We start from the raw sequence: 61904 nt of genomic DNA on the forward strand, positions 1-61904 counted from the left end.
TTCTGTTGTTGGTCTGTTAATGTTTGGGATTTATTTGTGTTTCCATCATAAATGACTTGTGGGAAGAGCAAGTCTTCCTCAAGGCATTTTATGTAGGGTTAACTTTGATTTCTGCTGAGTTTGTTTTGTCCAGTGTCCAGGGGATGCTCAAGGGGTCTCTGGTTTTGGTTTGGCCCTAATTTACTTCTGATTTGTCTTTATCACTTAAAAACACCTGAAAAATTACTAAAAAGAGTATTGACCAGACATGTCAGAAGTCCCACCATTTAAGAGGTATTTGAGGTGGAATTTACTGTTTGGGAACATATTCTGGAGGATTTGTGGGTTCTTGGGGGATATCTGGTAGTATTCTCCATATCTTTGCACTCCAAAACCCAAAGTGGATTTGTCTGTCACCTCAAAGTGACTCAATCCTACCTCAAAATGGCTGGTTCCCACCTCAGTCCCATGCTAAAATTGCTCAATTCCTCAGCCTCCAGAATGAGATGGGGTTGGAAGGTGATCGGGAGAAGTGAGATCCAAATTTGAGGGTGTGGGGTCAGGATTGTGTGGGGCTGGGTGGGTGTGATTTATTTTGATAATAAGTAAAACTATCAGAATTATTGATTTCTGTGCCATTCATTTTCTGTCAGTTCTGATTTGATTTTCAGAGTGCTGCCTTCTCAGCTGATTTTGTGACCTCCTGTCCCAGACTGAAAAGCAAGATGTGTTCTATTTGCCATCTGTATGGCAGTTGTCCTGTGTTAAGTGGGCAGTTTTTCCTTATCTCTTCCACAATCAATCCTCCCTCAGGACAGACATTTGCTGATAATGGGCTATTGAATGTCACTGCATGAATGATAAGAAATGTGGAGAGTTTTGTGGATGAATGGCTTCGTGAGAAAGGACATGACTACGTGCAGTTAGTGAAGCAGTAGCTGAAAATTGCATAGTGCAGCAATAGCAGATGTAGCAATAATATCTTATGTCCTTGGGTAAGCTGGTTCCCAACAGTAGAATGGTCAGCAAAAAGATAAATGTAAGGGAAAACAAAGCAAGCTCAGAAAGCTCCAAAGGCGGGGTTGACCTGTTTTTAATACACCAATGATGAGCCTAATTTTTGCAATATGCATGAGCTTCATTATAATGGGTATAACTGTACATGTGTGCTTGGAATAAACTGAGACTTGTTGACATTATAGAATGGACTTGTCTCCCGTCATTTTTCCACACCTTGGCACAGGAATCCAACAGGGAGGAAAATCCCCAGAGATCCCACAGGAGGAAGGGCTGCAAACCCAGCCCAGGGTGTTCTGAGGAGCAAAGACCCACCCTGGGCCAGGAAGGTGGGCAGAGCTTCAGCCAGAGCTCAGAGCCGGTGGTCCCTGATAAGCTTCATGATGGGGAGAAGCCCTACAAGTGCTCAGAGTGTGGGAAGAGCTTCAGGCAGAGCAACAATCTGAAACGACACCTGATGATCCACACCGGGGAATGGCCCTACAAGTGTGGGGAGTGTGGGAAGGGCTTCAGGTGCAGCTCTGCCCTTGTCACCCACCAATGCATCCACACTGGGGAGAGGCCCTACGAGTGTCCCGAGTGTCAGAAGAGGTTTCACACCAGCTCTGATATCCTCCTGCACCAGTGGATTCACACGGATGAGAGGCCCTTCCACTGCCCTGACTGTGGGAAGGGCTTCAAGCGCAACTCCACTCTCGTCACCCACCGGCACATCCACACTGGGGAGAGGCCCTACAAGTGTGAGGAATGTGGGAAGAGCTTCAGGACAAGATCCCACTTGATCTGCCACCAGATCACCCACACTGGGGAAAGGCCATATAAGTGTGAGCAATGTGGGAAGGGCTTCAGCCAGAGGTCCAACCTGAACATCCACCAGAGGATCCACCCTGGGGAGAGGCTCTATGAGTGTCCTGAGTGTCAGAAGAAGTTTAAGACCAGCTCAAATCTCCTCTGCCATCAGTGGATTCACACAGAGGAGAGGCCCTTCCGCTGCCCCGACTGCGGGAAGAGCTTCAAGTGCAACTCCACCCTTGTCAAGCACCGGCGCATCCACACTGGGGAGAGGCCCTACGAGTGTCCCCGGTGTGGGAAGAGCTTCACCCAGAGCTCTCACTTGACCAAACAGCAACGGAGGCACTAGTAAGGGAAGCCCTGTGAGTCCCCCAACTGCATGAAGAGCTTTGTACACTGCTCCAGCCTTACCCCCATGGGAAGACCCATTTTGGGCACAGGCCTGTTGACCCACATTCCCTGTGATCCATGTTGGTAAGACATCTGACTGGTTATCTTTTTGGTTTGGCCCTAATGTTCTTTTGATTTTTCCTTATCAAATAAAACACCTGAAATAGGACTGAAAAGAAAGTAATTATTCAGAGATTTCCAAAGTCCAACCCTTTAACAGGTATTTGAGAAGGAATTTATACTTTGGGCACATATTCTGGAGGATTTTTGGGTTCTTGGGGGATTTCAGGCAGTGTTGTCCATATCTTTGCACTCCTGAAGTCAAGATGGATTGATCTGTCACCTCAAAATGACTCCGTCTCACTGAAAAAACCAAATTTTACCACAAAAGGTTACAATCCCACCTCAAAATGGCTTGTTTCCACCTCAAAAAATTCTAACCCATGACAAAATATCCAATTCCACAGCCTCCAGGGTGAGATGGGGTAGGAGGGAAATTAGGAAAAGTGGGATCCAAATTTAAATGGTGTGGGATCATGATTGTGTGCAGCTGGATGTATGGGATATATTTTGATAGTAAATAAAACTTTCAGAATTATTGATTTCTGTCCCATTAATTTTCAGTCAGTTTTGTTTGGCTTTTCAGAGTGCCACCTTCTCAGTTGATTGTGTTTGTGTCCTCCTTTCACTCCCACCTCTCTTTGCATATTCAGTTTCTCTCTCAGGGCCTCCCTTGACCCAGGGCAGCTCCCACCAAAGACCCTGCCCTGATTTAATTCCCAATCCATGAGCTACAACAACCATGGGTGAAGTTAGGAAGGCTGGCAGTGAAATGTCACTCTAAGATCTTGCTCCACTCAGCTTCTGGCTCTTCCATAAGAGCTTTGCCTTCAAGGGCAGGAACATCTTTTCCTGGCTGGGAACTGGAATTCCAGCCCCTGGGAGTGTGTGCCATGGATCCCAGAGGGGCATTCCTGAGGCTCCCAGGGTGCTGCTCCTGCCGTGCCTCCCAAGGAGCTGTGCAGGGCAGGGGACAAGGTGCAGCAGCTGTGTTGGTTCTGCAGTGCCACAACAGCCCCTGGTTCCAGGAGTTTCCACACTGCCAAAAGCGATTCCTGGGTTCCATGATGCCCTGCTGTGTCCCCATGGATATTTGGTGCCATGAAGTTCTTCGGTGTCACAATGGCCACCTCACTCCATGAGCTTCCACAATGTCCAACTGGGCTCCTTGGATGGGCAGTGTCACCATGGGCCATTGGCTCCATGCAGCCCTGCTGGGTCACCATGGACTTCTTGGTTCCATGGGACCCCAGGGTCACAATTGACTCCTTGCTTCCACATCACCCCTTAAGTGCCAAAATGGCCCCTTCGTTCCATGGGGAACACAAAAGATTTATAGAAACATTGAGGAAATCCTGCTCAACACAGCTGGGAATATCTGCCTGCATTCTAAAAAGAGGTTAAAAGTGAGGATGGCACCAGCAGCTTCCATCTGCAACAGAGATCCAGGAAAAGGACAGGGACAGAGAATTCAGCTGGGAGACTCAGAGAATTCTGCTTCCAGAGATCATTTCTGGTCACACTGTCCTTTGTAGAAAGGTGACACCATTCCAGGCAGCCTGTACTGAGCAGGTGGTTCCTGAGTGGGGTTTGTTGTTCAGGAAACCTGATCATGCTTTTCCATTCTTTCCTTCCCAACAGGAAAACTTCTCCTGGCCCTGTGTGCAGGCAGAGCCCTGAGGAGAGCAGGTGGGACACGGTGCAATGGGCTGGGACATGGAGCTGCAGAGCTCAGGGACAAGGTTCTGCTGCAGGGCACAGGGATGTCAGTGCCAGGTGGGCGATGTCAGACATGGTGAGGCTGGGGGTGAGGAGCAGCTTGTCCAAACAGGGTCAGCCCTCAGGGGGCTCATTCTTCTACATGCCCAGACCTCCTAAGGGGAACTTTAGCGTCAAGATCACCTGGGGAATACTTCTAACAGCTCTTCTCTGAATTGGGAAATAAAAAAATATTACATTGATAAAAGAAAAGAAGTCATGAGGTGAACTTGGAAATCTTCCTCCTTAACAGAACTCCAAACTGGCTTCAATCAGCCGCACAAGCCCTGGAGACCTGAAGACGATTGAAGGAAGACAAAGCGTCCCTGAGGGTTTTCTTTGTTTTGATGATCCCCACGGTGGATTCGAGCCCCTGTCCAGGATCATGAGGCACTGAGAGAAGGCTGAAGAAACTGCTCAAGGAGTCAGAAGCAAAACTCCAAGTCCCTTGGAGCATCACTGGGTCCCACTGAGGACAGGGACTGCCAAAGGCTACCAGGGACTGGTGAGAGCAGATCCTTGAGACCAGGGTTGCAGGGAGCCCAAGGCTCAGAGCAGGGAACTGCAATGCTGAGCAAGGCCTGGCCTGGCTGGGGGAAGCAGAAAGGCCAAGCCCTGAGCCCAGCCTGGCACAGCAGGGCCTGTCCCTCACGGGAGGCTCAGGGCTGTTTGTGGGGCAGGGGGATGTGAGGGGCAGCAAGGACAAATGTCACAAATCTGTGTGACCCTGCAGATCATCATGGAACCAAGGGGCCAGTGTGACACTGTGGGAAGTTATGGAATCAAGGGGATCATTGTGGCACTGTTGGGCCCATGGAACCAAGGGGCCATGGTGACACTGTGCTGCCTCATGGAATCAAGGAGCCATTGAGAACTCAGAGACCCCAAGGAACCAAGGGTCCATGGTGACCTTGTGCAGCCGCAGTGTCACAGAGGAGCCGTTGTGACACAGCGAGGACACACGGAGCCGAGGGGCCATTGTGACATATCAGGGCTTCGTGGAACCACAAAGCCATTGTGACATTGCAAGGCCTCATGGAAGCACGGGGCCATTGTGACACTGCAGAAGCAAGGGGAACATTGTGACACTCCAGAGCCTCATGGAACCAAGGACACCATTGTGACACTGTGTGGTGCCAAGAAACCAAGGGAACATGGAACAGGTCTGGCTAGCTGGGCCTCCTGGGGACCACCTGACAGGTCTGGCTGACCTTGGCATGTCAAGGGCTGCTTCTCATCTGCCCCTGAAGCACTGGGGTGTAGGCCTGATTTTTTAAGATTTTCTAAAACCTTCTGAGTTTACATTCTTGTAGCAAAATTTCTCACACAACTTTCTGTAAATAACTTATTGCTTTGCATTCCTTCATAGAGGAGGAGAAATTTGATGGATGGTAGTTTTGTCCAGTGTCATTGGAGAGGTGGTACTTTCATCCTCCAATCCACTGTCACCTTTGGAAAACTATAAATGTTGGAGTCAGAAATAAACTTCCTTTATTTTACCATCACAAACGCAAAGGTGACTGTCATGTTTTCTCATGTCCCATAGTGACACTGGGGCTCTGGGCTTTCCTTCCTATGGGAGAGAACTATTCTTCTCCTCCAGGGGTCTATAGCCAAAACTGGAATTCCTCCTCCAAACTTCCTTATCTTGCAAGGATTGTTTATAGATGAAATCTGCCAGGAGAGACAGATCTGGCTGCCTTGGCTACCCACAGGCCACCTCTTATTTGCCTTTCAAACAGTGGGACCATGTGCTTTTCTTTATTATGGGAAAAAAACATCCATCTCAACCAGGTACCCATGGCCAAAATTGGGCATCTGCCTCCAGAATTCCCTATATCCAAGGATAGCTCCCTGACAGAAGCTGCCAGGACTGAGAAGTCTGGCTGGCCTTGGCTTCCTGATGGCTGGCACTCATGTGCCTCTGAAACACTGAGGCTCTGTGCTTTCCTTCCTAATGAAAAGAATTCATCTTCCTGTCCAGGTGTCCATGGCTAAAACTGAGATTCCACCTCCAAAATGCCCTATGTCCAAGGATAGTCCCTAGATGAAAGTTGTCAGGAGAGATAGGTCTGGCTGGCTTGGCCTAAGGCTGGCCACATCTCATCTTCTTCTACAACACTTGGATTTTGTGCTTTTCTTTCCTGTAGGAAGAAAAAATCCATCCTGAGCAGGCGTCCATGGCCAAAACTGGGATTCCACCTCCAAAACTCTGTACATCCATTGATTGCTCCCAGTGAAATCTGCCAGGACAGACAGATCTGGCTGCCCTTGGCCTCTTGGGGATGCCTCTCACCTGCTTTCAAAATGCTGGGGTCAGTGGTTTCCTTCCAATGAAAAAGAACCATCCTTCTTCTCAAGGTGTTCATGGTCAAAATTGAGATTCTTTCTCCCAAATTCCATATATCCAAGGATCTCTCACATGACAAAAACTGCCAGGACAAACAGGTCTGTCTGGCTTGGCCTCTCAAGAGCCACCTCTCTTCACTTCTGCCTTTGAAACACTGGGGCTCTGTCCTTTCCTTCCTATGGAAAAGAACTGTCCTTCTTATCTACGCAGAAATGGCTGAAACTGGGGTTCCACTTCCCAAATTCACTATATCCAAGGGTTGCTTTCAGACAAAAGCTACCAGGACAGAGAAGTCGGGCTGCCTTAGGCCTCTGATAGCCGCCATTTATCTGCCCCTCAGGCACCGGTGTTCTGTGCTTTTCTTCCTATGGAAGAACCATCCTTCTACTACAGGTGTCCATGTCTGAAATTGGGATTCCACCTATAAAATTCCCTATATCCAAGGGTTGCTCCCAGACAAAATCTGCCAGTGCTGTCAAGTCTGGCTGGCCTTGGCCTCTGGTGGCTGCCCCTGCCACACCGGGTCTCGGTTCTTTCCTTCCCATGGAGATCACTGTGACACTGTGGGCACCTCATGGAACCAAGGGGATCATTGTGGCACCACTGGAGCCCATGGAACCAAGGGGCCATGGTGACACCGTGGGGCTTCATGGGCCCAGAGACCATTATGACTCTGTGGGGCCTGATGGAACCATGGAGACCATTCCAACCCTTCAGGGCCCCGTGTCACCAAGGGGGCCTTGTGACACCTCAGAGCCTCCTGGAAGCAAGGGAGCCCATGGAAGCGAGGGAACATGGAACAGATCTGGCTGGCTTGGCCTCCCAGGGGCCACCTGACAGGTCTGGCTGATGTTGGAATGCCAAGGGCTGCTTCTCATCAGCTCCTGAAGCAAAGGGGCTATGTGCTTTCCTTGCTATAGAAAAGAACTGTCTGTGTTCAGATGCCCATTGCCAAAACTGGTTCTCTCCCTAAACAATTTCCTGTATGCAAGGTTATGTCTTAGGAAAGAACAGCCAGCTCTGGCTGCCCTTTCACTGTGGTGGTCACCTTTCATCTGTCCCTGAAACACTGGGGCTCTGTTCCTTCATTCCTGTGGAAAAGAAATGGTCTTGTCCATGGTCCATGGCCAAAATTAGAATGTGGCCTCCTAAAGTCTGTATATCCAAGGATTGCTCCCAGACAAAAGTGGCCAGGACAGACAGGATGGGTTAGCCCCGTCCTCTGGTAATTTTCACAGACCATGAGCTTAATATTTTTATTAGAAAACACCTTGCAGAGGGCCCAGGGATCTCCCAATGTGAGGTTTTGGGGGCTTGGGCACATGACCACTACATATGGACAAGTTAGAGATGAGAAAGCCTGGCTGGGTCTCTCTCCCTTCTGGCCCCACAGAGGTGCCGAGGCCGGCCCAGCCCCGTCTCGGCCGTGGGGCCGGGCGGCTCCTGCCGTGGGGCCGGGCCCCTTCCCAGGGAGCCGCCAGGCGCCATCGGCTGCCGGGCAGGGCAGGGGAGGCCGCGGGGCCGAGGCCGGGCCATGGCTGCGGGTGCTGACATCTGGCCCTGCCGAGCCCTGCCCCGCCGCCAGCCCGGGCCCGGCCAGGATCCGCCGGGCCCCAGGAGCAGCCCCGGGCCGGGCCGGCTCGGCCAAGGCTCTGCCGCCCTTGGGCTTCGCCTGCAGCCGGCGGGCAGGGCAGGAGAAGCCATCGGCCCCGGCCGTGCTGCTGCTGGGCTCTGGCCTGGCTGCTGAGATCCTGGCCCTGCCCCAGCGCGGCCCAGCCTGACACAGCCCCAGCGCAGCCGCTGCAGAAACCTCCATGGCAAAACAGCTCCGGCCGCAAGCACCGAGCCCGGCCGGGCTCACGGAACCATCTGCAGCCCCGGGAGATATTGACTCTGCCAGTGCTGCCATCCTCCCTCCAGTGAGAGAAAAGGACACAGGGCAGGCACACAGAGGAGCAACATGAACACACCGAGGGCAGGGAAGAGGAAGTTGAGTCCCAGATGGGAGGGATGAGGAGATGCCTTGATCTTGGGGCTGGAATCCTCTGCTAAAGCTATGGAGAAGGATGTCATTGATACATCAGACTCTCTTTTTCCTTCTAAGGCATTCAAAAGTATGGGGAGATGACTTGTTTCAGCAAAGGCCTACACGGTAAAGTGAGCAAATGTTGAAGTAGCTGTGATCCCATGAGAAGTTTTAACAGAGAAAAATAGAGAAAACTGATGAGAGCCTGTGCCCTCAGGGAGAGATGACCTCTGTTCCCAGAAATGAAGATGATTTCAGAAATAGATGAAAAGAACTTTTTCTCTTAAACAGCTCATCTTTAACCTAATATCCCATAAGGTAACATGGGCTATAAACACAGCTGTGGGAAAAGCTGTGAAAAATAGGAGGGACTTCATAATTGCAGATTTTTCCAGTCAGCTGTTATTCACAGAAATGAAAAGTCATAAGATAACTGTTTCATTGTGGATAAGTCTCCGTAACATTAATAAAAGGAACTTCTCTCCCTGTTAGCTGACAGAAAATTTTACATTTTGTCTCTTTACATTGTCAGGTTGTATGGAGAGGGGAAGTGTTCTGAAAATTTTGTTCAGATTCTTATTACTCTTTCATTTAGTTTCTCTTAACAAACTTTTCTTTAGAAGTTTAAACTTTTCTTTTAAACTTCTGAGCCTGCTTTGCCTTTCTCCTAATCCTATCTCACAGCAGGAAATGATTAAGTATACTCTAGTGAGTGCACTGGTAATCAAGCAACACTGAACCTGCCACACTAATTAATGCACTGGCCAAGAAATCTCAAATTGACAAACCAAAATCACTACAGAAACTTCCTGATAAACTGCACTAGAGCAGAGGGAAATCAAGGCAGGGCCATGGTTTGTCAGGACTTCCTTGATCCTAATGAACCCTGTTATGCATTTGGAGCTGAGACCTGGAACCTCAGCGCCTGAGAGGAGATTGCACAAAACTTTCCAGGAGTCAGGGTCAAGAGGAAACACCCAAGTGTGTCTCAAACCATTTATGGAACCCACTGAGGTCCATCCCCAACACAAGCTCCTCATGGATTCCTTGGAGGAGAGAACTGGAGGCCAGGATGGCACAAAAACCTCTCAGATACAGTCAGTCTGGAAAGGAAAATCCAAAGTTCCTTAAAAACCTTGAGTTCCTCAAAGTATTAATGAGCCCCACTGAGTGTCAGTAAAAAGTTCTTAAGCAACTCATTAAAGCAGATAACTGGGGCCAGGATTGCACAAACCTCTCACAGAGTTGGTTTCAAAAGGGAAACACCAAGTACATTAAAATAACTGAAGTACTTTGAAGCATTAATGGGCCCCACTGAATGTTGTTCCTGACAAAGCCTCTCTAGGGACTAATTACAGCAGATAATTGGAGTCCATGATTGCAGAAACCTCTCAGAAACTCCAAGGCAAAAGCAAAAGCCAAAGTCCTTTCAAAAACCTGCAGTCCCTGGGAGCATGAAGGAGCCCCCAGAGCCATTCCTGACCAAGGCTCCCCAGGGACTCCTTCCAGCAGATCCTTGAGGCCACTGGGATGTGGGCATGGGGGGGATGCTGAGGGCAGGACCAGGGGCTGACAGTGCCCAGCCTGGCTGGGGCTGTGCCAGGAGGCCCCAGGGCCTCAGGACAAGGTGTCTCCTCACAGCCCTTGGTGGCACAGACCCTGCTGTGCCCCAGGGCACCAAGACTTGGCTTCTCTTTGTCCCCACCTGGCATCAGTGCCTCCAGTTCTCTGCTCTGCCTGGGGCCTGGGGACACTTTGTCAGTCGTGTCCCTCAGTGGGACCCATTAAAAGTCCAAGAAACTTTGGAGTTGGATTGTGACTTGGAGTTCTGGAGAGGTTTCTGCAGCTCCCTCTCAGGGCCTGATGTTCAGGGCTGAGCACAAAGCCCCAGAGGTTCATTAAAGTCCTTGTGCTGTGTCTGTGCTGCTGAGCTGGGCCGAGCTCCTGGCACAGAGGGTGATCCTGGTAACCAAGCAGAGCTTCAGAAGCACATTTCTCTTGCTGAGCAGCTCTTCTGCCAGCCCAGCAGGGCTGGGGCACTGCCTGCAGCCAGCCCGGGCACAGCACAGAGGCACAGAGAGCTTCAATCAGTCAGGGCTGGGAAGGGGCTGAGAAGTGCCTGGGGCAGAATCACTTCCAGCCCTTGGTACAGGAACCTCTGGCTGCAGGACAATGCAGCTGCAGCTCCTGGAGTGATCTCCTAAAGCTGGAACATGCCAATGCCCACAGACCCTGTGAGTGCATTCTCTGCTCATCTCCTGTGCAGAGCAGCCAGGGGTGCCCAGGGCTGTCCTGCAGAGCAGGGTCCTGCAGCCCAGGGCGCTGTGCTGGGCCAGGGACTCTGCTGCCTGCCAGGGACAGCTCTCAGCCGGCCCTGGAGCTGCTCCCAGCGCTGGCCAGGAGCTGTGGGGGGAAGGAGCCACCCTGAGCAGGGCAGGTGCTGCTGCTGAGAGGGGCTGGCTGGGGCAGGGCTGCTCCCAGCTCCAGACCAGCCTGGGCACAGCTCTGGAGGACACTTCCCAAAGGTAAGCCTGGGATTGCTGTAAAGATCAGGAGCTTTCCAGATGGTGTTTTCAATTTCGTTGTTGGAGAAGGATGGGAAGGTTGGGGTGATGACAAAAACTGTTCTGCTTTTTATATATTTTTCATATATTCATAGCTCTGCAAATTACTATGATTTAGTTATAAAACTATAATCCTTACATAACTCTATTAAACTGTTAAGTGGCTCTTCTAAACTACTATTATGTACTTATATAATTGGAATCCTTAGCTGTGTCTACTATGTTTTCTTCCTATCTCTCAGATTTTACACCAATAAGCTGACTGTCTAAATACATTCCTGAAATACTGTATAGTCTAATTAGGAGGGAGTGGATCTACAAGAACAGCATTTGGTTTTTGACCAGAATATGAGCAGTCATAACAAAAAGTGAGGCAAAGAAGCCCTTTGACCTACTCCAATGGGTTGATCCAGGGGTGTGTAACTTGGGCAACTGAATCTCCTATTGGATGTTCCTGTTAAATATCCTAATTGATTAACCTTAATAATTGTTGAAATCAGTGGCTGGGTGTGCCCCATCCCCACTGGGACACCTGGAACCTTCCAATAAAAGTCTGTTTTTTTCTTTAATGTTGTAACACTCTTGCAAGTGCTTTTTTTCTCTTTTAATTGTAGATAACAGGGGGATGAGAGAAGCAGAACAGGAATTGTAGTCCCAGAATCACAGAATATTCTAAATTGAAACGGACACACAGGATCATCAAAGTCATGTTTGAACATTTACAGAGACTCCAGAACGGTGACTTTGGCTGGTCAGTGTCTCTGCTGGGAGCCTCCCAAAGGGCCTTCAGCCACTCCTCAGCCCTGGGCAGCAGCAGCATCACCTCTGCAGGGCCCAGCAGGGCTCTCCTGAGCTGCCCTTGCCCAGCTGCACACAGAGCCTGCCCCAGCCAGGGCCCTGCACACAGGCAGGTTTCTGTAGGGCCGGGCCGAGGGCACACAGGGTGGGATGGGCTCTGTGAGCGCTGGCAGGGACAAGGCACCTCTCAGGAGGGGATGTCCAGGCCCAGGGAGATGCTCAGGGAAGCAGAGGGGGCTGAGCAGAGCAGTGCTGGGGGAACAAGCCCATCCAGCCCCTCACCTTCCTTCAGCCACAGGGAATCCTTTACCTCTCACAGCTCTCAGTGGCCAATTCTTAGTGCAGCAGGAATGCTAGGGAGTTCTGACCTCAGAAGGCCAGCAATGATGTGTGGGTAGGAAAACAATTCCTTAAACCAACTCCTGACATCTGTTTTGTTTCCCTTAGAAGTATGAGTGCAGATGGTATCAAGCCTCTCTGCAATAGGAATTACTCCCCTAATAAATCCTGAATATCCAGCCTTGTCCCTCTGCCACATGGCCACAAACACAGGGCAGCAGGACAAGGATGGCTCCTCGAGAGCCCCCATGCACAGCCCTGGCTGCTTCTGGCACATTCAGCCAGCACAACCGGAGCTCAGGCAGGGACCTGGGTGAAGGTTTTCCCAGAGCAGGAACAAGGTTGGCTGAGTCCCAGCAGAACAGGCTGCAGGGAATGGCCCAGGATTGGCTCCAAGCAGCCTCTCCTGACTTGTCCCTGTCCTTTCTCCATGAACAGGTGCCCATGTGCAGCCACAGCAAATGTCCAACAGCAGCTCCATCAGCCACTTCCTCCTGCTGGCACTGGCAGACACGCGGCAGCTGCAGCTCCTGCACTTCTGCCTCTTCCTGGGCATCTCCCTGGCTGCCCTCCTGGGCAACGGCCTCATCATCAGCACTGTAGCCTGCGGCCACCACCTGCACACGCCCATGTTCTTCTTCCTGCTCAACCTGGCCCTCAGCGACCTGGGCTCCATCTGCACCACTGTCCCCAAAGCCATGCACAATTCCCTCTGGGACACCAGGAACATCTCCTACACGGGATGTGCTGCTCAGTTTTTTTTTTTCTTTTCTGTGCTGCAACAGAACATTTCCTGCTGACCATCATGTGCTACGACCGCTATGTGTCCATCTGCAAACCCCTGCACTACGGGACACTCCTGGGCAGCAGAGCTTGTGCCCACATGGCAGCAGCTGCCTGGGCCAGTGCCTTTCTCAATGCTCTCAAGCACACAGCCAATACATTTTCCCTGCCCCTGTGCCATGGCAATGCCCTGGGCCAGTTCTTCTGTGATATCCCACAGATCCTCAAGCTCTCCTGCTCCAATTCACACCTCAGGGAACTTGGGCTTCTTGTGGTTACTAGCAGTTTATCATTTTGTTGTTTTGTGTTCATTGTTTTCTCCTATGTGCAGATCTTCAGGGCTGTGCTGAGGATCCCCTCTGAGCAGGGACGGCACAAAGCCTTTTCCACCTGCCTCCCTCACCTGGCTGTAGTCTCTCTCTTTGTCAGCACTGCAGAATTTGCTCACCTGAAGCCTGCCTCGATGTCCTCCCCATCCCTGGATCTGGCCCTGTCAGTTCTGCACGATGAAATCCTGCTCAGCGTGGGCAACAGTCAGGTCAAAGTGTCAGGTCAAGGCTTCCTTTCCCTCCCAAAGCCTTCCCTTGGCAGCCTTGGGCAGGGGATTCATCCTCCCTCCCTCCTCCTTCCCACAGACCTGCTCGAAACCACTCCATGGGCACTTTCCATTCTCTGTGTCTGTCCTCAAGTGCAGTGCCAACCTGGGTCAGTCCTGGCCCTGTCCTGAGCTCCCAGGAGCTCACAGGCTGAGATGTCAATGCTCAGCCACACCAGGGCCCTGCCCCTGCCAGCAGCACCCCCACAAGCAGCAGCAGCAGCAGCAGCAGCAGCAGCAGCAGCAGCAGCAGCAGCAGCAGCAGCAGCTGCAGTCGCCTCTCAGCTGTTGGTGCCCCTGCACTGCAGCCCCTCCCGCTGGCACCAACGTTCCCTTGTGGCCTTGGAGACAGTCCTGAATCCATCCATGGGGTCACAGAGCCATGGAATCCCAGAGTTCCAGGTTCCTGGAATCCTAGAGTCATTGAATCTTGAGAACCACACACAGAGGAGGAGGAGGAGGAGGAGGCGGAGGAGGACGAGGAGGAGGAGGTGGAGGAGAGGGAGGAGGAAGAGGAGGAGGACAAGGAGGAGGAGGACGAGGGGGAGGAGGAGGAGAAGGAGGACGCGGAGGACGAGGATAAGGACGAGGAGGAGGAGGAGGAAGAGGAGGAGGAAGAGGAGGAGGAGGAGGAGGAGAAGGAGGAGGAGGAGGAGGAGGACAAGGAGGATGAGGAGGACGAGGAGGAGGACGAGGAAAACGACGAGGAGGAGGACGAGGAGGAGGACGAGGAGGACGAGGACGAAGAGAAGGACGAGGATGAGGAGGACGAGGAGGAGGAGGAAGAGGAGGACGAGGACGAGGACGAGGACGAGGAGGACGACTAGGTGGAGGAGGAGGAGGAGGAGGACGAGGAGGAGGAGGATGAGGATGACAAGGACGAGGACGAGGAGGAGGAGGAGGAGGACGAGGAGGACGAAGAGGACGAAGAGGACAAGGAGGAGGACGAGGAGGATGAGGAGGAGGACGAGGAGGAGGACGAGGAGGAGAAAGAGGAGGAGGAGGATGACGACGACGACGACGACGAAGAGGAGGTGGAAGATGAGGAGGAGGAATAGGAGGGGGAAGAGAGAGAACAAAAACATGAGGATGATGAGGACGAGGAGGAGAACGAAGAGGAAGAGGAGAATGAGGATGAGGAGGAGGATGATGATGAGGAGGACGAGGAGGACGACGAGGAGGACGACGACCACGACAATGACGACGAAGAGGAGGTGGAAGCTGAGAAGGAGGAATAGGAGGAGGAAAAGAGAGAACGAGGACAAGGAGGATGATGAGGAGGAGGAGGAGAACGAGGAGGAAGAGGAGAATGAGAATGAGGAGGAGGAGGAGAAGGAGGAAAATGACAAGGAGGATGAGGATGAGGAAAAGGATTAAGATGCAGAGGACATGGAGGAGGAGGAGGAGGAGGAGGAGGAAAAGGAAGATGAACAGGAGGAGGAGGAGGACAAGGTGTGAAGAGAGCCTGACAGAGGAATGGTTGAACGACAAGGGACATGACACTGTAAAATTAATCCAAATAGGGAGGGCTACGTGACTGCTGCAAAGTTCGCATGGCCCTGAAGAGTAGATGGTGTGCAGAAAGCAGGATATTGAAACTGCTTGGTATGTAGAAGTAGATAGAGAAGAACAAAGGGGTACTAAGCTGTTCTAACTGCAAGGCCAGCTGGACAGGCATGTATCGATCATAAAGATACTTTTAAGATAATAGTACAAGTCACATAGCAACCAATCATGAGCTTGGCTTTTGCAATATGTATGAGCTAATTAACGAACATATATAAACTGTGTAATCTGTCACAATAAACTGAGACTTGATGATTATGATAGCATGAGTCTTGTCTCCCGCGGCATTCCCTCTAACAAAGGTGGAGAATAAAGAGGAGGAGGACAAGGATGAGGAGGACCAGGAAGAGAAGGACGAGGAGGATGAGGATGAGCAAGATGGGGAGGACAAGGAGGAGGAAGAGGAGGAAGATGAGGAGGAGGAGAAGGAGGAGAATGAGGATGAGGAGGACAATGAGGAGGACGATGAGGATAAGGATGCAGAGGAAAAGTAGGAGGAGGATGAGGAGGAGGACAAGGATGAGGATTAAGGACGAGGATGAGGAGGATAAGGAGGAGGAATAGGAGGATAAAGAGGATGAGAATGAGGATGTGGAGGAGGACAAGGAGGAGGAGGAGGAGGAAGAGGAGGAGGAGGAGGACGACGAGGAGGACGAGGAGGACGAGGAAGACGAGGAGGAGGACGAGGAGGATGAGGAGGAGGAGAAGGAGGATGACAAGGAGGAGGACGAGGAGGACGAGGAGGAGGACGACGATGACGACGACGTCGACGACGACGACGAAGAGGAGGTGGAAGATGAGGAGGAGGAATAGGAGGAGGAAGAGAGAGAACAAGGACAAGGAGGATGATGAGGAGGAGGAGGAGAACGAGGAGGAAGAGGAGAATGAGAAGGAGGAGGAGGAGGAGGAGGAGGAGGACAATGACAAGGAGGAGGAGGTGGGGGAGGAGAAAGAGGAGGAGCAGGGGGAGGAAGAGGAGGAGGAGGACGACAAGGACTAGGACAAGCACAAGGAAGATGAGGAGGAGGAGGAGGACAAGGAAGAGGAGGAGGCAGAGAAGCATGAAGAGGAGGAATAGGAGGAGGAAGAGAGAGGAAAAGGACAAGGAGGATGATGAGGATGAGGAGGAGGAGGAGGATGAGAAGAAGGATGAGGACGAGGACGAGGAGGAGAAGGACAAGGATGAGGATGAGGAAAAGGATGAAGATGCAGAGGACAAGGAGGATGAGGAGGAGGAGGAGGAGGAGAAGGAAGAGGAGGAGGACAAGGATGAGGAGGACGAGGAGGAGAAGGATGAGGAGGATGAGGATGAGCAGGATGGGGAGGATGAGGAGGAGGAAGAGGAGGAAGATGAGGAGGAGGAGGAGGAGAATGAGGATGAGGAGGACGATGAGGAGGATGAGGAGGATAAGGATGCGGAGCATAAAGAGTAGGAGGATGAGGAGGAGGACGAGGATGAGGAGGACAAGGAGGATGAGGAGGACAAGGAGGAGGAGGAGGAGGAGGATGAGGAGGACGAGGAGGAAGAGGAAGAGGAGGAGGAGGAGGAGGAGGACGAAGAGGACGAAGAGGACGATGAGGAGGAGGACGAGGACGAGGACGTGGAGGAAGAGGAGGACGAGGAGGAGGAGGAGGACGAGGAGGAGGAGGACGAGGAGAAAGAGGAGGACAAGGACGAGGAGGACGATGAGGACGAGGAGGAGGACGAGGAGGACGACGACAATGACGACAACGACGACGACCAAGAGGAGGTGGAAGATGAGGAGGAGGAATAGGCGGAGGAAGAGAGGCAACGAGGACAAGGAGGATGACGAGGAGGAGGAGGAGAACGAGGAGGAAGAGGAGAATGAGGATAAGGAGGAGGAGGAGGACAATGGCAAGGAGGATGAGGAGGGGGAGGAGAAAGAGGAGGAGCAGGAGGAGGAAGAGGAGGAGGAGGAAGATGACAAGGACTAGGGCAAGCACAAGGACGATGAGGAGGAGGAGGAGGACAAGGAAGAGGAGGAGGCAGAGAAGCATGAAGAGGAGGAATAGGAGGAGGAAGAGAGAGGACAAGGACAAGGAGGATGATGAGGATGAGGAGGAGGAGGAGGAGGATGAGGATGAGGAAAAGGATGAAGATGCAGAGGACAAGGAGGACGAGGAGGTTGAGTAGGAGGAGGAGGAGGAGGAGTAGAAGGAAGAGAATAAAGAGGAGGAGGACAAGGATGAGGAGGACCAGGAGGAGAAGGACAAGGAGGATGAGGATGAGCAGGATGGGGAGGACGAGGAGGAGGAAGAGGAGGAAGATGAGGAGGAGGAGAAGGAGGAGAATGAGGATGAGGCGGACAATGAGGAGGATGAGGAGGATAAGGATACAGAGGATTAGGAGGAGGATGATGAGGAGGAGGACAAGGATGAGGAAAAGGATGAGGATGAGGAGGACAAGGAGGACGAGGAGGAGGAGGAGGAATAGGAGGATAAAGAGGATGAGAAGGAGGATGTGGAGGAGAACAATGAGGAGGAGGAGAAGGAGGAGGACGAGTAGGAGGAGGACGAGGACGAGGAGGACGAGGAGGATGAGGAGGACGAGGAGGAGGAGGAGGAAGAGTAGGAGGAAGAGGACAAGGACGAGGAGGAGGACAAGGATGAGCAGGAGGACGAGGAGGATGAGGAGGAGGACGAGGAGGAGGACGTCCTCCTTGTCCTCTGCATCTTCATCCTTTTCCTCATCCTCATCCTTCTCCTCCTCGTCCTCGTCCTCCTCCTCCTCCTCCTTATCCTCCATATCCTTATCCTCCTCATCCTCCTCATTGTCCTCCTCATCCTCATTCTCCTCCTTCTCCTCCTCCTCATCTTCCTCCTCCTCCTCCTCCTTTTCGCCCCCATCCTGCTCATCCTCATCCTCCTCGTCCTTCTCCTGGTCCTCCTCATCCTTGTCCTCCTCCTCCTCTTTATTCTCCTCCTTGTCCTCCTCCTCCTCCTGTTCATCTTCCTTCTCCTTCTCTTCCTCCTCCTCCTCGTCCTCCTTGTCCTCTGCATCTTCATCATTTTCCTCATCCTCATCCTTCTCCTCCTCATCCTCATCCTCATCCTCATCCTTCTTCTCATCCTCCTCCTCCTCGTTGCCCTCCTCCTCCTCATCCTCATCATCCTCCTTGTCCTTGTCCTCTCTCTTCCTCCTCCGATTCCTCCTCTTCATGCTTCTCTGCTTCCTCCTCTTCCTTGTCCTCCTCCTCCTCATCTTCCTTGTGCTTGCCCTAGTCCTTGTCATCTTTCTCCTCCTCCTCTTCCTCCTCCTGCTCCTCCTCTTTCTCCTCCACATCCTCATCCTCTTTTTCATTGTCCTCCTCCTTCTCCTCCTCCTCATCCTCGTCCTCCTGCTCGTCCCCCTCCTTGTCCTTCTCCTCGTCCTCTTCCTTGTCCTTCTCCTCGTCCTCCTCCTCGTCCTACTCCTCGTCCTTGTCCTCCTCCTCCTCGTCCTCCTCGTCCTCCTCATCCTCCTCTTCCTCCTTGTCCTTGTCGTCGTCCTCCTCCTCCTCCTCCTGCTCCTTGTCCTCGTCCTCGTAGTCCTCCTCCTCCTCCTCATTGTCCTCCTCCACATCCTCAATCTCATCCTCTTTATCCTCCTATTCCTCCTCCTCCTCCTCGTCTTCCTCGTCCTCCTCCTCATTGTCCTCCTTGTCCTCCTCATCCTCGTCCTTTTCCTCATCCTTGTCCTACTCCTCATACTCCTCCTCCTTATCCTCCGCATCCTTATCCTCCTCATCCTCCTTATTGTCCTCCTCATCCCCATTCTCCTCCTTCTCCTCCTTCTCATCTTCCTCCTTCTCCTCCTCCTCGTCCTTCCCATCCTGCTCATCCTCATCCTCTTCGTCATTCTCCTCCTGGTCCTCCTTATCCTTGTCCTCCTCCTCTTTTTTCTCCTCCTTGTCCTCCTCCTCCTCCTGTTCATCTTCCTTCTCCTCCTCCTCCTCCTCCTCCTCCTCCTCCTCCTCCTCCTCCTCCTACTTGTCCTCTGCATCATCATCTTTTTCCTCATCCTCATCCTTCTCCCCCTCGTCCTCGTCCTCATCCTTCTTCTCCTCCTCCTCCTCTTCTATGTACTCCTCCTCCTTCTCATCTTCCTTGTGTTTGCCCTAGTCCTTGTCGTCCTCCTCCTCCTCCTCTTCCTCCTCCTGCTCCTCCTCGTTCTCCTCCTCGTCCTCCTCATCCTCCTTGTCCTTGTTCTCTCTCTTCCTCCTCCTATTCCTCCTCGTCATCTTCCACCTCCTCTTCGTCGTCGTCTTTGTGGTTGTCATCCTCGTCCTCGTCCTCGTCCTCGTCCTCGTCCTCGTCCTCGTCCTCCTCCTCCTCCTCCTCCTCCTCCTCCTCCTCCTCCTCCTCCTCCTCCTCCTCCTACTCAACCACCTCGTCCTCCTTGTCTTCTGCATCTTCATCCTTTTCCTCATCTTCATCCTTCTCCTCCTTGTCCTAGTCCTCATCCTTCTTATCCTCCTCCTCCTCCTCGTTGTCCTCCTCCTCCTCATCCTAATCATCCTTCTTGTCCTTGTCCTCTCTCTTCCTCCTCCTATTCCTCCTCTTCATGCTTCTCTGCCTCCTCCTATTCCTTATCCTCCTCCTCCTCCTATTCCTCCTCCTGCTCCTCCTCTTTCTCCTCCCCATCCTCATCCTCCTTGTCATTTTCCTCCTCCTCCTCCTCTTCCTCATCCTCATTCTCCTCTTCCTCCTCGTTCTCCTTCTCCTCATCATCCTCCTTGTCCTCGTTCTCTCTCTTCCTCCTCCTATTCCTCCTCCTCATCTTCAAACTCCTCTTGGTCATCGTCGTCGTTGTTCTCCTCCTCCTCCTCCTCCTCGTCCTCCTCCTTCGTCCTCCTCCTCGTCCTCCTCGTCCTCATCGTCCTCCTCGTCCTTGTCCTTCTCGTCCTCGTCCTCCTCCTCCTTGTCCTCCTCTTCCTCCTCCTCCACCTACTCCTCCTCCTCATCCTCGTCCTCCTTGTCCTCGTCCTCCTCCTCCTCCTCGTCCTCCACCTCCTCCACGTCCTCATCCTCCTCCTCCTCTTCCTCCTCCTCTTTGACCTCCTCCTCCTCATCCTTCTCCTCGTCCTCCTCCTCCTCGTCCTCCTCCTCGTCCTCCTCCTCCTCGTCCTCCTCCTCGTCCTCCTCCTCGTCCTTTTCCTCGTCCTCCTCCTCCTCCTCCTCTTCTTTCTCCTCCTCCTCCTCCTCTTCCTCCTCCTCTTCTTCCTCCTCCTTTTCCTCCTCCTTATCCTCCTCCTCTTTGTCCTCCTCCTCCTCGTCCTCATCGTCCTCCTCGTCCTCGTCGTCCTCGTCCTCATCCTCCTCCTCCTTGTCCTCCTCCTACTCGTCATCCACCTACTCCTCCTCCTCATCCTCGTCCTCCTCATCCTCGTCCTCCTCCTCCTCGTCCTCCTCCTCCTCCTCTTCCTCGTCTTCCTCCTCCTCTTCGTCCTCCTCCTCGTCATCTTCCTCAGCCAAATCCTCCTCCTCGTCCTCCTCCTCCTTGTCCTCCTCCTCGCACTTTTCCTCGTCCTCCTCCTCCTCCTCCTCCTCCTCCTCCTCCTCCTCCTCCTCCTCCTCGTCCTCCTCCTCCTCTTCCTCCTCCTCCTCGTCCTCCTTCTATTCCTCCTCCCTCTCCTCATCCTCCTCCTCCTCTTCCTCCTCCTCCTCATCCTCCTCCTCCTCGTCCTCCTTCTATTCCTCCTCCCTCTCCTCTTCCTCCTCCTCCTCTTCCTCCTCCTCCTCCTCCTCCTCCTCCTCCTCATCTGTGTGTGGTTCTCAAGATTCAATGACTCTAGAATTCCAGGAACCTGGAACTCTGGCGTTCAATGGCTCTGTGACCCCATGGATGGATTTAGGACTGTCTCCAAGGCCACAAGGGAACGTTGGTGCCAGCGGGAGGGGCTGCAGTGCAGGGGCACCAACAGCTGAGAGGCGACTGAGCTGCTGCTGCTGCTGCTGCTGCTGCTGCTGCTGCTGCTGCTGCTGCTGCTGCTGCTGCTGCTGCTGCTGCAGCTGCTCCTTGTGGGGGTGCTGCTGGCAGGGGCAGGGCCCTGGTGTGGCTGAGCGTTGCCATCTCAGCCTGTGTGCTCCTGGGAGCTCAGTACAGGGCCAGGACTGACCCAGGTTGGCACTGCACTTGAGGACAGACACAGAGAATGGAACGTGCCCACAGAGTGGTTCCGAGGAGGTCTGTGGATAAGGAGGAGGGAGGGAGGATGAATCCCCTGCCCAAGGCTGCCAAGGGAAGGCTTTGGGAGGGAAAGCAAGCCTTGACCTGACACTAAGTCCTTCAAGGGCTCAGTTGCCCACGCTGAGCAGGATTTCGTCACGCAGAACTGACAGGGACAGATCCAGGGATGGGGAGGACATCGAGGCAGGCTTCAGGTAAGCAAATTCTGCAGTGCTGACAAAGAGAGAGACTACAGCCAGGTGAGGGAGGCAGGTGGGAAAGGGTTTGTGCCGTCCCTGCTCAGAAGGGATCCTCAGCACAGCCCTGAAGATCTGTACATAGGAGAAAACAATGAACACAAAACAACAAAATGATAAACTGCTAGTAACCACAAGAAGCCCAAGTTCCCTGAGGTGGGAATTGGAGCAGGAGAGCTTGAGGATCTGTGGGATTTCACAGAAGAACTGGCCCAGGGCATTGCCATGGCACAGGGGCAGGGAAAATGTATTGGCTGTGTGCATGAGAGCATTGAGAAAGGCACTGGCCCAGGCAGCTGCTGCCATGTGGGCACAAGCTCTGCTGCCCAGGAGGATCCCGTAGTGCAGGGGTTTGCAGATGGACACGTAGCGGTCGTAGCACATGATGGTCAGGAGGAAATATTCTGTTGCAGCACAGAAAAGAAAAAAAAATCTTGTGCAGCACATCCTGTGTAGGACATGTTCCTGGTGTCCCAGAGGGAATTGTGCATGGCTTTGGGGACAGTGGTGCAGATGGAGCCCAGGTCGCTGAGGGCCAGGTTGAGCAGGAAGAAGAACATGGGCGTGTGCAGGTGGTGGCCGCAGGCTACGGCGCTGATGATGAGGCCGTTGCCCAGGAGGGCAGCCAGGGAGATGCCCAGGAAGAGGCAGAAGTGCAGGAGCTGCAGCTGCCGCGTATCTGCCAGTGCCAGCAGGAGGAAGTGGCTGATGGAGCTGCTGTTGGACATTTGCTGTGGCTGCACATGGGCACCTGTTCATGGAGAAGGACAGGGACAAGTCAGAAGAGGCTGCCTGGGGCCAAACCTGGGCCATTCCCTGCCGACTGTCCTGCTGGGACTCACCCACCCTTGTTCCTGCTCTGGGAAATCCTTCACCCAGGTCCCTGCCTGAGCTCCAGTTGTGCTGGCTGAGTGTGCCAGGAGTAGCAAGGACTGTGTGTGGGGGCTCTCGAGGAGCCATCCCTGCCCTGCTGCCCTGGGTTTGTGGCCATTTGGCAGAGGAACAAGGCTGGATATTCAGGATTGGTCAGGGGAATCACTCCTTCTGTAGAAAGGTTTGGTACCATCTGCACTTACACTTCTAAGAGAAGTTGATGGCAGGGGTTGGATTTAGGAATTGATTTCCTACCCACACACAATTCCTGTCTCTTTGAGGTCAGAAAACCCCAGAATTCCTGCTGCACTCAGAGTTTCCCACTGAGAGCTGTGAGAGATAAAGGATTCCCTGTGGCTGAGGGAAGGTGAGGGGCTGGATGGGCTTGTTCCCCCAGCACTGCTCTGTTCAGCCCCCTCTGCTTCCCTGAGCATCTCCCTGGGCCTGGACATCCCCTCCTGAGAGGTGCCTTGTCCCTGCCAGCGCTCACAGAGCCCATCCCACCCTGTGTGCCCTCGGCCCGGCCCTACAGAAACCTGCCTGTGTGCAGGGCCCTGGCTGGGGCAGGCTCTGTGTGCAGCTGGGCAAGGGCAGCTCAGGAGAGCCCTGCTGGGCCCTGCAGAGGTGATGCTGCTGCTGCCCAGGGCTGAGGAGTGGCTGAAGGCCCTTTGGGAGGCTCCCAGCAGAGACACTGACCACCCAAAGTCACCGTTCTGGAGTCTCTGTAAATGTTCTAACATTCCTTTGATGATGCTGTGCATCCCTTTCAACTCACAATGTTCTGTGAATCTGGGATTACAATTCCTGTTCTGCTTCTCTCATCCCCCTGTTGTCTATAATCAAAAGAGAAAAAAAAGAACCCTTACAACAGTGTTAGAACAGTGAAGTTAAAACCAGACCTTTATTGGAAGCTTCCAGGTGTCCCAGTGGGGATGAGGAACACCCAGCCCCTGATTTCAACAATTTGTTAATGTTGATTATTTAGGATATTTAACAGGAACATCCAATGGGAGATTCAGTACCCAGTTACACAACCCTGGCTCAACCCACTGGAATAAGTCCAGGGCCTTCTTTGTCCCAGTTTTTCTTATCACTGCTTACATTCAAAACCCAAAATACTCTTCTTGTGGGTTCTTTCTCTGATAAAAAGATTATATAGCACTTTAAAAATGTATTTAGACAGGTTATAGTTCTAAAATCTAAGAGAAGGTAAGGAAACATACTAGAGTTAATTAAGGATCATAAATACATTAAATATATAATAGTAGTTAAAAAGAGTTATTTAAGAGTTTAATAGAGTTAGTTAAGGATTATAATTTTAAAACTACGTAACAGTAATTTACAGAATTATGAATATATGAAAAATATATAAAAAGCAAAAATATTTTTATCATCATCACAACTTCATCATCTTTCTCCAAGCAGAAAATTGAAAACACTCTCAGGAAAGCTCCTGACCTTTACAGCAAACCCAGGCTTACCTTCTTTGGGAAGTGCCCTCTGGAGCTGGTCTGGAGCTGGAGCAGCCCTGCCCCAGCCAGCCCCTCTCAGCAGCAGCACCTGCCCTGCTCAGGGTGGCTCCTTCCCCCCACAGCTCCTGGCCAGCGCTGGGAGCAGCTCCAGGGCCGGCTGAGAGCTGTCCCTGGCAGGCAGCAGAGTCCCTGGCCCAGCACAGCGCCCTGGGCTGCAGGACCCTGCTCTGCAGGACAGCCCTGGGCACCCCTGGCTGCTCTGCACAGGAGATGAGCAGAGAATGCACTCACAGGGTCTGTGGGCATTGGCATGTTCCAGCTTTAGGAGATCTCTCCAGGAGCTGCAGCTGCATTGTCCTGCAGCCAGAGGTTCCTGTGCCAAGGGCTGGCAGTGATTCTGCCCCGGGCACTTCTCAGCCCCTTCCCAGCCCTGACTGATTGATGCCCTCTGTGCCTCTGTGCTGTGCCCGGGCTGGCTGCAGGCAGTGCCCCAGCCCTGCTGGGCTGGCAGAAGAGCTGCTCAGCAAGAGAAATGTGCTTTTGAAGTTCTGCTTGGTTACCAGGCTCACCCTCTGTGCCAGGAGCCCGGCCCAGCTCAGCAGCACAGACACAGCACAAGGACTTTAATGACCCTCTGGGGCTTTGTGCTCAGCCCTGAACATCAGGCCCTGAGAGGGAGCTGCAGAAACCTCTGCAGAACTCCAAATCAGAATCCAACTCCAAAGTTTCTCTGACTTTTAATGGGTCCCACTGAGAGACACGACTGAGAAAGTGTCCCCAGGCCCCAGGCAGAGCAGAGAACTGGAGGCACTGATGCCAGGTGGGGACAAAGAGAAGCCAAGTCTTGGTGCCCTGGGGCACAGCAGGGTCTGTGCCACCAAGGGCTGTGAGGAGACACCTTGTCCTGAGGCCCTGGGGCCTCCTGGCACAGCCCCAGCCAGGCTGGGCACTGTCAGCCCCTGGTCCTGCCCTCAGCATCCCCCCCTAGCCCACATCCCAGTGGCCTCAAGGATCTGCTGGAAGGAGTCCCTGGGGAGCCTTGGTCAGGAATGGCCCTGCGGGCTCCTTCATGCTTCCAGGGACTGCAGGTTTTTCAAAGGACTTTGGCTTTTGCTTTTGCCTTGGACTCTCTGAGAGCTTTGTGCAATCATGGCTTCCAATTTTCTGCTGTAATTAGTCCCTGGAGAGGCTTTGTCAGTAACAACACTCAGTGGGGCTCATTAATGCTTCAAGGTACTCAGTTCTTTTAAGGTACTTGGTGTTTCACTTTTGTTACAGACTTTGTGAGAAGTTTGTGGAATCATGGCCCCAATTATCTGCTTTAATGAGTCCTGTGAGAGCTTTGTACTGATACTCAGTGGGGTTCATTAATACTCTGAGATACTCAACTTTTGTGAGGGTCTTTGAATTCTTCTTCCAAAACTGAGAGGTTTTTGTGCCATTTTGAGTGTCTGAGAGGTTTTTGTGCCATCCTGGCCTCCAGTTCACTCCTCCATGGAGTCCATCAGGAACCGTTGTTGGGGATGGATCTCAGTGGGTCCCATTAAGACCTCGAGAAACTTTGGGGTTTTTTTCTGACTTTTGCCTCCTGGAAAGGTTTGTGCAATCTCCTCTCAGGCCCTGAGGTTCCAGCGCTCAGCTCCAAATGCACCACGGGATTCATTAGGATCAAGCAAGTCCTGACAAACCATGGCTGTGCCTCGATTTCCCTCTTGTCTGGGGCAGTTCATCAGGAAGATTTCTATGGTGGTTTCCGTTTGCCTATTTGATATTTCTCGGTCAACGCATCAATTAGTGTGGTGGGTTCAGTGCTGGCTAATTACCAGTGCACTCACTAGAATATACTTACTCATTTCCTGCTGTGAGATAGGATTAGGAGAAAGGAAAAGTGGGCTCAAAACTTTAAAAGAGTGTAAAGAAAAGTTTATTAACAGTAACTAAATGAAAGAGTAATAAGAATATGAACAAAACTTTCAGATCACATCCTCTCTCCATACAACCTGACAATGTAGAGACAAAACCTGAAATTTTCAGTCAGTTTACCACCTCTAGAATATTTTAATCTTTCTTCAGTTCACATCAGGAGAGAAGTACCTCTTGTTAATGTTATGGAGAATTCTCCACAAGAAAACATTTATCTCATGGCTTTTCATTTCCATGAATAGACACTGCCTGGAAAAATCTTCAATTGTGAAGTCCCTCCCATGTTTTCACAGCTTTTCCCACAGCTGTGTTTAGCGGCCATGCCAACTTATGGGGTATTAGTTTCAAGATGAGCTGTTTAAGAGCAAAGGATCTCTTCATCTATTTATGAAATCATCTTAATCTCTGGGAACAGACGCCTTCTTCTCTCCCTGAGGGCACAGGGTCTCATCACTCCTCTCTCTTTCAATGTTCAGACTTCTCATGAGATCACAGCTACTTCAACATTTCCCTACTTTAGCATGGAGACCTTTGCTGAACAAGTCATCTCCTCATACTTTTCAATGCGTTATAGGGAAAAAGAGAGTCTGATGTATCCATGATATCCTTCTCCACAGCTTTAGCAGAGGATTTCAGCCCCAAGATCAAGGCATCTCCTCATCCCTCCCATCTGGGACTCAACTTCCTCTTCCCTGACCTCAGTGTGTTCATGTTGCTCCTCTGTGTGCCTGCCCTGTGTCCTTTTCTCTCACTGGAGGGAGGATGGCAGCTCTGGCAGAGTCAACATCTCCCCCTGGGTCTACAGATGGCTATTTGACTCCGGCTGGGCTTGATGTCCAATTCTTATTTTGGCCATGCTTCCTGGACATGAGGACCAGTTGTTTTCCATAGGAATGAAGGAACAGAGTCCCACTGTTTTAGGGGCAAATGAGAAGTGACCACCTAAGGACAAGGCCAGCCAGAGCTGCCAGATTTTGTTCTTAGAGATACCCCTGAATATAGGAAATTTTTTAGGCAGAGTATCAGTTTTTGGCAATGGGCATCTGAAAAGACAGACAGTTCTTTTCCATACAGAGGAGAGCACGGAGCTGCAGTTCTCCAGGAGTTGATGAGAAGCAGCCCTTGACATCCCAAGAGCAGCCAGACCTGTCAGGTGGCCCCTGGCAGGCCAAGCCAGACAGACCTGTTCCATGTTCCCTCGCTTCCATGGGGCCCCACAGTGTCCCAATGGACCCTTGCTTCCAGGAGGCCCTGAGGTGTCACAATGCCCCCTTGGTGACACCAGGCCCTGAAGGGTCAGAATGGTCTCCATGGTTCCATCAGGCCCCACAGAGTCATAATGGTCTCTGGGTCCATGAAGCCCCGCGGTGTCACCATGGCCCCTTGGTTCCATGGGCTCCAGTGGTGCCACAATGATCCCCTTGGTTCCATGAGGTGCCCACAGTGTCACAGTGATCTCCATGGGAAGGAAAGCACCGAGCCCCAGTGTGGCAGGGGCAGCCACCAGAGGCCAAGGCCAGACAGACTTGACAGTACTGGCAGATTTTGTCTGGGAACAAACCTTGGATATAGGGAATTTTAGAGGTGGGATCACAGTTTCAGATATGGACACCTGGAGAAGTACAGGTTTTTCCGTAGGAAGGAAAGCCCAGAGCCAAAGTGTTTCAAAGGCAGATGAAGAAAGAGGTGGCTCCTAGGAGGCTGAGACAGCCAGACATGATCTTCATGGCAGCTTTTGTCATGGAGGAATCCTTGCATACACAGAATTTGGGAGGAGGAATCTCAATTTTGACAACAGTCACCTTGAGAAGAAGGACAGTTATTTCCACTGGAGGGAAAGCACCAAGCCCCAGTGTTTCAAAAGCAGATGACAAGCAGCTCCCAAGAGGCCAAGGGCAGTCAGACCTGTCTGTTATGGCAGTTTTCACTTGGGAGCAATCCTTGGATGTACAGAGTTTTGGAGGAGGAATCCCAATTTCGGCCATGGCCCATGGAGGAGAAGGAGAGTTCTCTCCCATAGGAAGGAAAGCCCAGAGCCCCAGTGCTTCAGGGCAGGTGAGAAGCAGCCCTGGACATGCCAAGGTGGCCAGGTAGTCCCCAGGAGGCCCAGCCAGCCAGACCTGGTCTGTGTTCCCTTGGTTTGGTGGTGATGCCTTGAGAGGCTGCCTAGAACAGAGCTAGGCAGTGTTAAAGGAATAAAGCAGGATTTATTAAAAGGCCTTCAAGGGATACATCTTGGGCAGTACAAGAGCCTGGCCCTGGCTCCATCCTAGATGGAGCCCAGGTCACGAGTTTTCACTGGGGCAAACAGGGGGATTTGGTCTGGCAGGATGCGTAAAACAATCTCCTGTAATATCTACTTGTTCTCACACAGAGCACTTGGCTGCAGGGACACATTCCCATCGTTCCTGCCCAGGTTTCAGGATTCAAACAGTGCTGTCCTTCCCAGGAGCTGTTCCTTCAGCTGCCTCAGGAGGGCCTTTTGGCCTCTGGACCCACACTCTGGCTCCATTATTAGCACTGCTGGATCCAAACACTTTATCTCCACCAACAGCAGTGATTTGAGGTGGATCTCCTTTGTCCCCAATTGTTTTAAACACTGACAATATCAATAACTGTGCTACCCTGTCATGGGTTTGAATAATCCAATCTTGTTCAGTATTCTTTAACCAAATTACTTCATTTTCTCCTTGATAATCTGCATCAGTTCCTCCTCCCATGGCATGAGCACTTTGCAAGGCCAAGCTCCAGTGAGCAGTTACCAAACAAAAGTGTCCTGGAGGAATCTGGATTCCTGATCCTGTATTTTTAACTCTCCTTTGCTTCTGATTTATCCTGACTAATTCCAGTGCATGAAGGTCCAGCCCTGCAGCCTCTGGGCTGGCCCTGCCAGGGCCATCACACCCAGAACAATTTCCCAGGCAGTCCCAGTCTCACTGCCCAGGGCTGTATTTGCACATTGGGAGCAGCCGTGCACAGCCAGGGGGTTTCCATTTCCCCAGGGGCCATTGTTAAGGGCATGGAGCACATCTGGAGATGGGTTCTCCATGGGGACAGGTTCCCAGCTCCTCATTCTTTAAGTGGTCTTTTAACAAGCCCTTCTCTGCCTCCTCCTCCTCATCCTCCTCATCTTCCTCCTCCTGCTGGTCTTGCTCGTCCTCTTTGTCCTGTTCCTCCTCCTCGTCCTTCTCCTCCATTTACTTGTCCTCATACTCCTCATCCTCCTCCTCCTCATCCTCATCCTCCTTGTCCTCCTTGTCATCCTAGTCCTCCCCTCCTCCTCCTCCTCCTTGTCCTGCTCATCCTTATCCTCTTCCTCCTCATCATCCTCCTCCACATCCTCATTCTCAACTTCTTCCTCCTCCTATTCCTCCTCCTCCTTGTCTTCCTCGTCCTCCTCCTCCTTGTCCTCCTTATCCTCCTCGTCCTCCTTGTCCTCCTCATCCTTGTCCTTTTCCTCATCCTCGTCCTCCTCCTCATCCTCCTCCTCCTTATCCTCCTCATCCTTATCCTCCTCTTACTCCTCATCTTCCTCCTCCTCATCCTCATTCTCCTCCTTCTCCTCCTCCTCATCTTCCTCCTCCGCCTCCTCCTCGTCCTCCCTATCCTGCTCGTCCTCATCCTCCTCGTCCTTCTCCTCCTGGTCCTCCTCATCCTTGTACTCCTCCTACTTTTTTTTATTCTCCTCCTTGTCCTCCTCCTCCTCCTGTTCATCTTCCTTCTCCTCCTCATCCTCCTCCTCCTTGTCCTCCTTGTCCTCCTCATCTTCATCCTTTTCCTCATCCTCATCCTCCTCATCCTCCTCCTCATCCTCCTCCTCCTCCTTCTTTTCCTTCTCCTCCTCGTTCTCCTCCTCCTCATCATCCTCCTCATCATCCTCCTTGTCCTCGTTCTCTCTCTTTCTCCTCCTATTCCTCCTCCTCATCTTCCACGTCCTTTTCATCCTTCTCCGCCTCCTCCTCCTCCTCTGAGTGTTGTTCTCAGGATTCAATGACTCTAGGATTCCAGGAACCTGAAACTCTGGGGTTCCATGGCTCTGTGACCCCATGGATGGATTCATGACTGTCTCCAAGGCCATGAGGGAATGTTGGTGCCAGCGGGAGGGGCTGCAGTGCAGGGGCACCAACAGCTGAGAGGCGACTGAGCTGCTGCTGCTGCTGCTGCTGCTGCTGCTGCTGCTGTTTGTGGGGGTGCTGCTGGCAGGGGCAGGGCCCTGGTGTGGCTGAGCATTGCCATCTCAGCCTGCGAGCTCCTGGGAGCTCAGGACAGAGCCAGGACTGACCCAGGTTGGCACTACACTTGAGGACAGACACAGAGAATGGAAAGTGCCTATGGAGTGGTTCCGAGCAGGTCTGTGGGAAGGAGGAGGGAGGGAGGATGAATCCCCTGCCCAAGGCTGCCAAGGGAAGGCTTTGGGAGGGAAAGGAAGCCTTGACCTGACACTAAGCCCTTCAAGGGCCCAATTGCCCATGCTGAGCAGGATTTCATTGGGCTTTGTCTCATGACAGTGCCTGGGTCAGAAGTGGTGGGAGGAGCTGAAAAGCAGGGCCATGTATTCCCTCCCCCCAGCCCATTTGGGAACATCTGGGCAAGGTCTCCATTGTCTGCCTTCAGCCAGCTTGGGGGCCCTTCCTCTCCTCCTCCTGCTTGGGGGACTGGGCTTGGTTTCTTCTGCCATCTGCAATGCTGAGCTTCTCTCTCCTCAAACCCAGCTGCTCAGGTTTGTGTCCCTGTGTCTCACACCTTCCTCCTCTTCCTCCTCACCACGTGCTCATGGAGCCTCTTTGGGCAGCTGGACTGGAACTGGCAGCAGCAGGCGAGCCCTGAGGAGCACCTCTGGCCTCCAGCCTTTCTGCAGGGCTGGCCAGAGCCTTCCTGCCAGGGGCGAGCCTCTTTCCTGTCTCTTCCCGAGGCAATATAGTGTGGATCTTGGCTCTGTCCTCCTTTCTCTTTCAGGGAAGGATCAGCCATGGCTGAAGGAATCTTCCATAGGTACCTGGTGCTGATGGCCATTGTCAGCATCAACCAGCCTTCTGGAAAGAATGGGATTTCTCCTGAGGATGATAAAGGAATTGTCCAGAGGATGAAGGAGCAGGAGGTGATCCTTTGGCAACACCAGCTGCACTTGGAGGAGGAAATTGCAGACCTGGAAGCCAGACAGGAGTGTCTGGCATGGCCTCTGTGGGAACTGGAGGAAAGATCCAATGGCACACATGCACAGTGGTTTGCTTGGGTGTCCCTGCCACTCTGGAGGCAGCATAGGAATGGAGCCAGAGGGGAGCACAGAGAAGGAAAGACTGACCTGGGGCTCCTGGGGAAAGCCTGGAAAGGAGTGGCCTTCCTGACAAAGCCCTTTGTGCTGCTCAGGGCCATTTACATCTCCAAGGGCAGAACTGGAGGATATCTTCCAGCATTTGTGGATAGACTTGTTGAATTACCTCTTCAATTGCTTCATTCCTGTAAGACAAATTCTTAAGTTCTGAAATTCTTTAAGTTCCTTAGGTTAAGAATGTCCTTATTTCTGTGTAATGATTGTTAAATATAATGTATTGATTGCTATAATGTCTTTATTGATGGTTAGAAATACTCTACATTGTTAGAAATACTTTGAATTGACTGTTAAAAATTCTCCATATTGGTTGTTAGAAATAGGTTCTGTATTGATTATAAGAGATACTCTTTGTATTGATTGTTAGAGATACCCTATATTGTTAGAAATACTCTGTACTGATTGTTAAAAATACTCTGTTTTGATTGCTATCATCTCTGTATTGATTGTTATACTCTGTATTGATTGTTAGAAATAGTTTCTGTATTGATTATTAGAAATACTCTCTGTAATCATTGTTATAAACAATAGGCTTCTATTAATAAGATAGATTTAAGCAAAGGAATAAACTTTTCAGAGTTGTTTGTTTGCAACCAGATGACTTCCTGTTATCTTTTGCCTCTGGCATTCTCCTTGCACCCTGTGCTCCCCTTACAGGCTGAAATGCAAACACCACAGAAACAGAGACCCTGTGTGCAAAGCACAGCCAGGGGTGTGTGCTCCTCTGAAGGGACAGACATTTAGGGGAGGATGTTTCAGAAGGAGGCTGTGGACATTGTGGCTGGAAAGCAGGGAAGGAACAGTTTGGCACGAGCTTTCCTTCAGCAGGAGGGGAGCACACAGAGGAGTTTGTGTCAAGTGAAGTCTGACACTGCCATCCAGTGCTGGCAAGAAGGGTGGAGCAGAGAAGCTGAGAAAAGGGCCTCAGCATGTTTAGTGATGATGTCTGGACTTCAGTGATGGGGACAAAACCTTCCTAAACTGAACATTAATTCTCAAACCCATAGCATTTTGGGAAGGAATGTTACTTTCTTCACAGCATCAATATATTTTCCTACCCTCTTCAGGTAAGAAAGGATTTCAATCCTTGTCTGCATTAATGGATGCTGGAATTCCTAGTGCTTCCTTCAGACTTCCAGGGATTGGAGGGTGCACTGTGGGCTGTGAGGAAACACTTCCCAGGCATGGCCGAGGTTGTACATCTGTTCAAACAAAGGGGAACTGGAGAGGGTTCTTTCAAAGCTTGACTCCTCCCTATTCCATCAGCAATAGTCTCACAGGATTTATGGGTCAGGAACATGTACAACACATGGCAGGGAAGCTGGGCAAGCAGTGAGTGCTGTACCAGCAGGGCCAGAACAGTGCAAGAGCCAGCGCCAAACAGGCTGAGGCAGCCAGGCCAATCCCATCTTTCCAGGGCTCTGGGCTGAACACACAGCTTCAATAACGTCAGGTGCGCTCCCCACAGAGCCTTCTGCAGAGCTCTGGGTTAGGACTGACAGCTTTCCTCTTACTTCATATCAGAAAGAGAAATTTTTCTCTTGTTTTGCCAATCTTACCTATGCAGATGTGATGGGAGGCCATCTCTCTGTTTGTGTAGGTGTTGAACCTGGGAAAGACAGTCTGTAGTGTCAGATGGATACCTGAGGGCTGTCACATAAGCAGTAAGTGTGAGCTGTCAATTTAAATCATGATAAGGAATGTAGTCCGTTCCAATCCTTCTTAACATTAAAATTCAGTGCCACCTGTGGCTCCAGTGGGCTGTGGATCAGGCATGTGTCTTTACCAAAAATGTAATGGTTATTATAATACTTTTCAATTGGGATATTTCCAAAAGCAGGAGGGTCTTGGTGTGAAATTAGTATCCAGCCTAATGATTGCAAAAAATTATGAGTTTTATTGAATAAATGCACATGTACAAATGTGCCAGCAGTTAATCTCTGTGATTAGTAGGTTTGAGGCATTTTTTTCATTTAGTCTGTAGTGTGAACTTCAGTGCCTGCAGACTTACATATTAAATTTCTCTCTTGGTCACCACTTGATGATTATCGTCACTAGAATTAAATTCTTAGTGTAGTGAGGAGGTGGGAAATAGATAAGAAAGTCTGTTGGGTTTGCATGGCCAGGTTTTGGTAGGTGAAGTAATGGTTTCTGTAAGAAGCTGTTGGAAGCTCCCCCATGCCCACAGAGCAAATTCCAGCCGGCTCCAGGAGAGGCCCACTGGCCTGGGCCGGGCCCGTCAGGGATGTGCTGATGCCTCTGTTATTGCTGTGAATATGTAAACTCACTGAAGAAGGGAAAAGCAATTGCAGCAAAGGAATTGTGTCCAGAAAGGAGCGAGGATGTGTGAGAGGAGCAGCCCTGCAGACAGCCAGGTCCCTGCAGGAGGGGCAGGAGGTGCTCCAGGCACGGGGATGCTGAGATTGCCCTGCAGCCCTGGGGCAGCCCTGGGGAGGCAGCTGAGCCCTGAGCACAGGGAGGGCACAGGGATGCTGAGATTGCCCTGCAGCCCTGCAGGAGCACATGCCCCAGCAGGAGGATGCCTGAGAGGAGGCTGTGAGCCCGTGGGAGGCCTGTGCTGGAACAGATTGCTGGCAGGGACCTGCAGACCTGTGGAGAGAGGAGCCCACCCCAGAGGAGGTTTCCTGGTCGGACGTGTGATCCTGGGGGGACCCGAGCTGGAGCAGGCTGTCCTTGAAGGACTGCGCTCTGTGGAAGAGTGATCCCCGCTGGAACAGTTTGGGAAGAACTTGTCAGGAAAATTAATCCACAAACACCAGAGGTTTATGTCATTGTCACATGCCCCCAGCTGGGTAATAATTAGCATTGACCCCATGATTCACAGAAGGCTGATCAACCTCTTCATTATATTATATATCATTATTAAGAAACCTATTGCTTTTATATACAGTTATAATACACCTGGACCTAATTGGTCCACTAATCCAAACACCACCAACACTGGCTAATTAAAAATCACCCTTTGGTAAACAAATCTCCATAACACATTCCAAATGTTCACAACAGCAGGTGCAGCAAGTGAAGATAAGAATTGTTTCTCATTCTTTTCTCTGATCTTCTCACAGCCTGCCCCCAGGACAATGCCTGGGAAAGTTATTTCTCTCTGTGGCCAGAGAGCTGCTGCCACAGGTTTATGTCCTAAACAGGGACAGAGGAGTCCTTTTATTTTATTCAAATAAAGGGAGAGGCCATGGGGCATTCTCTTGAGGTCTTTCCAATTTTTGGAGGACACAGTCTCCTTTTTATCCTAATTTCCCTTCTGTCTTTCCACACTGGATAAGGTACTTAAGCGGTACAGACTTCCTGATATGCCTGATACCAAAGATTCCCCTCTAATCTATGACCCTCACTTTTAGATTTTCATTTTCATGGAATCTATGTTTTTTCCCCATCGTTTCTTTCATCTTTCAATATCCAATTTCATTTATCAGTAAACATACAGTTTGTTTGCTGTCTGAGATTGAGAGGCCAGATGTTTTCTATAGCCATCCATGTAGCAGTTGCCTCTGGACTGTTTTCCTTATCTCCTGTGAATGGGCCCATCAATGTTTCCCACATGGCTCAGAGATAACTCCCTTCAGAGCCATTTCTGTTTAACAGGGGATCAAGTGTTGCAGCATTTCTGAGCATTTCTGCGGTCATGATTTATGTTTGGAATGAGATTTGAGCTACTCCAGTCTGGGCCTCAGATTTGGGCCCTGTGAGGCCTTCCAGCCTCTGAAACAGTTAGAAATTAAGAGTTTGTGGTGCAGTTAGAAATTGTATTAAGGTGTGATGGGGAGCACTGGGCTGTCTGGGTGTGAAGTAGTATAGGTTTATAGTGTAAGGTTTTGGCCACTTTAAGACAAAGATAAACAATGTTAGCTTGCCAATCAGAGTGCCTTTGTAAATTGTAAACTATGTAGAAGTGTATAAAAACTGCCATCTTCTCTCAAATAAGTGGAGAACATTGCATTAATAATATTGTTTGGATGTGCGTTCTGTCCGGCCAGCTTTCTGGTTTTATGACGTCCCTGGCTTTTATCAAGGACCCACTGTGTTACTGAGAATGAAATCAGCCCATGGTGAGATGCTCCATCCAGGGGGAAGAGCTAAACATTCCCACCTAGATATATCCTGGGATTTCTAGACAGAGAGGCAGCCTTCCCACAGGTTTCCAAGAGGACACAGCTAGGGTTTTCCACTGGACCGACTACAACTTTTCTACAGGACCACTGCTCCAACAGAAACCAGCTTTGGCTGCCCTCGGGCAGAGAAGCCCTTTTGGGGCACAGGTTTCTGGGCAGGAGACGGGCACCGGTGCTGCCAGGGCTCGGGGGAACTCTGCTTGGGCAGGGACTGTGCCTCACCTGCTGCTGTCAGCACTGCCCGGGCCCCAGGGCTCAGAGCAGCATTCCTGCCCTGGCCCACACGTTCCTGGTCTGTGTCCCACGGCCGTGCTCAGGATGGCCACCATGTGGGACGTGTCCCGAGGAGGCCGTGCCAGCTTCTGTGGAGGCCCCGTGCCCTTCCCGCCGCGGCTGCGTCGGCAGCTGCGGGGGCTCCTGCTGCTCTGAGCCCGCAGAGCAGGGCAGCGTTTGCTGATGGGCTGAGCCCTTCCTAAAGATCCTGTTGGGCTGTCTGACACACCTGGGGCACCCTCCTCTCCCAGCCTTTCCCAGTCTGCTTGGCCATCCCTTGTGCCTCTGGCCCACAGCCATGGGGACTGAGTGGGATACTCCAGACACAGAGCAGAAATGCCGGGAGCAATGGGGAGAAGGGGGTCTCACCTGGCCAGCAGACCCACTGCATAAATGTGGGTGTCAGCACAGAGCAGCATGTCCCAGCCACGCTTGCGCTCCATTGACAACACCACATCCTCATAGTCCATTTGGCACAGCAGGGACTTCAGGGTCCTCACTGCAAACCTGAGTGCAGAGCAAAGCCCGGGTCACACTGGGAGCACTGGCTCCTGCCCTGGCCATGTGGCAGGGACAGAAGGACTGGGATGGAGCACTATCTGGGGCTGGTGGCAAGGCCGTGTCCTTCGTGGCATCCCTTCCAGAAGGTATCAACCGCCTCTGGCATCTCTTTGGTGCTGAAGAACACTTGGAAGAGCAGATGCACAAATAACTGTGGGAAATGCTCCATCACTATATCTGGGACACAGGGCTCCTGGAGGATCTTCCATATCACCACAGTTGCCTGCAAAGGACAAAGCCCCCTGAGACAGCGCTCAGTGCCGAGGTGTTCGTGTGACAGGGCCCGAGCATGGGACGGAGAGGCCCGGAGAGCCACAGGGGGAGCAGCGGGCCTGGTGGCCCTGCAGCTGTCCCTAGGCCAGCTTTCAGGCCAGTGCCTGAGGCAGGGAGACGCTGTGGGGGAGGGAGGATGGAGAACTGCTGGAGAGGTGGCCTTGGGGCCAGCAAAGTCCACTGGCAGAAACTCACAGCCAGGACAAAGACACCCGATTTGTCCCCATCGGAGGTGCACGTGCTCTGGTGTGGCCAGCTCCCCAGCACATCCAGGAGTATCTGCTGTGCCAGCTCTGCAGTCCAGGGCGTGCACATGATGGTCTTCCACATGGCCATGGCAGCTCTGTGGGGTTAGAGATCTGTCTCAGGGGATCTCAGACACAGCACCGTGGCCTGGGCATCTCTAGGGGCCTGGTTGACCGACGGCTCTGCCTTTGCCCACTGCCCCTCTCCAGCAGCAACCAGGCAGCCCAGCCCTGTGGGGACAGGCCCCTGTGGGGCAGCGAGGGAGAATGGCAGCAGGCTCGGGGGCTGACATGCCAGGGCCTGGAAAGGGAGCAGCCAGAGGGCCCTGGGACTCTCTGTTGGTCAGAAACCTGGGACAGGCTGTGCAGGGCGATGGGTTGGGGTGAGCCCTGAGCCCTCTGGGCAGGTGGGCCCCTACCTGTCACAGGATGGGGCCACACGCAGGAGTGTCATTACTGCGTCATTTGGCTGCGCTTCTGTGAGATACAGCAGGGCGTTGTCCAGCCTGTGCTCTGCAGAATCATTGGCCATGAGCCACTGGTGGATGTACCTCACCATGGCGGGCACCTGGAGAAGGCACAGGGAGACTTGGAAAGCTGCCAGAGGGAGCAGTGTTCCCAGTGTCCCCAGAGAAGTGCTTCCCTTCCCGCCGCACTGCGATGGCCTCAAAGGCTCACAGGGCCCAGCACTGTGGCTTGGGAAGCCGTGTGACTCATGGGGGAATTGAAGCCTGGCCACAGCTGCCTACTTGCTCTGCTCTGGAAACACCCCTCTGCACAAGCAAATCCAGCAGGGCGGCACTGGTCTCATGTCCGAGGAGCTCTGAGTAGGCTCTGAGCCCAGGCCCCATGGCGCTGGTCTCTTCCTGCCGAATTCTCTTGATGAATTTGCAAACGAGCTGTAGGAGAAGGGCAAGAAGCCATGGAGTGCTGCAGGCGTGCTGCTGGGCTGAGCAGTGACAGCAGGCCCAGCCCAGGTGGGGATGGCTGCAGGTACCTGCGCTGTTCTGCGGAAGCGGCCACGGGTGCGTTCCTGCTCTCGTGTGCGCTGCACGGCTGCACCTGGCAAAGAGCGAGCGCAGCCCGAGCTGAGGGGCTGCGGGAGAGGCCGGAGAACACAGCCCAGCCCTGCGCTGCCCAGGCAGGGACAGCCCCAGGATGCCCCAGGGCATGGAGCACGGCCACTGCAGGGTGTCTGACCTGTAGTAGATAGGGACAGGCGAACGGAAGATTTCGGGATGTGACGGAAAGAAAGAGCCCCATCCCCCTCTCACCCTGCAACATGTTATCCATTACCCCAAAGAATGTAACCACACCTAACCCAGTAGTTTTCCACTCCTGACTAACCCTAGAGACCCTGCCAACCCCCCCTGACGTAGCAGAGTCCCCCAAGACTATTTAAACCCATGAGATAAGATAATAAAGGCTTTTCGACCGTCCACCACATTGGTGTCCTGCGTGTGTCGTTAGCCCGAGTGGACCAGGGAAGACTGGGCTGCCGTGCTGTTCCTTGCAACCAGGTCGCCGTTGCCTCCCATGAAGGCAACACTGCCCGGGCCGCTCTTCCGTCCTGTCCATGGACATGTCACCAGAGGATGGGATGTGACGGGACGGGATGGGATGGGATGGGATGGGATGGGATGGGATGGGATGGGATGGGATGGGATGGGATTGGGCCAAGCTGGCTGAAGGCACCGGCCTTGCAGCCTGGCTCTGCCACTCACCCTCCTGTGCTGGATGGAACAGCACCACCTCTTCAGTCTCCTGTGCTGGGGCAGCTGCAGGGTCGCCTTCTTCCTCCTCCATCCAGGTCAGCTTGGGCACTCTCAGGGCTCCCTGCCCCATGTCACTGACCGGATTTCTGGCTACCCTCAGGAGAGATGCCTTGGAAAACTCTGGGCTACCAAGTCCCACGCTCTGCCCTCAAGGGCACCTGCAGAATTGAAGTCTCAGAAGGCCGCAGGTTACTGAGTCCTGTGGTCTGGCCTCGAGGTCAGCTGCAGGAATAATGCCTCAGAAAAGCTCTGGGTAGGGCAGGAACGAGCGCGCTGTGCGGGGGCTCCTCACAGCACCGCTCTGTCCCGTCCTGTCCCTTCGCCTGCTCTGAGCACTGAGGCGTGCTCTTGCCACTTCCAGCTCCTATGTCAGCACGTGTCACAAAGGGCCCTTGGAAACCCAGATCCATTCCATGCTGCACCGTGTCAGCAAGGGCCCTTGGACACCGGGCTCCATTCCATGCTGCATGTGTCACAAAGGGCCCTTGGAAACACTGCCCCCTGCGCTGGGGCCACACCCTGCCCACCCAAAGTGGCCCAGGTTGGAAGGAATCCCTGGCCTCAAGTGTCTGAGACAGCCCAACAGGATCTTTAGGAAGGGCTCAGACCATCAGCAAACGCTGCCCTGCTCTGCGGGCTCAGGGCAGCAGAAGGAGCCCCCAGGGCTGCCGACGCAGCCGCGCTGGGAAGGGCACAGGGTCTTCCACAGAAGCTGCCACGGCCTCCTCGGGACACATCCCGGCTCGTGGCCATCCCAAACCCGCAAGTGTGACACGGACAAGGAACTGTGGGCCAGGGCAGGAATGCTGCTCTGAGCCCTGGGGCCCGGGGAGCGCTGGCACCAGCAGGTGAGGCAGAGTCCCTGCCCAAGCAGACCTGCCACCCCCGAAGCCCTGGCAGGCCTGGTGCCATCTCCTGCCCCAGAGACCTGTGCCCCTGGGGGGCTTCTGTGCCAGAGGGAGCCAAAGCCCAGGGGCACTGGGGGCTGTGCTCCTGCCTGCAGGGGCTGTTGGCAGGAACACCTGGAGCAACTGCTGGCAACAATGAGTAGATGGCAAAATGGTTACCCCTGCCCCGGTGTAGAGATCTAAGTGGCCAATAGAGTACAGCTCTCCCCTCTTGTTCCCTGCAGCAGAATCAGGACCATGAACAGAAACAGTCACAGATATTCTTTCTGCGCCCCATTAGCAAAGCTGTGCCAAACCATAGATGCTGCCTTCAAATGGACTCAAATTCCAGCCTAGACCTCTCACCTCCCAGACAACTCCTTCCCCAACACACCTCCAACACCAACACCCTGCAAACACCGCACAGAAGCCCTCAACATCCCGCCAGGACCCCCAGCTGTCCCTGTCCCTGTCCCTGTCCCTGTCCCTGTCCCTGTCCCTGTCCCTGTCCCTGTCCCTGTCCTTGTCCCTGTCCCTTTCCCACCTTCCCGCAGATGCCCTGGTTCCCTGCACGTGCCGTGGGATGGCACTCAGGAGGATCTGCTCCAAGGCCTTCCCCGGCAGCAAGCTCAGGCTGCCAGGCCTATGGATCCTGGATCATCCTTCCCACTGAGCCTTCCATTGGCACGGCTCTTCCATTGGCACATCTGCGCTCAGCTGGGACTACTCCGCTCACCCAGGGCTCCTGGTAAAGGATGGAGAGCAGCCTGGCAAGCTCTTTCTCCAGCTCCCTCTGTGCTCTTGGGGAAGGTAGAACCTTCCACAGGAAAGCAACTGCTGCCACAAGGAGTGGGTGGCATCAGGCACCTCTGGGGAAGCCCCTCAGGAATGCTGTATCCTGAGGGAACACTGTTGGCCTTGACCTGTTGGCACCTGCAAAAGCTTCAAATCAGCTGCCTCAGCTCCCAGGGCCTCTCTTGGCCAGAATCCTGACGTGGATGCAGGACGGCTGCCAGGCACTGCTGAGACCCAGCGGGACAGGACCGGCTGTCTCGTGTCCACACAGCAGCCCTGACACAGCCAGGGCCATCCCGAGAGCAGACAGACGCTCAAGGGCCAGCAGAGAGGAGCAAGGAGCCCTGGGCTCCTCTCAGGGTACCTCAGCTGGGCTCGCTCCACAACACGCCCCCATTGGAAGGCCTGCTGATGCCCAGCTGCCAGAAATGCCTCCCTTGTGCTCTCCAAGATGCACAGGGAGAGCCAGTGAGCAGGACACCTTGGCAGGCAAACCTTCCAAGCCTTTGCTAAGGCCAGGCACACACCCAGATCAGCCAAGACTCTCCACCACTCTGCCTGGCCCACCCAGCCCAGCTCTGTGCTGGCCCTGGGCCACAGCAGCTCCCAGCAAGCAGGAGGCAAATGCATCTTGCCAAGAGTTCAAACACAGCAGACAGGGAAGATGTGAAAAGTGAGTGTGTAAAGGGCTGTTAATTCACAGCTCCCACAGAGAGCTTTGGGGCTCACAGATGGACAGAGATGGTTCTGCTCACCCCTCTGTCCAAAGGGGGGTAACACACGCTGCTGCAGGTGCTTTGGTTGGTTCCTGCAGGTCCAGGTGAATGCCAAACCAGCTCTTCACAGGCTTCTCCCTTGCCCTGCCCCTCTGCCAAGTGCAGCGGGCCTCAAGGACTGAAAGGAGCACAGAGAGCCAAAGGGGGACACTCGCACCTGCCTCACTGGGAGCTCCCTGGGAAGCACTTTCCTTGAGAAGCAAGCCCCTGTTCTCCAAAGGCATTTCCCCAAATGTGCAGCTTTTCTGGCCAACACCAACACACCCTTAAAAAATGCTGGCAAGGCTGAAGGCCTTCATGTCCTTTCAGGACAGGCACTCCAGCTGTAGCTCGTATTCCCCCAAGTGTGTTTCCAGGTGGAGGTTCAGAGGTACAGCCCCAGGCCCTCTACAAACACAAGCTGCCCACTGCCTCTTCACCTGCCTCAACTCCAGCCTGTGGTCATGGCAGCAAAACCAGGCTGTTCCTGGCCAGAGCCCAGAGCCCTGCTCCCGCAGGATGCTCTTGTCAGCACCTTCCAGGACTCTCCACTGTGCACGCAGCGCTTTTCATGCCCGCTCCCAACAGGCTCTGGAAGGCAGAGCACAACCTGGCTGGCTCTGCCACCAGCACACCCCAAACACAGGCGGAGGAAGAAGCAGCAGGGGCTGTTTTGTGGCCATGCCCAAGAGAGACTGGAAGGTGCCCTCCCTCTGCTCTCACTTGGTTGGCTTTCTGACTGGCTCTGAGCCTGGGGCTCTCCTGGAGCCAGCTGGCATTTGCTCTGTGCACATGGGGGAGCTTCCAACAGCTTCTAACAGAAACCATTACTTCATCTACCAAAACCTGGCCATGCAAACCCAACAGACTTTCTTATCTATTTCCCACCTCCTCACTACACTAGGAATTTAATTCTAGTGATGATAATCATCAAGTGGTGACCAAGAGAGAAATTTAATATATAAGTCTGCAGGCACTGAAGTTCACACTACAGACTAAATGAAAAAATGCCTCAAACCTACTCATCGCAGAGACTAACTGCTGGCACATTTGTACATGTGCATTTATTCAATAAAACTCAGAATTAGTTGTAATGATTAGGCTGAATACTAATTTCGCACCAAGATCCTCCTGCTTTTGGACCCAATTCCAATTGAAAAATATTACAATAACCATTACATTTTTGGTAAAGACACATGCCTAATCCACAACCCACTGGAGCCACTGGTGGCACTGAATTTTAATGTTAAGAGGGAGCATACTACATTCTTTATAATGATTTACATTGACAGTTCACCCTTACTGCTTATGTGACAGCCCTCAGGTATCCATCTGACACTACAGACTGCCTTTCTCAGGTTCAACACCTACACAAACAGAGAGATGGCCTCCCAACACATCTGCATAGGTAAGATGGGAAAAACAAGAGAAAAATTTCCTTTTCTGATTGTCCAAGATTGGAGCACCAAGATGTTTCTTATTACCATCTGAGTAGGAGCTGCCTCTGGGCAGTTTTCCTTATCTCCTCTTAATGGCCCATCAATGTCTTGCCACATGGCTCAGAGACACTCTCCAGGAGACAGTTCTGTTCAACAGGTGATCAAGGACACACCTCGTGACTCAGAATAACATCAGCCAATTGTGAGATGCTCCGGCCAGGGGGGAGGAGCTAGGCATTCCCACCTGGATAAAACCGGGACTTTTTAGACAGAGAGGCAGCCTTTCCACAGGTTTCCAAGAAGACACAGCAACCACATCTGCAATTCCAAGAGGACTGCAGCCACTCCAATTTGGACTGCACCAGCATGCTGGCCAGAGGGGTGTTAGGTTGTATTCTGACTTTGTCAGTGGTTTTCCTTTTGTAGTATTGCATGTATTTTTGGGTTTTTTCTCTTTTCCCAATAAATTGTATTTCTGACTTAGAGTCTCTCACTGGTTTTGCTTTCAAACCAGAACATTGATACAAAATAAAGAGGAAAGCTGGCAGTCCTCACCCAGAGCTCTGCAGAAGGCTCTGTGGGGAGCACACCTGATGTTATTGAAGCTGTGTGTTCAGCCCAGAGCCCTGGAAAGATGGGACTGGCCTGGCTGCCTCAGCCTGTTTGGCGCTGGCTCTTGCACCGTTCTGGCCCTGCTGGTACAGCACTCACTGCTTGCCCAGCTTCCCTGCCATGTGTTGTACATGTTCCTGACCCATAAATCCTGTGAGACTATTGCTGATGGAATAGGGAGGAGTCACACTTTGAAAGAACCCTCTCCAGTTCCCCTGTGTTTGAACAGAGGTAATTCAACAAATCTATCCACAAATGCTGGAAGATATCCTCCAGTTCTGCCCATGGAGATACAAATGGCCCTGAGCAGCCCAAGGGCTTTGTCAGGAAGGCCGCTCCTTTCCAGGCTTTCCCAAGAAGCCCCAGGTCAGTCTTTCCTTCTCTGTGCTCCCCTCTGGCTCCATTCCTACGCTGCCTCCAGATCATGAACTTGTCAGGGACAGCCAAGCAAACCACTGTGCATGTGTGCCATTGGATCTTTCCTCCAGTTCCCACAAAGGCCATGCCAAACACTCCTGTCTGGCTTCCAGGTCTGCAATTTCCTTCTCCAAGTGCAGCTGGTGCTGCCAAAGGATCACCTCCTGCTCCTTCATACTCTGGACAATTCCTTTATCATCCTCAGGAGAAATCCCATTCTTTCCAGAAGGCTGGTTGATGCTGACAATGTCCATCAACACCAGGTACCTACGGAAAATCCCTTCAGCCATGGCTGATCCTTCCCTGAAAGAGAAAGAAAGGAGGACAGAGCCAAGATCCAGACTATATTGTCTCGGGAAGAGACAGAAAAGAGGCTCACCCCTGGCAGGAAGGCTCTGGCCAGCCCTGCAGAAAGGCTGGAGGCCAGAGGTGCTCCTCAGGGCAAGCCTGCTGCTGCCAGTTCCAGTCCAGCTGCCCAAAGAGGCTCCATGAGAACGTGGTGAGGAGGAAGAGGAGGAAGGTGCGAGACACAGGGACATGAACCTGAGCAGCCAGGTTTGAGGAGAGAGAAGCTCAGCATTGCAGATAGCAGAAGAAACCAAGCCCAGTCCCCCAAGCAGGAGGAGGAGAGGAAGGGCCTCCCAAGCTGGCTGCAGGCAGACAATGGAGACCTTGCCCAGATGTTCCCAAATGGGCTGGGGGGAGGGAATACACAGCTTTGCTTTCCAGATGCTCCCACCACTTCTGACCCTGCTACTGTCGTGAGACAAAGCCCGATGAAATCCTGCCCAGCATGGGCATCTGAGCCCTTGAAGGACTTAGTGTCAGGTCAAGGCTTGCTTTCCCTCCCAAAGCCTTCCCTTGGCAGCCTTGGGCAGGGGATTCATCCTCCCTCCCTCCTCCTTCCCACAGACCTGCTCGGAACCACTCTGTGGGCACTTTCCATTCTCTGTGTCTGTTCTCAAGTGCAGTGCCAACCTGGGTCAGTCCTGGACCTGTCCTGAGCTCCCAGGAGCTCGCAGGCTGAGATGGCAATGCTCAGCCACACCAGGGCCCTGCCCATGCCAACAGCACCCCCACAAGCAGCAGCAGCAGCAGCAGCAGCAGCAGCAGCAGCAGCAGCAGCAGCAGCTGCAGTCGCCTCTCAGCTGTTGGTGCCCCTGCACTGCAGCCGCTCCTGCTGGCACCAACGTTCCCTCGTGGCCTTGGAGACAGTCCTGAATCCATCCATGGGGTCACAGAGCCATGGAATCCCAGACTTCCAGGTTCCTGGAATCCTAGAGTCATTGAATCCTGAGAACCTCACTCAGAGGAGGAGGAGGAGGAGGAGGAGGAGGAGGAGGTGGAGGATGAGGAGGAGGATGACGAGGAGGAGGAGGACAAGGACGAGGAGGAGGAGGACGAGGACGAGGAAGAGGACGAGGAGGAGGAGGAGGAGGAGGAAGAGGAGGAGGAAGAGGATGAGAATGAAGATGTGGAGGAGGACGATGAGGAGGAGGAGGAGAAGGATAAGGATGTGGAAGATAAGGAGGAGGAGGAGGAGGAGGAGGAGGAGGAGGAGGACGAGGATGAGGATGAGGATGAGGAAAAGGACGAGGATGAGGAGGACAAGCAGGACGAGGAGGAATAGGAGGAGGAAGAGGATGAGAATGAGGATGTGGAGGAGGACGAGGAGGAGGAGGAGGATAAGGATGAGCAGGACAAGGAGGAGGAGGGGGAGTAGGAGGACAAATAAATGGAGGAGGAGGAGAAGGAGGAGCAAGAGGATAAGGAGGAAGAAGAAGAGCAGTAGCAGGAGGAAGAGGAGGAGGAAGAGAAGGAGGACGAGGAGGAGGAGGAGGAGAATGGGTTGTTAAAAGAGCAGTTAAATAGTGAGTGCTGGGAACCTGTCCCCATGGAGAACCCATCTCCCAGATGTGCTCCATGCCCTTAACAATGGCCCCTGGGGAAATGGAAACCCCCTGGCTGTGCACGGCTGCTCCCAATGTGCAAATACAGCCCTGGGCAGTGAGACTGGGACTGCCTGGGAAATTGTTCTGGGTGTGATGGCCCTGGCAGGGCCAGCCCAGAGGCTGCAGGGCTGGACCTTCATCCACTGGAATTAGTTAGGATAAATCAGAAGCAAAGGAGAGTTAACAATAGAGGAACAGGAATCCAAATTCCTCCAGGACACTTTGGTTTGGTAACTGCTCACTGGAGCTTAGCCTTGCAAAGTGCTCATGTCATGGGAGGAGGAACTGATGCAGATTATCAAGGGGAAAATGAAGTAATTTGTTTAAAGTATAGTGAACAACATTGCATTATTCAAACCCATGTCAGGGTAGCACAAGTATTGACACTATCAGTGTTTAAAACAATTGGGGAAAAAAGGAGATCCACCTCAAATCACTGCTGTTGGTAGAGATAAAGGGTTTGGATCCAGCAGTGCTAATATTGGAGCCAGAGTGTGGGTCCAGAGGCCAAAAGGCCTCCCGAGGCAGCTGAAGGAGCAGCTCCTGGGAAGGACAGCAGTGTTTGAATCCTGAAACCTGGGCTGGAACGATGGGAATGTGTCCCTGCAGCCAAGTGCTCTGTGTGAGAACAAGTAGATATCGCAGGAGATTGTTTTACACATCCTGCCGGACCGAATCCCCCTGTTTGCCCCAGTGAAAATTCGTGACCTGGGCTCCATCTAGGATGGAGCCAGGGCCAGGCTCTTGTACTGCCCAAGGTGTATCCCTTGAAGGCCTTTTAATAAATACCTGCTTTATTCCTTTAACACTGCCTAGCTCTGTTCTAGGCAGCCTCTCAAGGCATCACCACCAAACCAAGGGAACATGGACCAGGTCTGGCTGGCTGGGCCTCCTGGGGACCACCTGACCACCTTGGCATGTCGGGCTGCTTCTCACCTGCCCTGAAGCCCTGGGGCTCTGGGCTTTCCTTCCTATGGGAGAGAACTCTTCTTCTCCTCCATGGGCCATGGCCAAAATTGGGATTCCTCCTCCAAAACTCTGTACATCCAAGGATTGCTCCCAAGTGAAAGCTGCCAGGACAGACAGGTCTGGCTGCCCTTGGCCTCCTGGGAGCTGCCTCTCATCAGCTTTTGAAACACTGGGGCTTGGTGCTTTCCCTCCAGTGGAAATAACTGTCCTTTATCTCAAGGTGACTGTTGTCAAAATTGAGATTCCTCCTCCCAAATTCCATCTATCCAAGGATTCCTCCATGACAAATGATGCCAGGAAGAACAGGTCTGTTTGGCTGAGCCTCCCAGGAGCCACCCCTTTCTTCTTCTGCCTTTGAAACACTCGGGCTCTGTGCTTTCCTTCCTATGGAAAAAACTGTCCTTCTCCAGGTGTCCATATCTGAAACTGGGATCCCACCTCTAAAATTCCCTATATCCAAGGGTTGCTCCCAGCCAAAATCTGCCAGTACCATCAAGCCTGGCTGGTCTTGGCCTCTGGTGGCTGCCCCTGCCACACTGGGGCTCGGTTCTTTCCTTCCCATGGAGATCACTGTGACACTGTGGGCACCTCATGGAGCCAAGGGGATCATTGTGGCACCACTGGAGCCCATGGAACCAAGGGGCCATGGTGACACCATGGGGCTTCATGGACCCAGAGACCATTATGACTCTGTGGGGCCTGATGGAACCATGGAGACCATTCTGACCCTTCAGGGCCTGGTGTCACCAAGGGGGCATTGTGACACCTCAGGGCCTCCTGGAAGCAAGGGACCATTGGGACACTGTGGGGCCACATGGAACCGAGGGAACATGGAACAGGTCTGGCTGGCTTGGCCTTCCAGTGGCCATCTGACAGGTCTGGCTGATGCTGGGATGTCAAGGGCTGCCCCTCATCAACTCCTGGTGCAATGGGGCTCCTTTGTTTCCTTTGTATGGAAAAGAACCATCCGTCTTTTCAGATGCCCATTGCCAAAACTGACACTCTGCCTAAAATCTTTCCTATATTCAAGGGTATCTCTAAGAACAAAATCTGGAAGCTCTGGCTGGACATTGCCGCTTGTGGTCACTTCTCATTTGCCCCAAAAGCAGTGGGGCTCTGTTCCTTCATTCCTATAGAAAAGAACTGGTCTTCATGTCCAGGGACCATGGCCAAAACAAGAATTGGCTACCGAGCCCGGCCGGGCTCACGGAACCATCTGCAGCCCCGGGAGATATTGACTCTGCCAGTGCTGCCATCCTCCCTCCAGTGAGAGAAAAGGACACAGGGCAGGAACACAGAGGAGCAACATGAAGACACCGAGGTCAGTGAAGAGGAAGTTGAGTCCCAGATGGGAGGGATGAGGAGATGCCTTGATCTTGGGGCTGAAATCCTCTGCTAAAGCTATGGAGAAGGATATAATGGATACATCAGACTATCTTTTTCCCTATAATGCATTGAAAAGTATGGGGAGATGACTTGTTTCAGCAAAGGCCTCCATGCTAAAGTAAGCTAATGTTGAAGTAGCTGTGATCCCATGAGAAGTTTGAACAGAGGACAGCAGAGTGATGAGACCCTGTGTCCTCAGGGAGAGAAGATCTCTGTTCCCAGAGATGATGATTTCAGAAATAGATGAAGAGAACCTTTGCTCTTAAACAGCTCATGTTTATACTAATACCCCATAAGCTGACATGGCCCATAAACACAACTGTGGGAAAAGCTGTGAAAAAATGGGAGGGACTTCATGACTGCAGATTTTTCCAGTCAGCTGTTACTCACGGAAATGAAAAGCCATGAGATAACTGTTTTCTTGTGGAGAAGTCTTCATAACATTAACAAGAGGAACTTCTCTCCCTAAGTGAAGTGAAGAAAGACTATTTTAGAGGTGGTAAACTGACTGAAAATTTTGGGTTTTGTCTCTTTACATTGTCAGGTTGTATGGAGAGAGGAAGTGTTCTGAAAGTTTTGTTGTAATTCTTATTACTCTTTCTTTAGTTATTGTTAATACAATTTATTTATACCCTTTTAATATTTTTTGACTACTTTGCCTTTCTCCTAATCCTATGTCACAGCAGGAAATAGTAAGTATATTCTAGTGAGTGCACTGGTAATTAGCCACCACACTATTGAAGCATTGGCCGAGAAATCTCAAAATGATGACCCAAAATCACTACAGAAACTTAATGACAAGCTGCACGAGAGCAGAGAGAAATTGAGGCAGACCCGTGGTTTGTCAGGACATACTTGACCCTAATGAGCCCCATGGTGCATTTGGAGCTGAGCCCTGGAACCTCAGGGCCTGAGAGGAGATTGCAAAAACTTTTCCCAGAGTCAAAGTCAGAAGAAAACCCCAAAGTGGTTGGGGTCTAAAGCATTAATGGGAACCACAAAGGTTCATCTATACCACAGGCTCTTCATGGAGTCCTTGGAGGAGAGAACTGGAGGCCAGGATGGCACAAAAACCTCTCAGAGACTCAAAATGGCACAAAGAACTGTCAATGTGGAAAGGAAAATCCAAAGTACCTTACAAAAGCTAAGAATCTCAAAGTATTAATGAGCCCTACTGAGTGCCTGTACAAAGCTCTCAAGGGACTCATTAAAACAGATAACTGGGGCCATGATTGCACAAACCTCTCACAGAGTCTGTATAAAAAGGCAAACACCAAGTACCTTAATAAAACTGAAGTACCTTGAAGCAATAATGGGCCCTACTGAGTGTTGTTCCTGACAAAGCCTCTCCCGGGACTAATTACAGCAGATAATTGGAGGCCATGATTTCATAAACCTCTCAGAGACTCCAAGGCAAAAGCAAAAGCCAAAGTCCTTTGAAGAACCTGCAGTCCCTGGGAGCATGAAGGAGCCCCCAGGGCCATTCCTGACCAAGGCTCCCCAGGGACTCCTTCCAGCAGATCCTTGAGGCCACTGGGATGTGGGCATGGGGGGATGCTGAGGGCAGGACCAGGGGCTGACAGTGCCCAGCCTGGCTGGGGCTGTGCCAGGAGGCCCCAGGGCCTCAGGACAAGGTGTCTCCTCACAGCCCTTGGTGGCACAGACCCTGCTGTGCCCCAGGGCACCAAGACTTGGCTTCTCTTTGTCCCCACCTGGCATCAGTGCCTCCAGTTCTCTGCTCTGCCTGGGGCCTGGGGACACTTTCTCAGTCGTGTCCCTCAGTGGGACACATTAAAAGTCCAAGAAACTTTGGAGTTGGATTCTGACTTGGAGTTCTGCAGAGGTTTCTGCAGCTCCCTCTCAGGGCCTGATGTTCAGGGCCTGAGGACAAAGCCCCAGAGGATCATTAAAGTCCTTGTGCTGTGTCTGTGCTGCTGAGCTGGGCCGGGCTCCTGGCACAGAGGGTGATCCTGGTAACCAAACAGAGCTTCAAAAGCACATTTCTCTTGCTGAGCAGCTCTTCTCCCAGCCCAGCAGGGCTGGGGCACTGCCTGCAGCCAGCCCGGGCACAGCACAGAGGCACAGAGAGCTTCAATCAGTCAGGGCTGGGAAGGGGCTGAGAAGTGCCCGGGGCAGAATCACTGCCAGCCCTTGGCACAGGAACCTCTGGCTGCAGGACAATGCAGCTGCAGCTCCTGGAGAGATCTCCTAAAGCTGGAACATGCCAATGCCCACAGACCCTGTGAGTGCATTCTCTGCTCATCTCCTGTGCAGAGCAGCCAGGGGTGCCCAGGGCTGTCCTGCAGAGCAGGGTCCTGCAGCCCAGGGCGCTGTGCTGGGCCAGGGACTCTGCTGCCTGCCAGGGACAGCTCTCAGCCGGCCCTGGAGCTGCTCCCAGCGCTGGCCAGGAGCTGTGGGGGGAAGGAGCCACCCTGAGCAGGGCAGGTGCTGCTGCTGGGAGGGGCTGGCTGGGGCAGGGCTGCTCCAGCTCCAGACCAGCCTGGGCACAGCTCCGGAGGACACTTCCCAAAGAAGGTAAGCCTGGGATTGCTGTAAAGGTCCGGAGCTGTCCTGAGAGTGTTTTCAATTTCCTTCTTGGAGCAGGGTGGGAAAGTTGGGGTGGTGACAAGATTACTTTTGCTTTTCCTATATTTGTCATATATTCACGGTTCTGTAAATTACTATGTTATAGTTATAAAACTATAATCCTTACCTAACTCTATTAAACTTTAACTATTTTGAACTACTATTATATTGTTAAAATAATTATAATCCTTAATTAACTCTAGTACGTTTCCTTAACTTTCTCTTAGATTGTAGAACAATAAGCTGACTGTCTAAATGCATTCCAGAAATTCTGTATAGTCTTATTATCAGGAAGTGGACCTACAAGAAGAATATTTTGGTTTTTGAATGTGATCAGTGATAACAAAAAGCGGGGCGAAGAAGTCCTTAGACCTACTCCAATGGGTTGGGCAAGGGGTATTTAAAGGGAACTGAATCCCCTATAGGATGTTCCTGTTAAATAACCTAATTATTCAACCTTAATGAATGGCTGAAATCAGGGTTTGACCTTTCCTCATCCCCACTCATAAACCTGGAAGCTTCCAATAAAGGTCTGGTTTTAACTTCACTGTTCTAACACTGTTGCAAGGGTTCTTTTTTTCTCTTGATTATAGACAACAGGGGGATGAGAGAAGCAGAACAGGAATTGTAATCCCAGAATCACAGAACATTCTGAGTTGAAAGGGACACACAGGATCATCAAAGGAATGTTTGAACATTTACAGAGACTCCAGAACTGTGACTTTGGGTGGTCAGTGTCTCTGCTGGGAGCCTCCCAAAGGGCCTTCAGCCACTCCTCAGCCCTGGGCAGCAGCAGCATCACCTCTGCAGGGCCCAGCAGGGCTCTCCTGAGCTGCCCTTGCCCAGCTGCACACAGAGCCTGCCCCAGCCAGGGCCCTGCACACAGGCAGGTTTCTGTAGGGCCAGGCCCAGGGCACACAGGGTGGGATGGGCTCTGTGAGCGCTGGCAGGGACAAGGCACCTCTCAGGAGGGGATGTCCAGGCCCAGGGAGATGCTCAGGGAAGCAGAGGGGGCTGAGCACAGCAGTGCTGGGGGAACAAGCCCATCCAGCCCCTCACCTGCCCTCAGCCACAGGGAATCCTTTGCCTCTCACATCTCTCAGTGGCAAACTCTGAGTGCAGCAGGAATGCTGGGGATTTCTAAACTCAGAGAGCCAGGAATGTTGTGTGGGTAGGATAACAATTCCTTAAATCAACTCCTGCCATTCCTTAGACCTGGGAGTGGAGATGCTAGCAAGCTTTTCTGCAGTAAGAGAAACTTCTGTGACAAATCCTGAATATCCAGCCTTGTCCCTCTGCCACAGGGCCACAAACCCAGGGCAGCAGGGCAGGGATGGCTCCTCGAGAGCCCCCACACACAGCCCTTGCTGCTCCTGGCACATTCAGCCAGCACAACTGGAGATCAGGCAGGGACCTGGGTGAAGGTTTTCCCAGAGCAGGAACAAGGGTGGGTGAGTTCCAGCAGGACAGGCTGCAGGGAATGCCCCAGGATTGGCTCCAAGCAGCCTCTCCTGACTTGTCCCTGTCCTTTCTCCATGAACAGGTGCCCATGTGCAGCCACAGCAAATGTCCAACAGCAGCTCCATCAGCCACTTCCTCCTGCTGGCACTGGCAGACACACGGCAGCTGCAGCTCCTGCACTTCTGCCTCTTCCTGGGCATCTCCCTGGCTGCCCTCCTGGGCAACAGCCTCATCATCAGCGCCGTAGCCTGCGGCCACCACCTGCACACGCCCATGTTCTTCTTCCTGCTCAACCTGGCCCTCAGCGACCTGGGCTCCATCTGCACCACTGTCCCCAAAGCCATGCACAATTCCCTCTGGGACACCAGGAACATCTCCTACACAGGATGTGCTGCTCAGATCTTCTTCTTTCTGTTCTTTATCTCAGCAGAGTATTCCCTCTTGACCATCATGTGCTACGACCGCTACGTGTCCATCTGCAAACCCCTGCACTACGGGACCCTCCTGGGCAGCAGAGCTTGTGCCCACATGGCAGCAGCTGCCTGGGCCAGTGCCTTTCTCACTGCTCTGCTGCACACGGCCAATACATTTTCCCTGCCCCTGTGCCATGGCAATGCCCTGGGCCAGTTCTTCTGTGAAATCCCACAGATCCTCAAGCTCTCCTGCTCTAAATCCTACCTCAGGGAACTTGGGCTTCTTGCTGTTAGTGTGTGTTTGGCATTTGGTTGTTTTGTGTTCATTGTTTTCTCCTATGTGCAGATCTTCAGGGCTGTGCTGAGGATCCCCTCTGAGCAGGGACAGCACAAAGCCTTTTCCACCTGCCTCCCTCACCTGGCCGTGGTCTTCCTGTTTGTCAGCACTGCAGTGTTTGCCTATCTGAAGCCCCCCTCCATCTCCTCCCCATCCCTGGATCTGGCCCTGTCAGTTCTGTACTCGGTGGTGCCTCCAGCCCTGAACCCCCTCATCTACAGCCTGAGGAACCAGGAGCTCAAGACTGCAGTGTGGACATTGGTGACTGAATACTTTCAGAAACATTAAAATGCTGGCCAATTTCTTGAAATCACTTGTAACAAAAGTCATCTTTAGTACTTCTTGTCAAATTAGTTGTGGGGATTTTTTTTCCTGTGTTTTACTTTTTTAAATATTGTCCACAATAAATGTAATTTTTGCGCCATTTGTCATTTTGTTTTTCTCCACCTTCCCTGTAGCCGCAGACTGTGTCAATGCGCTCTCGGTGGCTTTCAAGAAACTAAATTATCTCCCAGCAAAGTTTTCTGAAGAGATGCCCTTTTGTTGCCTTCTCTGGAGCGGCAGCAGCAATGTCTGTGTGCAGAGCTGGGGCAGATCAGTGCTGGCACAGCAGCTCTGCTCCTGCTGGCCACACCATTCCTGATCCAGGCCAGGAGCCATTGGCCTTCTTGGCCACCTGGGCACACGGCTGGCTCATGTCCAGCCTGCTGTCCATCAGTCCCTGCAGGTCCCTTTCTGCCTGGCTGCTGTCCAGCCCCTCTGTCCCCAGCCTGTAGCACTGCAGGGGTTGTTGTGGCCAAAGTGCAGGACCCGGCACTAGGACTTGTTAAACCTCACCTTGTTGGATCTGGGCCCTGGATCCAGCCTGTCCAGGGCCCTGTGCAGAGCCCTTCTACCCTCCCACAGGTCAACACTCACATCCAGCTTGGTGTCATCTGCAAAGATGTTTTTGGTTCCAAGGGGCCCCTCAGTGTCACAATGTCCCTTTGGTTACACCAGGCCCTGCACTGTCCCACTGGTCTCCTTGGTTCCATGGGCCCCAAAATGTGAGAATGGACTCCTTGGTTCCATGGGGCTCCACAGTGTCACAATGTTCTCTTTGGTGCCGCAGTTTCACAGTGGCCCCTTGGTTCCATGGGGCCCCAGGGTGTCACAAAGGCCCCATGGTCACACAAGGTCCCACACTGTCACAATGCTCTCTGTGCTTCCACAAGTCCCCTCAGTGTCACAATGGACTTCTTGTTTCCATGAGGCCACACAGTGTCACAAGGGCCTTCCAGATTCCCTGAGTCCCCAGAGTTCACAGTGGCCCCTTGGTTCCACAAGGTCCTGCAGTGTCACAATGTCCCCTTGGTTCCACGAGGCCCCACAGTGTCACCATGGCCTCTGTGGTTCCACCAGGACCCAGTGTCACAGGGACTCCCTGGTTCCATTTGGCCCCAGAGCACCACAATGGAGCCCTGGTTCTATGGGGCTGCACAGGGTCACCATGGTCCTCTTAGTTCCACGAGGCCCTGCAGGGTCACAATGGCCCCAGAGTGTCCCAATCATCACAGAATGACAGAATCAAATAGTCTGGAAAAGACCTTTGGGATCATCAAGTCCAACCAATGCCCTAATACGGACTTGTCACCCAGACCATGCCACTGAGTGCCACTGGAAAGGGACAGTGACTCTGCCACCTCCCCCCTGGCCTGCCCATTCCAATGCTCACTCACCCTTTCTGTGAAGAACTTCTTCCTCTTGTCCAGCCTAAACCTCCCCTGGTGCAGCTGGAGGCTGTGTCTTCTTGTCCTGCCCTCCAGCAGATCCACACTCACACCCAGCTTGGTGTCACCTGCAAATTTAGGGATGGTGGGCTCGATCCCCTCACCCAGATCTTCGGTTAATGATACCAGCACCATGCTCCATGTTCGGAAGGTGTTAAACGGGACTGGGCCCAACACAGATCCCTGGGGGACAGCACCAGGGACTGGACACCAGCTGGGTGCAGCACCATCCCCACCCCTCTCTGGGCCCAGCCTCCAGCCAGCTCTTCCATCTCCCAGCCAGGAGGGAACCTGCCCAAGCCGTGGGCTGCAGCTTTTCCAGGGAATGCTGTCAGAGACAATGTCCAAGTCCACATGGACACATCCACAGCCTTTCCCACATCCACAGGTGGGTCACCTGGTCATAAAAGGAGATCAGGTTGCTCAGGCAGGACCTGCCCCTCTTAAATCCACGCTGGCTGGCTCTAACCCCTCGGCCATCCTGTGGGTGCCCTGTGGTGGCTCTCAAGGTGATCTGTTCCATAACCTTCCCAGACACCGAGGTCAGGCTGACAGGCCTGGAGCTCCCCAGATCCTCCTTCCAGCCCTTCTTGGGGATGGGCTCACACTGGCACCTCCAGTGCTCTGGGACCTCCCTGGTGAGCCAGGACTGATGGTAAATGATGGGGAACAGCTTGGGGAGCTCATCCACCAGCTCCCTCATCCCCCTAGGATGGATCCCATCTGATCCCATCCACCTGTGAGCATCTGAGTGGCTCAGCAGGTCAGCAGCTGCTTCCTCCTGGATTACAGGGGGCTTTTCTGCTCCCTGTGACCATCTACCAGCTCAGTAGAACTCTTGTCCTGAGGACAATCTCTCCATATATTGAAAATTGAGTCAAACAAGGTGCTAACTACCTCAGCCTTTCCCTTATCTTTATTTACTCTATTTTCCACTGCATCCAATAAAGAGTAGAGTTTCTCCTTATACCACGTTTTGCTATTAATCATAGACACATTTGTTATTATTTTTCACAAAAGTGGCCAGGTTAATCTCTAATTGAAATTTCACCTCTTTCCTTTTCTCTTTCTGCATGATGTAACAACATCCTTAAACACTTGCTAAGTTGCCTGACCTTCTGTCCAAAGTTAATGCTCTCTCTGCTTTCCCCTGAGTTTCCACAAAAGCTCCATGGGCAGTCAGGACAGTGATTTTCCTCACCATCTCATCTTTTGCCACACTGGGACAGGCTGCTCCATCCTCCTTAAGACTGCTTTCTCAAAATGTGTCCATCGTTCCTGAACCCCTTTGTTTTTAAGGGCTCTTTTCCTTAAAAAATCAGGACCTGATTTTGTACTCCCCAAATCTGCATCCTCAATAGGCCAAAGTCTGCCCTTCCTAATTCCAGTGTTGAAGTTTTTTTGCTGCCCCTTCTTCTGCCACAGATCATTGAAAACTTGATTATTTCATGGTCACTGTGCCCCAGGCAGCCTCTGACCCCCACATCTGCCACCAGCCCTTCTCTCTTTGTCAACAGCAGGAGACAGAGCTTTCCTTGGGAGTGGAGTGTTACCAAAAATTCAGTAAAACAGAAAACTCCTTAACACCAGTGCAGCATTAAGAAGCAGCATTCTTTATTCAGGGGGATGCACGGGGGATAGCTCCCCCCAAAGCCAAGCATGCTGAGTACAGGAAAGTTTCTGTTCATGTTCTGTATTTTGCACACTTATTAATTGATTGTGCTGGACTAAACACACATCTGATAATCATTTCCCCAGAATCATTAACATATTTCCCCTCTCCTTTACCCATGTGTTCTTCTGTCCTGGGGTTCTCTCTGGTGGTCCTGGTGGTCGTGGACTCCAGTGTTCCCGTGGGCCTGGCTGAGCTGGCAGGACACTGAGGCTGGTGAACTTCCAGTTCCCCTTGTCCCACAGTGGGCATTGTGTGGTTTCCATAGGCCTGGGGTTTTGGAGAACAAGCACCAGGTGTCAGCTCACCTGGTGGAGACAATTTATACTCGGGTAACATGAGGTCAAAGTGTGGGCTATGTGAGGTCATTGAGCAGCTATTGTATCATAGACTTCATCTGTGACATCACACAGCTGGCTGTGACATCGCAGATTTGGCTGTGACATCAGAGACCAGCTGTGTGACATTACAGATTGGGCTGTGACATCTCAGAGCAGGATGTGGCATCACAGACTGGCTGTGTGACATCCCAGAGGGGCTCTGTGAGGTCACTGGGTTGGTCACTCCTCCCCAGCTCCCCCTCACAGTTTCTCCCAACAAGTCCAATGCTGTTCATGCCCAGCAGGGTCCCTGTCCCCCAGTATCCCCCCAGTCCCTCTGGAGCCACAGCCTCCACCCAAGGATGTTCCACAGGATCCACCCCAGAGCCTGACACGGGGAAAAGGGGCCAGGGCTGTGTGGCCAGGACATCAAGGACGTGGATTATCCAGGTCCCTGTGGCCTGGGTTCCCTAGGGCAGGAAAGATGTCTGGCAGTTGGAGCAGGCTTAGGGAAGGGCCTCCAAGGTGGGGCTGGAGCCCTTGGGCTGTGAGCAGAGCCTGAGGGAGCTGGGCTTGTCCAGCCCGGAGCAGGGAAGGCTGAGGGGCTCCTCATCCCAGCCTGGCAGTGCCAGCGAGGAGGGGATGGAGAACACAGAGCCAGGCTCTTCACCGGTGGGCCTGGTGGGAGACAAAACCCAAAAGCACCCTGAGCCTCTTCTCCATCCACCACTGACAGCTTTGCAAACTGGGAATTGTTTGATCTGCTTTACCCCCACTCCAGGATGAGCATCCTGATACAAAAATTTAATTCATTTTATATCTATGACAGAACCATGTTTTCAGAAGTAAATTTTCATGTGGAAATCATTTGTGGATGGTGGACTCATTAGACACTGCTGGGATGTTGCACATAGCTCAGGGAAGAGCATGGTTGTTATTGAATTGTGTCCTGTTCAACCATGGTCTGTTGGCTATGAAGAGAAACTTTCTGCGTCTCTGAGTCTCACCAGTTCCTGACCCCCAAAGGACACAAACCTGATGAGTTGTGGTTCCCACTCCAGTGGTGGCACTGGGCCCTCCCTCCATCTCCAGAGCAGAGCTCCCTTGTCCCAGAAAGTCCCTGGCAATGCAGGGATGAAGGAAACAGGACAGACTGTGGGATCAGGGGCAGGGCACGGCCAGGGATTTGGGGTGGTTGTGAGCCCAGGGCAGGACCCGGCCCTTGGCCTTGGTGAACCTCATCCCATTGTCCTGGGCCCATGGCTCCAGCCTGTCCAGATCCCTCTGCAGAGCTTCCTGCCCTCCAGCACAGCCACACTCCCACCCAGCCTGGGCTCACCTGGAACTGACTGAAGGTGCCCTCAATGGCCTCATCCAGATCAACAAAAAAGAGATTTCACTGACCTGGCCCCAGTCCTGAGCCCTGGGGACACCCCTGGATGTGACTCCATGCCTCAGCTGCTCTGAGTGCCAGGGGTGGGATGAGGGAAATGGTGGGGAGGGAGTGGGGACAAAATCTGATTGCTTGTCAGCCATGAAGGGTGTTGATTTTCTTATCTGTTCAGACTGTATTACGAGGTGCTGGGCATCAATATCAATTGGACATTGCTGATATCAATCCATAAACAGGAAAAGAACAATTCTCTGTGCTTTTTTTTTAATATACTATATTCATTTGAATACATTTCTGAAATCTGTCTAACTAGCCAAAGAAGAATTGAAAGCTTAAATTATTCTCAGGGTCTTTTAGTGTTTGGATGTTTTGAACAAATTTTTATGAGCTTTTCTCCTTGAATTGAAGAGCTCAAGAAGGAAGAGACCTCTGGAGTAGGAAAATTCATCAGCAGCCTCCAAGGGGCTGAGGATCCATCCCCATCAGAGCAGCAATGAGCAGAAATGGGCACAGCTCTGTGGCTGCCCCAGCTCTGGGATGGGCCCTGGGCCTGGAGCAGGAGCAGCTCTGGAGGGCCCCAGGGCCGGGGCTCTTGTGCTGGCCTGGGCAGATGGGATGGCAGGAGGGGCTGCAGAGCTCTCAGCACCTCAGGCAGAGGGGAGCAGGGCAGCCAGGGAGCTCCTTTGGCCTTGGCCAAGCCCCTTCCCCCATGGTGGGGCTGAGTCCTGGCTGAGCTGCAGCTGCTGCTGTGCCCTTGGCAGGGGCTGAGGCCGTGGGGCAGTGCCCAGAGCAGCCTGGGCTGAGCAGAGCTGTGGGGCCAGAGCCGGCTGGGCTGTGCTGGGGAGAGGCCCTTGGTGCTGCCCAGAGCTCAGGGCAGCTGGCAGAGCTGGCAGGGAGCTGGGCTGGGCTGGGAGAGCCTGGCACAGAAACCATCAGTGTCCATCTCAGCCTGGCTGAACTGGCAGGGGCAGGAAGATCATCCAAGGTCCACAAGTTCTCTGTGTGGGAGCTGAGCTTGTGACCCCCTGAGCCCTCCCAAGTTCTGGGGCTGCATGTCCAGCTCCAGAGGAGATGTGACAGATGGGAGCAGAGACATATAATTCCTGGTGGACTCTTCCTTGGGTTTGCTTATACAGGTTATCTGGATCCATATGTAGATGAGGTGTTTTGTGTCAGATAACACTGTGAGAGTGATAAGAATAAGATTTTTTAGCTGAAAATTATATTTCACACATAATGCACAATGAGAAAAAAATACACATAGGATCAGAAGAGCATCTGAATTTTTCAGAGAATGAGAGACTCATTGGTGTTCCAGCAGCCAAACCTGCTCAAATGCTTTCAAAGGCTTTCAAAGGTTTTCTTTAGATAAGAGGTGACCACCAGATGCCAAGGCCAGCCAGAGCTGTCTATCCTGGCACCTTTTGTCTGAGAGAACCCTTGCATATAGGGAATTTTTCAGGAGGAGTATAAATTTTGGCTGTGGACACCTGGAAAGATGGATGGTTCATTCCATAGCAAGGAAAGCACAGAGCCCCAGTTCTCCAGGGGCTGATGAGAGGCAGCCCTCAATGTTCCAAGATCAGCCGGACCTGTCAGGTGGCCCCTGTGTCATGGTTTGACACTGGCACAATGCCAGCGTCCCCATGAAAATGCAACCCCACAAATGATTGCTGTGAAATGCAATCAGGAACAGAGCAGAGTAGGCCCAATAACAAAGGAGAAACTTTATTAAACTACTACTACTATAAAATGAAAAAAGCAAGAAAAAAAAATCCAAAATTAAAACCTTCCAAAACACTCCTTCTTGCTCCCCCCAGTTCCAACAAACCACAGTGAAACACAACTTGGACCCCCAGTCAGGTTCCCACCCTTCAGAGGATCAATACTCAGTCCATCGAGGGAACAGAGTCTCTCCTGTGCCACAGACCCCCCAAGAAACACAGCTGCCACCGTTTGTGTTTCCATGTCACACATGGCACCGCCCGGAGAGAATCTGCCAGTGTGACACTCTCCTTTCCATATCACAGTGCTCTCACCACCATGCATGGACAGACTGCTCCATGGACAGACTGCTCTTAGGATTTTTCTTTTCAAGGATGCTTTGCCAAGAGAGAAAAAAAAATGAACAGTTCAGTTTTTCATTTTTGGGACCACAGTCCCGCCCCATTTCCCCCTGGGGCTGAAGGTCCAAGAACAGAGATCTTCTCTTCTTCTTCTCTGAAGACAGGGGGCATCACCACAACCCTCCTCAGCTCTTCTCTATTCACTCCACTCCTGTTTTTTCTCAGCTGCTGAAGCAGGTCTCTTGCCTCACCATGCATCCTCCTAAAATACAGTTTCTCTCCTGGAGGAGAAAATTGTTTCAGTCTATGGCTAACAAGAGAAAGTCTAGCCAAAAACCACTCCATCATCTCCTCTCACCTAGAATTTCTCCTTCTTACATCTCAGGCCCCAGACTGTCTCTTATCTTCTCTTTCAAATCAAGGAGGTATAATATTTCACAAAGCTTTCATCATCCAAGAGGGGGTTAAAAGTCCAAATTCCCCGGCCAGCTGGCCGGGCTCTCTGCCCAGACCTCCAGCTCCCACGCTGGGCACCTCCCGCTCCCCTCCCTGCTCTTGCTGTCTCTTTCTCTCCCTCTCCACAGAGACTCTGGAGGGGGAACGGAGACATCCCAGATTTCTCCACCCTTCCATCTGCAGGGAGCCAGCCCGGTTCAGTCCCCTCCACCCTTGGGCCAACCTCAGTCAGGCCGTGGGGCTGCCCCTCCCCACCCAGCCACTGGCCGGGCAGGGGAGAGGCTGCAGATGGGTGGTTTTATTTGGATATTAGTTTTTAGATTGTTTGGCTTAGATGATTTTTAAAAAGGGATTTTTATAGGAATTTAATCAGCTGAGAAGGAGCCACTCTGCAAACACTATTGACTGAAAATGAACAGGATAGAAATCAGTAACTCTGAAAGTTTTATTTGCTATCAAATACATTCCAGCCACCCAGCCCCACACAATCCCCATCACACTGCTCCAAACTGAGATCCCACTTCTCCCAATCTCCTCCCAACTCCATCTCACCCTGGCAGCTGTGGAATCAAGTGAGCTTTGTATATGATTGTGGTTTTTTGAGGTCAGAACATGCAATTTGAGGTGGGATTGTGCCTTTAAAGTTTAAAATTCAGTTGTTTTCAGTGGGATTGAGTGGTTTTGTGGTGACAGATCCATCTCTCTTGGCTTTTGAAATGTAAAGAGATGGAGAACACTGCCCAAAATCACCCCAGAACCCACAAATCCTCCAGAAGTTGAGTTCAGACTGTTCAAGGAGGGTGCAGCTGCTGGTGGCAGGATCAAATGAGACAGGTCTTGGTTCCAGAATCCATTTCTTACCCCTGAAAGACAGGGCAAAGGCAGGGCCCTGGGGTTTGTATAGGGTATCCCAGGGGTGGAGTTTGGGTTTGGGTCTAGGGAGGAGTTGTTAGCAACACAAGAAGGGTGAGATCAAATTCCTGCCTCTTAGCAACAGGAGCACTTCACACAGAATGTGTCCCCAAATCCTAAATTCCCCCTCAAACTCCTGTGAAATCGTGGGACTTCAGATATTTTTGACCAATTTCTTTAATTTAACCCTGTTTTTGCTGTGTTTAAAGAATAAAGATGAATCAGAGGAAAATTAGGGCCAAACCAAAAGGAGAAGCAGCCAGGTCTGTTCCCAACATGGATCACAGGGAATGTGGGTCACCAGACCTGTGCCCAATGTGGGTCCTGCAGTGGGAGATGGAGCTGGAGCAGCTCACGAGGCTCATCCTGCAGGTGGGACACTCTCGGGGCTTCCCTTACTGGTGCCTCTGTTGATGTCGGGTCAAGTGAAAGCTCCGGGTGAAGCTCTTCACGACTGGGGACACTCGTAGGGCCTCTCTCCGGTGTGGATGCGCCGGTGGGTGACCAGGGTGGAGTTACACTTGAAGCCCTTCCCGCATTCAGGGCAGCGGAAGGGCCTCTCATCCATGTGAATGCGCTGGTGTTTGAAAAGATCAGAGCTGGTGTGAAACCTCTTCTGACACTCGGGACACTCATAGGGCCTCTCCCCAGTGTGGATGCGTAGGTGCCTGATGAGTTCTGAGCTCCAACCGAAGCCCTTCCCACACTCCCCACACTTGTAGGGCCATTCCCCAGTGTGGATCATCTGGTGGCGGATCAGGGTTTTGCTCTGCCTGAAGCTCTTCCCACACTCCGAGCACTTGTAGGGCTTCTCCCCATCATGAAGCTTCTCAGGCACCCCCATCTCCAAGCTCTGACTGAAGCTCTGTCCACCTTCCCGGCACAGGCTGGGTCTTTCCTTCTTAGAGCACCCTGGGCTGGGTTTGCAGACCTTCCTCCTCTGGCATCTCTGGAGCTTTTCCTCCCTGTTGGATTCCTGTTCTGTGGAGTCA

At 52.4% G+C, this 61904-nt stretch overlaps 1 protein-coding gene across 1 annotated transcript; it reads left to right on the top strand.

Moving 5' to 3' along the window:
- Positions 1 to 247: 247 nt before the first annotated feature.
- Positions 248 to 52612, top strand: LOC144248833 (olfactory receptor 14A16-like). The gene is made up of 2 exons (XM_077790815.1): positions 248 to 273; positions 51802 to 52612. The coding sequence occupies exons 1-2, from the start codon at positions 248 to 250 to the stop codon at positions 52610 to 52612; spliced, it is 837 nt and encodes a 278-aa protein (XP_077646941.1).
- The last annotated feature ends 9292 nt before the right edge of the window (positions 52613 to 61904 follow it).

This window comes from Lonchura striata, unplaced genomic scaffold (genome assembly GCF_046129695.1).
Source record: "Lonchura striata isolate bLonStr1 unplaced genomic scaffold, bLonStr1.mat Scaffold_92, whole genome shotgun sequence".
Classification (NCBI taxonomy): Eukaryota; Metazoa; Chordata; class Aves; order Passeriformes; family Estrildidae; genus Lonchura; species Lonchura striata.

Coding starts and splice junctions, on each gene's coding strand:
- LOC144248833 (XM_077790815.1), top strand. CDS start 248: ATGTCAGAAGTCCCACCATTTAAGAG. Junction 274..51,801: donor GAAGTCCCACCATTTAAGAG/GTATTTGAGGTG, acceptor CCTGGGCAACAG/CCTCATCATCAGCGCCGTAG.